The sequence below is a fragment of the Biomphalaria glabrata genome, chromosome 3 (genome assembly GCF_947242115.1).
Source record: "Biomphalaria glabrata chromosome 3, xgBioGlab47.1, whole genome shotgun sequence".
Lineage (NCBI taxonomy): Eukaryota > Metazoa > Mollusca > Gastropoda > Planorbidae > Biomphalaria > Biomphalaria glabrata.
The window spans coordinates 1482011-1554099 of record NC_074713.1 but is presented as its reverse complement, the minus strand read 5'-3'; the positions used below and the strand labels follow the sequence as shown (position 1 = coordinate 1554099).

At 35.0% G+C, this 72089-nt stretch overlaps 2 protein-coding genes across 5 annotated transcripts; one reads left to right on the top strand and one right to left on the bottom strand.

Annotated features, from left to right (window-relative positions):
- Nucleotides 1-12561: 12561 nt before the first annotated feature.
- On the bottom strand, nucleotides 12562-27413 carry LOC106067848 (zinc finger protein-like 1). Its single transcript, XM_013227121.2, has 6 exons — nucleotides 27180-27413; nucleotides 22678-22798; nucleotides 22003-22196; nucleotides 19953-20238; nucleotides 19686-19812; nucleotides 12562-15508 (listed from the first exon to the last, which is right to left on the bottom strand). Exons 1-6 carry the CDS (start codon nucleotides 27279-27281, stop codon nucleotides 15313-15315), a joined length of 1026 nt encoding a protein of 341 aa, XP_013082575.2. The 5' UTR covers nucleotides 27282-27413; the 3' UTR covers nucleotides 12562-15312.
- Nucleotides 27414-27637: 224 nt separating this feature from the next.
- On the top strand, nucleotides 27638-61299 carry LOC106069281 (gamma-tubulin complex component 6-like). Of its 4 annotated transcripts, none has more exons than XM_056022840.1 (33): nucleotides 27638-27744; nucleotides 29922-30117; nucleotides 30483-30616; nucleotides 31285-31412; nucleotides 31558-31646; nucleotides 32417-32477; nucleotides 32682-32738; nucleotides 32950-33077; nucleotides 33630-33666; nucleotides 34402-34547; nucleotides 35473-35680; nucleotides 36412-36707; nucleotides 37084-37153; nucleotides 37312-37421; nucleotides 37607-37698; nucleotides 41205-41347; nucleotides 42005-42147; nucleotides 43401-43492; nucleotides 43663-43751; nucleotides 45221-45336; nucleotides 46854-47013; nucleotides 49236-49913; nucleotides 50690-51086; nucleotides 51921-52001; nucleotides 52717-52879; nucleotides 53016-53157; nucleotides 54399-54555; nucleotides 55283-55320; nucleotides 56591-56723; nucleotides 57088-57142; nucleotides 57430-57591; nucleotides 58920-59119; nucleotides 60187-61299. In XM_056022840.1, the coding sequence occupies exons 2-33, from the start codon at nucleotides 29948-29950 to the stop codon at nucleotides 60282-60284; spliced, it is 4773 nt and encodes a 1590-aa protein (XP_055878815.1). In that variant the 5' UTR covers nucleotides 27638-27744; nucleotides 29922-29947; the 3' UTR covers nucleotides 60285-61299. The 4 variants fall into 4 exon arrangements, with proteins under 4 accessions (XP_055878815.1, XP_055878814.1, XP_055878817.1 ...); XM_056022839.1 differs by having other exon boundaries at nucleotides 27670-27741; XM_056022842.1 differs by having other exon boundaries at nucleotides 27729-27814.
- Nucleotides 61300-72089: the final 10790 nt, after the last annotated feature.

The window sequence follows — 72089 nt, the reverse complement described above, 5'->3', positions numbered from 1 at the left end:
AAGTGCATGATATATGCATATTTAATTTTAAAAACAAAAAGGACGCTTGGGGAAGAAAAAAAAACTAGCCATTCGATTTATGAACTCTGTTTACATACTAGAGTGTGACAGACGATAGTGTATCGGGCATTACAGTGTCTCCTTCTAATAAAAGAATGGTTTTAATGTACGTGCATAAAATATGCATACCTAATTTTAAAAAAGAAAATGGTAGGAGTTGAGAAAGTAAAATGTAACTTGCTACTATTTCAAGTACGAAAATGATGATTTGGAGCACTTTTAGTTGTTGAGCTCTTGGTAAACAGGCAGACGAACAGATGGTGCTTAAGGAGGCTGCTAAATACGATTATACGGATTCGCATCGCTTGCCTTAAATTATGTTGATCTAGGGCTATATCTACTGTCAGTCAACAGTTAGTTGATGTCTCAAAGACTTTACTGTCTACAACCTAAAGCCTAAAAGTAATAATCATTTCTTTTCTAAATATCGCCGACTTTCTCTTTGTACTAAGACCAACAAAACAGCTGACAGATTTCAATTAAAAAGGATTTTCTAAAGACAGTCGTACACTTTATTCATCCATCCATCCCAGTGGCACTACAGCCCATTGAGGGTCTTGGCCTGCTTCGACATATCTTTCCATTCATCCATCCATCCCAGTGGCACTACAGCCCATTGAGGGTCTTGGCTTGCTTCAGCACATCTTTCCATTCATCCATCTATCCCAGTGGCACTACAGCCCATTGAGGGTCTTGGCTTGCTTCAGCACATCTTTCCATTCATCCATCTATCCCAGTGGCACTACAGCCCATTGAGGGTCTTGGCTTGCTTCAGCACATCTTTCCATTCATCCATCCATCCCAGTGGCACTACAGCCCATTGAGGGTCTTGGCCTGCTTCAGCACATCTTTCCATTCATCCATCCATCCCAGTGGCACTACAGCCCATTGAGGGTCTTGGCCTGCTTCAGCACATCTTTCCATTCATCCATCCATCCCAGTGGCACTACAGCCCATTGAGGGTCTTGGCCTGCTTCAGCATATCTTTCCATTCATCCATCCATCCCAGTGGCACTACAGCCCATTGAGGGTCTTGGCCTGCTTCAGCATATCTTTCCATTCATCCATCTATCCCAGTGGCACTACAGCCCATTGAGGGTCTTGGCCTGCTTCGACATATCTTTTCATTCATCCATCCATCCCAGTGGCACTACAGCCCATTGAGGGTCTTGGCCTGCTTCAGCACATCTTTCCATTCATCCATCCATCCCAGTGGCACTACAGCCCATTGAGGGTCTTGGCCTGCTTCGACACATCTTTCCATTCATCCATCCATCCATCCCAGTGGCACTACAGCCCATTGAGGGTCTTGGCCTGCTTCAGCACATCTTTCCATTCATCCATCCCAGTGGCACTACAGCCCATTGAGGGTCTTGGCCTGCTTCAGCACATCTTTCCATTCATCCATCCATCCCAGTGGCACTACAGCCCATTGAGGGTCTTGGCTTGCCTCGACATATCTTTCCATTCATCCATCCATCCCAGTAGCACTACAGCCCATTGAGGGTCTTGGCCTGCTTCAGCACATCTTTCCACTCATCCATCCATCCCAGTGGCACTACAGCCCATTGAGGGTCCTGGCCCGCTTCGACATATCTTTTCATTCATCCATCTATCCCAGTGGCACTACAGCCCATTGAGGGTCCTGGCCCGCTTCGACATATCTTTTCATTCATCCATCCATCCCAGTGGCACTACAGCCCATTGAGGGTCTTGGCTTGCTTCAGCATATCTTTCCATTCATCCATCTATCCCAGTGGCACTACAGCCCATTGAGGGTCTTGGCTTGCCTCGACATATCTTTTCATTCATCCATCTATCCCAGTGGCACTACAGCCCATTGAGGGTCTTGGCTTGCTTCGACATATCTTTCCATTCATCCATCCATCCCAGTGGCACTACAGCCCATTGAGGGTCTTGGCTTGCCTCGACATATCTTTTCATTCATCCATCCATCCCAGTGGCACTACAGCCCATTGAGGGTCTTGGCTTGCCTCGACATATCTTTTCATTCATCCATCCATCCCAGTGGCACTACAGCCCATTGAGGGTCTTGGCTTGCCTCGACATATCTTTTCATTCATCCATCTATCCCAGTGGCACTACAGCCCATTGAGGGTCTTGGCTTGCCTCGACATATCTTTTCATTCATCCATCTATCCCAGTGGCACTACAGCCCATTGAGGGTCTTGGCTTGCCTCGACATATCTTTTCATTCATCCATCTATCCCAGTGGCACTACAGCCCATTGAGGGTCTTCAGCACATCTTTCCATTCATCCATCCCAGTGGCACTACAGCCCACAAATGACTGAGATCAACTTTTAGAATCAATGACTGGAATCTTTCGAATAATTAACCGGACCAACAACTGGGAATAATGATCTAAGACTGATATCAATGACTGTGATCAAAGACTGGGTTCAATGAGTGTTATCGAAGGCTAGAATCAATTAATGTGATTGAAGATTGGAATCAATGATGTTATCATAGACTGGAATCAATGACTGTGATCGAAGACTGGAATCAATGATGTTATCGAAGACTGGAATCAATGACTGTTATCGAAGACTGGAATCAATGACTGTTATCGAAGACTGGAATCAATGACTTTGATCAAAGTCTGGATTAAATGAGTGTTAACACAGGCTGGAATCATGTGATCGAAGACTGGAATCAATGATGTTATCAGTGACTGGAATCGATGACTGTGATCGAAGACTGGAATCAATGACTGGAATCAACTTCTGAATGGTTTGCAGGTGAAAGTTTTTTTTTTATTTATAAAATCAATCTCTCCGTCTAGAAAGAGACACATACACCCAATGGTAGCCAGGAGAATAAATGGTGTGATGAAAATATTTAAGTATATTTCTTACTCTTAGTTGGCCTCACTAACACTTTCCTAGCCACTGTAATGGTTTGACTTTGTATGTCATTATAGAAAGTGTGAACGTATAAAGCAGTGTTTCCCAAACTGTGTTCCGCGGAACCCTGGTGTTCCGAGCGTTCCGCGAGGCCTGAATAGGTGTTCCACGAACTACTGGAATAATTAATTACTGAATTAACCTCTCTAAAAAATATGCAAAGTGTTCCGTTAAATACTCTGAATGTTCGAAGTGTTCCTTTAATGAAAAGGTTTGGGAAACACTGGTCTAAAGTATTACTCGTAATCTAGCTGACTGATCTTGTGATATTTACAAAGCCTATTTTTATTATCAACTCTGTCTGTCTGTCTGGTACAAATTTTGAACACGTTATTTATCCCACACCCATTCTCGGATCAAGTTGAAACTTTACATAATTATTTGTTGTACCAAACAAAACATGAATCAATTTAACAATTAACCATTAAGTCAATTAATTGTTGGTAATTATTTATTGAGCTTGATATCGAAAAAATGAAATAAATTCCCCTTAGAGAAGTTCTTTTTTATATTTTGTTTTGCTTGTAACATATGTAATATGACAGTTGGTCTTAAATGTTGTATTTTATAAATATCTCGTTGTCTAAGTGTTTTTCCTTGTTTTGTATAGAGATTAGGAATAGCATGTATCTTTAAAACTGTATAAGTCAGTATAAGATATTGATACATGATACATCTATTGATTATGTGAAATAAGCGATGAGTGTCACGGTAGCCCAGGGTTTGAACTCAGTTCACTTGGACGCTATCATCTTCTGCCGCTGTGTTTGAGCTACCTGCCAGGATTAATAATCTTTTTTATTTCTGAATGAAGATTAAAACTAATTTTATTGAATTTCCCTGCTTGTGGTTCTATTAAAAAAAAAATAAGCGCCTGTTTTTTTTTTGTTTTTTTTTTTGTCAGTTATTTCTTTGAATGTTATTACTGTTGTTCATTAACCCCTTGCTGTGAAGTGTTGGAATCGAAATGTAGACTTAATCTTTGTACAATGTACATGTTCCATCAGCAGGCTACATCGTAGGTTATTAGGAGTTAACACTTGATTGCAAACGATTGCAGCTTATTATTAGACTGCTGCAACTGTATCACGGTACGATGCATTTTTAATACTTCTGCTGAAAGTTTAGACCTGCACAATTTCATGCGATGACGTAGTCTTTAACCTTGACCTGATAGCATGCGGATTAGTCAAATATATATGTTGTCATGTTTGGTATTGATTTATTTAAAAAAAAAAGAACTAATACCGTCTGCTGGTTGGGAATTAAATCTTTCTCTTATCTGTTTACTTTACTGTTTTTGATTGATTGTCATTTCTTTCCAGTTAATGTTGACATTCAGTTGTCTTTATTGTGCGATGGCTTTCTATCATGAATTTTGTTTGTTTGTTATGGCTTTCTATCATGAATTTTGTTTGTTTGTTATGGCTTTCTATCATGAATTTTGTTTGTTTGTTATGGCTTTCTATCATGAATTTTGTTTGTTTGTTATGGCTTTCTATCATGAATTTTGTTTGTTTGTTATGGCTTTTTATCATGAATTTTGTTTGTTTGTTATGGCTTTCTATCATGAATTTTGTTTGTTTGTTATGGCTTTCTATCATGAATTTTGTTTGTTTGTTATGGCTTTCTATCATGAATTTTGTTTGTTTGTTATGGCTTTCTATCATGAATTTTGTTTGTTTGTTATGGCTTTTTATCATGAATTTTGTTTGTTTGTTATGGCTTTCTATCATGAATTTTGTTTGTTTGTTATGGCTTTCTATCATGAATTTTGTTTGTTTGTAATGGCTTTCTATCATGAATTTTATTTGTTTGTTATGGCTTTCTATCATGAATTTTGTTTGTTTGTTATGGCTTTCTATCATGAATTTTGTTTGTTTGTTATGGCTTTTTATCATGGACCAGACCTATTTCTTGAATATAAGTTACCGGCAGTATCAGTGCTTGTGTTACCATTAACATTTGAATATGAAATACACTGAACTTTTCAGTTGGGGGCCGGGGTGGGGGGGATATTCAAATTCTCCCCCCCCCCAACCATGGCTGGTCAGATACACCTCTGTAGAGGAATCCAGCACGAACTGTGGCAGCCACAAAGACAGACCAGCCAAGATTTCATTGATAACACTGTTACTCATACAACGCAGATTTTATTTACAAGTTTAGGCTGACATGCACCGAAATATTGACCTCGCAGTACGCATGATCTATTTTTAGACTATGTTAGCAGGGCTAGAGCTAAAAATAAAATGTGACGTCTTTAACTGTAACCTATTACGTTGACAGAGTGCGTGTGTGTGTTTGTTTGATTGTGGAGGGGAGAGAACGGTTGCATGCGCATATGTTGAAATGGGACGTGTAAACGAAAGAATTATGCAAATATTGCAAACCTGTTTGGTTACATGGTAATCACTTAAGATAACCTTCTCCTGGACAACAGAAATCTATCTAACATAAATATCAAATGTAGCTAACCAGACGCGGTGCCTTTCAACATAAGTCGGGCAAAAGGTGCGGAAGATTCAAATATTTAAAAAAAAAAGAGAAGAAAATCAACTATAAATAAATGTGACACTCTTAAAACTAAAAGACATCGGATCTGTGTTTCACTATAATGGCAGGGCGCTTTTGCTACAGTATTACACTTATATAGGGCCTCTCGCCCACAACGAAAAAAAGTTAGACTTACGTACAATCTCTTAATATCGAACTATTTAATTTACTATATGTTGCATTTCGGCCGGAATCCCCCCCCCCCCGTTCACAATTTTTGCACCTTTATTTTTTTTTTGTTATAATGATACCCCCTTACTTTTTTTTTAGCATCCGCCAATGGCTCGACCCCTCAACACACACGGAACACATTTCTTTAGAAGTTTAGACCATCAGTTTCAGGCGTAAAAGAAAACAAAATTCATTTTCCTAAAAGGAAATTTAAATACAATAAGGTATTATATAAATATAATTTGAATTGGGAAAAACAAACAAAATGTATAATGAAATATAAAAGTCGTATTTTTGTGCGATTTGTATTTATACTTTACGTATAAAAGTCGACCTTATGGTCGAAAAATAAATAAATAAAAAGTTTTATTCGAAATACTGCAGTTTTTTCGCGACTTGTGGCACTAAGTAGAATATCTTAGCAAGAGGTAAAAAGAACCTATGTACGAAAATTTCATGCGAATCCGTTCTGGATTTGCTGAGATCTCTTGATACATAACTCAACCTATCAGTTGCTGAGGAAAAGCGAACAGGGCTGGCAGAAGAAAAGCGCCAGAGAAGAAAAGCAAGGCCAATGACACTAGCTCCAGCTGGAATAACCTGCCCAACATTCTGGGCTCACATAGGTCTCACCAGCCACATGAGGAGGCACAAACCCCCAGTGCAAAGCCCTCAGCTCCCTGGATGACAAAAGTGGTCATCATCGAACCATGATGTACGAACTATATACATATAAGTCAGTGATATTTTACGCTCATAATAAAGATTTGATAACTTTGTCAAAATGTCAAATCGTCCTATTATGACGTTATTGTAATAAAAGCCTTTCTATTATGCGTTAAACAATACCGTGTTATTTATATAATCTTCGCTTTGCTCTCACATCTAATAAAATCTCTCAATCTTCACCCTGACATGCTTAGAAATAGTGCTATTTTATCGAAGGCAATTTACAATTCAAATAACTTTGATTGCCGGGGAGAGAGAAAAAAAACTTGCAGGGGAGATAAAAAAAAAACTTGTATTAAATGCTTCAGCGTTTTATTTCCCTTTCTTTAAAAACTTTAACTAAGAAGAGAAACAAAAGATGTGGGGGAAATGTCCTGTGTCAGCCTGACCTATTGATGTTACAGAGGCATATCTTGGAACGTTTGGTCAGATTTAAACTAATTTAGAAAAATAAAAAAGGCTCCACTAATAAATCAGAAGAGTTATTATTATAAATTCTGAGTTAAGGAGTTAGCGGTCGGCGTGCATAAGGCTATTGATCCTAATTAAAATCGGAATGAAACACCCAGTCAGACGATACGCTCCTGTAGTTGGCCTCAGCGCCATTGATTTCACCGACTTTCTATCAGCCAATGAAACTCGAGCCCCGGTTGATAAGCACGTAACCCTTGCTTCTGGCTGAAATTCTATTTCCGTGTCGAAAAGCGGGAAAATATTCGCCCACCGCATACTCGCCCTACCCCGTTTTAAATTAGCTTTCAACTCACGTGATATTTCTGCACTGATAAGATGTAATTACCTCTTTCGAAGTTTATATTATGATTAAATAATGAACTAATATTATTTTTTTTTGGCACTTTCTTTACAAGAAAACAAAATTCATTTTGGTCCCTTTAACAGAGGAATTTTTGGATGATGTGGCAGGTCTGCCGAACCACCCTTTGACAAATGACATGAATCTTTCCAGGAATGTGCTAAAAATCCTTCTCTTCTTGTGACTATAGAGCTCTATTCTCGAGAGACTTTCCAACACATGTACCGGAAGTTCAAAATTGGAACCAGTGAAATCTGCCCATGTGGAGTATCACCAGAAAATGCCGACCACGTCCTCCAAAACTGCTCTCTCTACCAAGAGGCCCGTATAAGGCACTGGCCCCAAAACACCCCAATAGAAAGAAAACTATATGGAGAGCTCCCTGATTTGGAAACCACTGCGCAGTTCATCTCATGTATTGGTCTAGTCATCTGAACACTCCAACATAACAATGAGAACGAAGAAGAAGAAGAGACTTTCCCTTCTTATCTTATATGATACAGACGTTACTTCAAAAAAGAAGATGATTACGTCCTATGCGTCATGCATTTTAACCAATGACCTCAATTCTGCCAAGTCACTGGTTTTCCTGGCTAGCTCAGGCAACCCATTCCATGCTCTAATAGCGCTAAATGTATCGCAGGTTAAGAGCATTCGCTTCGGTGGTACGGTATAAGAAGCATCCATTTTTTCGTTTGGCACGCTTTTCTTCCAGAGTTGAGTTCAATTCTTTTTAGATGTCCATAACTTTCTAAGTCACCATCTTTCCATATAATGCAGTCTAGACCTCTAGGGCTCTGTCTTCCCAGAACTAAAATGTTCACTGCTCTGAGGTCTCGTTTGATGACACCCACATATCGGAGGCGGGGGTGACCAGGATTTCTTAAGCCAGCCTCGAGTTGTCCATAAAAGATGACTTTCTGAATACAATTGTCCTCATATGATTTCAATGGCTGCGTTAGATTCCGTAGTCGCTTAATATCCAGGCTATGGGTTTCATCCTTTTATTTTTTTAATTTTCTGCATTGCGTGTGTGTAGATACTAGATACCGTATATGGAAATAAGCAGACACGAAATTACTAGAACTAAATGTGGTATTGAATCATTGAATATGATCAGTTTATCTGATGTAACGTTACGTTTGAGTGAAACTAGTGTGAATGTATATTTTGTTTCTAGAGTTATAATGTATTTATAATGTATTTTTAAATGAACAAATTGTAAGACAAATTTCCGATTGGGTATAATGATTATTATTATTGTTATTAGTTATTTACATAGTTATTTACTGGCTCTGTCAGGATGTTGATCTGGTAAAAAGAAACAAAACCTATTGTTGTCTCCCTTTGGCAATGTCATGCTGATAAATGTGGCAGGTGAACTGTACTGCTTTATCATAAACTATATATGTCCATAGATCGGCATCCTTGTTGTTCATTCATTGCTGCAAGAGTTAATTAGATATTCTTGGCATCTTGACAAACGTAAAGAGAGTCTCATTATAGTCTCATAACAACGCTATACATACACGACAGTGAAAAACGATGTATCGACCTGTGGTCACGGTGTCTGGCAAGGGAATCCACTCATACACATCACATGTAAAGTAAAGTAAGTAAAGTTTCCCTTTTCAGACCTTGCGATCTATGGAGCAGATGATGTTAAGATCATCTGTTTCTTTGGCCAACGGTTAACGAGCAGGGTGTTATGTGGCCAGCACAACGACCAACCGCCTTTACTTTCCCCAACTAAAGTCAGGTACCGTTGGGTTGACTCAGGGGCACCCTAAAAATGCAGAAATTCAAAATCTCAGTCTTCACCGGGATTCGAACCCAGGACCTCAGGTTCGGAAGCCAAGCGCTTAACCATTCGACCACCTCGCCCCTCACATCACATGTAAGGGGAGTGTATCCTGTAGAGGGAGCTGAACCGAATCTTGCTAAGGCATGGGGGATTTACAGTTTACGATTCAATATTTCTATTGAGGTTCGAGTCCAATATGCTTTGATTAATTACCTGACCAGATAGTCATGGCGTTTGGTGGTTTCCCTGGCCATGTTACTTATTTATTTATTTATAGGATACCCCAATTTATTTCGCTAGTGACGACGGTTGTTGAGCTATTTACATCCTAGGAATCCTTGGGCTTTTGCCTCTTTTGTTGGGCTCTGCCTCTTTTATGAGGGGGCTACTGGCTTCTTCTATTTAGAAAAAGGTACAAATGAAATGTTTACAATTTCAAATAAAATAACTATAATGCGATCAAAATGGAAAAAAAATAGTTATGTTAAAGTTGTTGTAGCATTTTATCCTTGTAAGTTTCACCCTAAATTACTATTACTTACTTCAAGTACAATTGATTAAACCATGATTAAACAAAATACATAGCTTATACAAAAGAAGCTCAAACAATGACAAAATATTGAAAAGATTAATCCTGTGAAAATATTAACCTTTAACATAATGTAAACTTAAAATCTAATGACCATTTCGTACAAGTGCTCCTTCTTCCCTAGTGCCATTAGAGAATGGAATGGGTTGCCTGAATCAGCCATGAAAACCAACGACTTAGCAGAGTTTAAGTCACTGATTAACATGCATGACTAGATTGGCACGTGTAATATATAAGATAAGAATTAAATACATCGGTTTAAATCTCTGCTTAGTACAGCGGTTCTCAACCTTTTAGTCTCGGCGACCCCTTTTTGCAATCCCCCACTCTGCCGCGACCCCCCCCCTCCTCCGTATACACACACAGCAATAGAAGAATTGACAAAAACATTCCAGTTTTTTGATGGTCTTAGGCGACCCCTGGCAAATCGTCAATCGACCCCCAAAGGGGTCGCGACCCACAGGTTGAGAACCCCTGGCTTAGTAGGTAGTGCTTCATGGCCCCCGTTAAACTCTAAGATTAAAGGCATTGCATAGCAACGGTAGCAACCAAGGGCACTAGGTAGAGCTAAATTTGAGGCACAACAGAAAGTGAGATATCACAAATACAGCAGAAAGTGAGATATCACAAATAGAGCAGAAAGTGGGACATCACAAATACAGCAGAAAGTGAGACATCACAAATACAACAGAAAGTGAGACATCACAAATACAACAGAAAGTGAGACATCCTGAATACAACAGAAAGTGAGATATCACAAATACAGCAGAAAGTGAGATATCACAAACAGAGCAGAAAGTGAGACATCACAAATACAACAGAAAGTGAGACATCACAAATACAGCAGAAAGTGAGATATCACAAATACAACAGAAAGTGAGACATCACAAATACAGCAGAAAGTGGGACATCACAAATACAGCAGAAAGTGGGACATCACAAATACAGCAGAAAGTGAGACATCACAAATACAGCAGAAAGTGAGATATCACAAATACAGCAGAAAGTGAGATATCACAAATACAGCAGAAAGTGAGATATCACAAATACAACAGAAAGTGAGACATCACAAATACAGCAGAAAGTGAGATATCACAAATACAACAGAAAGTGAGATATCACAAATACAACAGAAAGTGAGACATCCTGAATACAACAGAAAGTGAGATATCACAAATACAGCAGAAAGTGAGATATCACAAATACAACAGAAAGTGAGATATCACAAATAGAGCAAAAAGTGAGACATCACAAATACAACAGAAAGTGAGACATCACAAATACAGCAGAAAGTGAGATATCACTAATACAACAGAAAGTGAGATATCACAAATACAACAGAAAGTGAGATATCACAAATACAACAGAAAGTGAGACATCACAAATAGAGCAGAAAGTGAGACATCACAAATACAGCAGAAAGTGGGACATCACAAATACAGCAGAAAGTGAGACATCACAAATACAACAGAAAGTGAGACATCACAAATACAGCAGAAAGTGAGACATCCTGAATACAACAGAAAGTGAGATATCACAAATAGAGCAGAAAGTGAGATATCACAAATAGAGCAGAAAGTGAGACATCACAAATACAACAGAAAGTGAGACATCACAAATACAGCAGAAAGTGAGACATCACAAATACAACAGAAAGTGAGACATCACAAATACAGCAGAAAGTGAGACATCCTGAATACAACAGAAAGTGAGATATCACAAATACAGCAGAAAGTGAGATATCACAAATAGAGCAGAAAGTGGGACATCACAAATACAGCAGAAAGTGAGACATCACAAATACAACAGAAAGTGAGACATCACAAATACAACAGAAAGTGAGATATCACAAATACAACAGAAAGTGAGATATCACAAATACAACAGAAAGTGAGACATCACAAATAGAGCAGAAAGTGAGATATCACAAATACAACAGAAAGTGAGATATCACAAATACAACAGAAAGTGAGATATCACAAATACAACAGAAAGTGAGACATCACAAATAGAGCAGAAAGTGAGATATCACAAATACAACAGAAAGTGAGATATCACAAATAGAGCAGAAAGTGAGACATCACAAATACAACAGAAAGTGAGACATCACAAATACAGCAGAAAGTGAGATATCACAATTAGAGCAGAAAGTGAGATATCACAAATAGAGCAGAAAGTGAGACATCACAAATACAACAGAAAGTGAGACATCACAAATACAGCAGAAAGTGAGATATCACAAATACAACAGAAAGTGAGACATCACAAATACAACAGAAAGTGAGATATCACAAATACAGCAGAAAGTGAGATATCACAAATACAACAGAAAGTGAGACATCACAAATACAACAGAAAGTGAGATATCACAAATACAACAGAAAGTGAGACATTACAAATACAACAGAAAGTGAGACATCACAAATACAACAGAAAGTGAGATATCACAAATACAGCAGAAAGCGGGACATCACAAATACAGCAGAAAGTGAGACATCACAAATACAGCAGAAAGTGAGACATCTCAAATACAACAGAAAGTGAGACATCACAAATACAGCAGAAAGTGAGACATCACAAATACAGCAGAAAGTGAGACATCACAAATACAGCAGAAAGTGAGACATCCTGAATACAACAGAAAGTGAGACATCACAAATACAGCAGAAAGTGAGACTTCTCAAATACAACAGAAAGTGAGACATCCTGAATACAACAGAAAGTGAGACATCACAAATACAGCAGAAAGTGAGACATCTCAAATACAACAGAAAGTGAGACATCACAAATACAGCAGAAAGTGAGACATCACAAATACAGCAGAAAGTGAGACATCCTGAATACAACAGAAAGTGAGACATCCCGAACACAACAGAAAGTGACATCTCAGATACAAAGTCAAAACTGGCATGAAAGTTTTCAAACATTTTTAATCAACATTCTGACCAAACAAGATGATAATCCCAAATGTATACTATACACTTTCCTGAAAGATAGCTTGTATGTTGTATATGATATTTAATACAATTTTTATATGTAGTACAAATGTGTCAGCATTCTTAAAGCAATAATACTTTGATTACATGCAAAACAGAATCAAACTTTTAAAACACCCACACACAAACTCATTTCCCCCACGCAAACACACTATCTCTGCATTATCAACACACACACCCACACTTCAGGTTAATTTATGGCTTCCTATCTGTCCAAACATTTTTCAAATCAAGTTTATGTAACATGTCACATAATGTAACAAGTTGTAACAAAATTGTACAAGTTTTTAACACAATATGACGAGTTAAAGAACAATGCAGGTTCTAAACTTGTAGTATTGACATTAAAGTTTCTTACTTTCATGACTTTTTGTTTGATGGCAGTCTAATGCACAAAGTAGAAATCTAAGTTATAAAACAAGTTTTAGTTTCTTGTATACTAACCGATTCCAATATCTGTCTTATAACAAAGCCCAACACTGGAAGTAAACTCCTAACTACTGATCATTTCAAAGAGAGTGTATAATCCATCCTCCAATCAAAAGCTCCTATTTCAAACTTCTGGCACATCTACTTAAATGAAGATAAGAAATGAAACCACCAGGCAGGTCAGTGACGGTCAGTGATTAACTACTGACAGTGACTTGCCCAGGAGAAGTTTAAAGCCTAGCAATGTTATTCCACTAAATCCTTTTTTTTTTGTGTGTACCAACCAACAGCCTCACAATTTTTTTAACTCACAGAAACAAGATTTAAGTCACTAGGTATGATATGACCAATCTAATGATGTGCCTGATAAAACATTCTAAAACAATTGAGAAAAGAAGTGTAGTGTGCCGTCAGTTCTGTAGTTTGACTTGACACACCACACTTCACATGTCAGTCTCAAACAAAATTGTTGTAAACTTTGCATGAACATTAGCTTAGTCTGCGTCACACTTTCACAGTATATACATTTGTTGCGATGAGCAATGCAAAGTTAGAAAGCGAAAAATAAATATAATCAATTCAATAACCTGGTCAATGTTAGAATATAAATTTTAAAAAAAAAAAAAATTATTAAAAAAAAACAACAAAAAAAAAAAACTTGTCAATTCGACAACATGGCAAGGAGTCTATCATGAACAGACAACTGGAGGCTAAAAAAAAAAAAAAAAAGAAGACAAACTTATAAGTTATTTAAATTATCTAAATAAGTATTTTCCCAGCTTAGTCAAAAAAAAAAAAAAAAAAAAAAAAAAAAAAAAGACAAACTTAAAACTTGTTCAAATTATCTTAATAAGTATTTTCCCAGCTTAGTCGATACAATAATGTGTGAGAGTAGCTAGTCTGCATGCCAATCAACCAGTTCATAAAACATGTTATCTAGATTATATTTCATAGAGAACTAATGAAGAATAAATCCTAGTCACATTTACATAAGACAGGGCCAATTATACCGAATTAAAGGCAGGTAACTTCACCAACTGAAAACAAATGATCTGAAAGAGAAAAATAATAAAGTTGGTCATAAAAAAAAAATAAAAATGCAAAACATGAAAAAAAAAAGAGCTAATATAAGGGACATAATCAAAGCATCACAGATAAAGATATAAACAATTATAAGGGCATTAATATTTTCAATGACCTGGTAGCTTCCTTATAAAAATCTGGTAAGACAAACGCATAAATATAAACCTTAAACATAAAAATCCTGAAACAATTTGCGGAGAAAAAACTTGGAATAAAATGCTGCTCAAAGTTAAAAAATGGAGAGAATTATTTAAAGATTGAGCTGTAAATAAAATAATTAAATATCTAAGTGCAACCCAAAATATTTGTCGTCTTCTAATCATAGATATAAATAAATAAATTTGGTGCAACCAGATACAAGCTTAAATTGGTGTAAGATGGTACCAGTAGACAGGTGCTGCTTTACTAGTTTTAAAGATTGCAAAATTTTATTAAAAGGATGTAATTTTATGAAAACGATGCCAACTAATCTTGATGTTACATTTCATGATTGACTATAGAACTGTTAAACTTGATGGGACATCTCATCACAGTTTTTTTAGTTTAAGTAGCATTCATTTCAACCATGCTCTCCCGTCATAGAAGTTAACAGCAAAAGCAATATAACTATGGTAGCCAAGTCAAGCTTGTCTATTATTAAGCCCATCGAACATGACTATTAATAATGCTACCACCATCACAAGAACCTTGATAGATGAAAACTGAGCCAGATTTCACTGTCAATAAACAGAATAGATATTTACATTGAAAACCATACAGTTAAATTAGTCTAAGTGCAATGGCCAATTGCAGAAATTAAAAAATAATAATTTAATTTTATAGCATTGCTATGTTACATTTCACTAGCATAACGTAGGCTCAAGGCGCTATGATAGCAGACCAAAAAAAAAGTTTTATTTCTAATTAAAATTGGTTGAAAGTGCTCTTAATAGAAAACAACTGATGTTATGAACGAAACAAATATATATATGTGTATGTACAAAGTGATAACTTATTTTATTTTGTTGATACTTTTCTATCATCTCAAAGAACTTATAAACTGAAGAATGTCAACAATTTAAACCCAGATTAAATCCAACATTCAAATGTTTGATCGAGGGACCGGAGCTCGGCATTCAATTGTTCAATTCTTAATTTGGGTCCTGGAAAGTTTTTCTAAACAACATTAGCCTGCACTTTAATGTTGGGGTTGGCCAGTGGATCTAAGAACGGGTCATCTTCTGTGGCTTGGCGGCCTAGTTTGGAGAAGATAATGACCACGGTGATGAATCCGATGATACCCAGTAGGAGAAGCACAGCAAATCTTTTTTTAACAGCATGCGGATCTTTCCGTCTGTTTCCATCCACAGAACTGAAACATAAATAAATTTTTATGACTAATACTGCTGTGCTACAAACTACATACACCATAATATCTGGAGAGGTTACCTCCCATACACTATAATATCTGAAGAGATTATCCTCCCATACACCATATTATCTGGAGAGGTTACCTCCAATACACCATAATATTTGGAGAGGTTATCCTCCCATACACCATAATATCTGGAGAGGTTATCCTCCCATACACCATAATACCTGGAGAGATTATCTTCCCATACACCATAATATCTGGAGAGATTATCTTCCCATACACCATAATATCTGGAGAGATTATCTTCCAATACACCATAATATCTGGAGAGATTATCTTCCCATACACCATAATATCTGGAGAGATTATCTTCCCATACACCATAATATCTGGAGATTATCCTCCCATACACAAAGATATCTGGAGAGATTATCCTCCCATACACAATGATATCTGGAAAGGTTACTGTGAACCACTGGAAAGTTTATTTATCAATGTTTAAATCATGAATTCAATGATGGCCTAACTTTGGATCTACAGTTCAGTGTATTTAAAGGGTTAACATTGAACACCCACTGTTACTGAAGAAGTGGAGAAAGTCAAGCTCATAGAGTCAGTTGCTCTATGCACAAACTGTAAGAGCTGAGCCAGACTGACATCTTCTTGGCCAGTGGTTCCCAAACTTTTCCCTTAAAGCAACACTGCGCACATTCTGGGTATTTAGGGGAACACTTTGTTGTTTGTTTTTGAGAAATTATTCACTTGGTGGCGCTACTAGTTCATTATACCAGTAGTTCATGGAACACCTGTCCAGGCCTCGTGAAACACAGTTTGAGAAACACTGTCCAAACGTAACATTTTTCAGAATGTTTTGTTTTGTAAATGTGCCTGGTAAATATTTGGAATGAGTAATATGCTAATGAACAGGTAGAGTTAAAAATGTATATAAGACTTGAACCTTTGATTAAAGTGGTTTCAAACTTGAGAAAGAGAGAGAGAGAGAGTGGGAGAGAGCTGTATGCAATAGATAGTATAGAAATGCACTCGCCATAATAAAAGTTGTCAAAAGGATTTAAGAGTTTTTCTTTGCTTTATAAAATACAAACAATAAACTTGCACATAAAATCTACATTGAAGATAAAAAAAAACCCAATAAACTTGCACATAGAATCTACACTGAACATAAAAAAAAAAAAAATAAATAAACTTGCACATAAAATCTACATTGAACACACACAAAAAAAGGCTTGATTTTTGCAACTAACACTCTGGGTGAGGACTGTGTGTGTTTGTGTGGCATGGTGGTGGTTTGGGGGGGGGGGGGGGGAAAGGGAATTTCCATGTAAACCCTGTAAAAAAAAAAAAGAATAAATACTGTACACTTGATACAAGGGGAGCTATTCACAAATTCTTAATTCCTTATGTATCAAATGGTTTAGGTTTTAAGGACTTGAAAGCTCGAATCTGATCAAACCAGAAACTTTTTCAGTATTTTCATTCAATTTTAAAATAAAATTCCAGGTACTATAAAGAACCATTTTAAAACTAAAGACAGAATTCAGATTTATGGAAAAAAAAAATGCAGTGATACTAAAAGAAAAATGAAATCAACTAATGAGCTAAATCAAAATACACATCATGTTATGTACTTGAAGCTTGTACAATTTTATTAATAGACTAGTAAAGAAACATGCGATAGGTTTATGGATGAACAAAACTGGAAAGAAAAAAACAAAAAAACTTTTAGATTTCCATATATTTGAAGAAAAAAAAAAACAGTCCATGGGTAGAAACTTTTCCACATTTTTCTTTATGAATACTGGTATCCCAAATTATTTAAAAATGTAACCTGACACAACTACACCAAGCTGCACTAAACTTTCAACAAACATTCTTATTAGAAAAAGACATTAACCAACCAGTCGATGACCTCTGGAATTTCATTAAAAACCATCTTAAAAGCATTATAGAAAATCATATACCAACTAAATACACATCAAACAAAATAAATAAATGCTGGTTTAATAATAGACTAAAGAAGCTTTGTAAACAGAAGGTAAACCTATATAAAAAATTTAAAGAAACTAATGCAGAAAGAGTTTACAAAAAGTATATAAAAATTAAACACTTAACCCAAAAAGTAAGCAGACAGCTGCAGAGTGAATACATAAACAATGTAATATCTAAAGATAACAACAAAAACCTATGGTCATACATTAAGTCTAAGAAAATGGAAACAACAGGCATAGCGCCATTAAAAGATGAACATAATATAACACATAATGATAATGAGACTAAAGCAAACATCCTAAACAAATACTTTGCATCAGCATTCTCAGCCCCAGGAGACAAAGACATATTACTGAATTTGAACCAAGTAAACAACATAGAAGATATAGTAGTACAAGAAAATGGAATTCAAAAACTATTAGCCAACACCAAACCAAATAAAGCTTCTGGACCTGATGGTATTCCAGCTAGATTACTCAAAGAACTAAGCAATGAGCTAGCCCCAGTTATCAAAATACTCTTTCAGGCTTCACTTAACCAGGGCAGAGTACCAAAGGACTGGAAAGAAGCTAATGTCACCCCCCTATTTAAAAAAGGAGAAAAATCTGACCCAGGAAACTACAGACCAGTATCACTTACCAGCATCACATGTAAAATCCTAGAACACATAATATGTAGCAACATCATAAACCACTTAGACAAACATAATGTCCTCACACCATACCAACATGGCTTTAGGAAATATAGATCATGTGAAACACAACTAATAGGACTAATTGATGATTTTTCAAAAGGTTTAGATAATAGTGAACAAATAGATGCTATCTTACTAGATTTTTCTAAGGCTTTTGACAAAGTTCACCACCATAGTTTGCTTAAAAAATTAAAATATTTCGGCATTAATGGTCCACTGCATCAGTGGATTAAAGACTTTCTGATAGGGAGAGAACAAACTGTAATAATAAATGGCTCTAAATCAACACCGATAACAGTAAACTCAGGTGTACCTCAAGGAACAGTCTTGGGTCCACTACTATTTTTAATTTACATAAATGATTTACCAAATTGCATTAGTTCAGGAACAAAAGTCAGATTATTTGCAGACGATTGCATAATATATAGAACAATAAAAACAACACAAGACACAGATATTTTACAAAGAGAATTAGATGAATTACAGAAATGGGAATCAAATTGGAGCATGTCTTTCCACCCAGAAAAATGTCAGTTGTTAAGAGTAACAAAAAAACTAAAACAAATTAATTCCACTTATCTTATTCATGGCAAACCAGTAACACAGACTAAAAACGCAAAATACCTAGGTGTTATAATAAATGAAAAACTATCATGGAATCCACATATTGATGAAACTACAAAAAAATCAAACAAAGCATTAGGATTTATTAAAAGAAATTTCTTTAAATCAAATAAGAACATAAAACTAAAATGTTATTTAACCTTGGTTAGGCCAATAATAGAATATGCATCCACCGTTTGGGACCCCTCAACTCAAGAAAACATTAAGAAACTGGAACAGACACAAAATAGAGCAGTGAGATTCATAACAAACGAATATTCACATTTGACTAGAGTAACACCTTTAGTAAAATCACTAAATTTAGAAAGCCTTCAGGACAGAAGGCTCAAAAGTAAAGTAGCAATCATACATAAAACACTGAACCATAATCTTCAAATACAAAAACAAAATTTAATAAAATACTCTGAAAGACACAAAGATAAAGGCACATTCCTCGTCCCATATGCTAGGACAAATTTGTACAAATACTCCTTCTTCCCTAGTGCTATTAGAGCATGGAATGGGTTGCCTGAGCTAGCCAGGAAAACCAGTGACTTGGCAGAATTTAAGTCATTGGTTAATATGCATGACTAAATGCATGACGCGTAGGACGTAATCATCTTCTTTTTTGAAGTAACGTCTGTATTATATAAGATAAGATTTAATTATAAATAAACTAAGTTGCCCAGTGACAGTACAGAGAATATGAGGTGGAGATAAGGTTTTGTTCTGTCCCATGGCAGACCTTTAAAACAAAGAGCTGGTTAGAAGAAAAATATCAAAGTGAGACGACTGATCTAAAAGTTAATTTATTATGTTTTTAGGTGAAAGTCTTACTTAAACCACCAAGCTAACCACTGCACTTACTTGAACCACCAAGCTAACCACTGCAATGCTGGCCGCCTCTTATATTTGTCCTCATCATGATCACGTGATCTTCTTATGTTACCAAACAATTCATCTTCTTTGGTTGTATCAAACAACTTTCTAGGATCTAAACAAGAAATACCAAGTACAGACCAAGGAAAAGCTATCATCGAATTCTGAGACTAAAAATGCACATTTAATTTTAATCCACAGATAAACATTTTAAAATAGGTTGTATTTTTTGGATAAGATATCTTTAGAACTTACTAGCAAATTGGCCTTGTTGTCCCCGAGCACTGGTGCCTTCATCAACACTAATAACACTATGCTGGCCGCCGACCACCAAGTGAGGTGTCCCTGAAGCTACTGGTGCACTTGGCCGTGCGGAACTGCTGACTTCCTGTTGAGGGGCAGGGGAGTTTCCCAAGCCAGGGGCATAGCCCCAAGCAACCGCGTCCAACTTTTGCTGACTGGAGCTTGCAGCAACTCCATTAGCAATCACTTTGGACTCAGAGACCGCAGCAGATGGGACAGGAAGTTTTGTTTCTTCAATCTGACAAGTTGAAACAAATTAAGCATCAGTATTTAAATAAATAATTTTTATATTGCTTATTTGTCATAACAGTCCCCTGAATAACACTGTCAGAAATTTCAAAATTTACAACAAAAGTTTTCAATATGCCAAAAGTTTTCAATATGCAACTTAATTACATTGAACTAGGCATTAACAACAAGAATAAAATAATTAGGTCAATTCTTTTACAAATTTTACATTAGATAGATCTTGGCCGAACCAGAATTTTCTCATAAACATGAAAATTAAATTTAATGGCTATGGTCTCTTAAAAAAGACAACAACACTGAAACACAATTTTTAAATTTATTTTAAAGAAACATGTCTCAGAATTCTACCTCATAATTCAATCTAAAGCCATATTAGATCACTTTAATAAATAGTTTAGTATGTAGCTAGAAATCAGGTTTGCAGACTTCCTTACTGTATAGTGGACCACTATCAGTGCTAGTCTAACAATGTACAATAATCTTTTGTAACTTGAATAGAAATCCCTAAAGAACTCTATTAACAACTCTTTCCCAAAGATATAGGTACGTTATATTACAATTTTTCACTTTTATATTTATGTTCATTGATTTACAAAAGATTTCTATACATTTACCAAATTTTATTTCTATACTTTACTGAAATTAGACTGTGGCTATTATTTCTATACTTTACTGAAATTAGACTGTGAATTTTATTTCTATACTTTACTGAAATTAGACTGTGACTATTATTTCTATACTTTACTGAAATTAGACTGTGAATATTATTTCTATACTTTACTGAAATCAGACTGTGAATTTTATTTCTATACTTTACTGAAATTAGACTGTGACTATTATTTCTATACTTTACTAAAATTAGACTGTGAATATTATTTCTATACTTTACTGAAATTAGACTGTGACTATTATTTCTATACTTTACTGAAATTAGACTGTGACTATTATTTCTATACTTTACTGAAATTAGACTGTGAATATTATTTCTATACTTTACTGAAATCAGACTGTGACTATTATTTCTATACTTTACTGAAATTAGACTGTGAATTTTATTTCTATACTTTACTGACATTAGACTGTGACTATTATTTCTATACTTTACTGACATTAGACTGTGACTATTATTTCTATACTTTACTGACATTAGACTGTGACTAATATTTCTATACTTTACTGACATTAGACTGTGACTATTATTTCTATACTTTACTGAAATTAGACTGTGACTATTATTTCTATACTTTACTGACATTAGACTGTGACTATTATTTCTATACTTTACTGAATTAAGAAAGTGACTAACTGTATCAGCATTGTATTTATATTGGAGGTGTTTACTTTTGTTACGATAAAAATGATCTGCAATTTTTCATTATTATTATTACATTCCTTTCAATGACAATAAGTTTATAGCAAAATGTGTTTTTCAGTTTGTTGGTTTTTTAAGGGTGTATTAGAGTGTAGAATTTAATGTTATATTTCTATTTACATTAAAAGTTTAACAAACTTCAAAGCTACGAAACAATTAGGTGCATAATCGCATTATAATCTATATATTGACAAAAAAAAGTTTAGAAAGTTTAAAGATTGTTTGATTCTCTAATGAGATTAATTAGAAAATCTAATGCCGCTAGAATGCTGAAGAAATTTCGGAGGCAAATGAGTTGGTTCCAGGCATTATCTTTTTTTTTTTGAGCCTAACAATAATCTACATGTTCTATGTATCTGCTATAATTGGTTCCTGGCTTACCAGTGGAAGACCCAGTCCAGCTCTAGCCCAGTTGACCTGCTGGAGCAATACTCTGACAGCGTCGGCCACAGGTGACACCAGGTTGGACTGAGGAAATATACAGGCATTACATATGGGGCAAGCGTACCCAGCAGGTGCAGTCTGTGCTGGCAATCTCTGCGCATGTTGGTTCAAACAACTCCAGTGAAAGACGTCTGCAGACAATAAATTAATGTTACTAACTTGAGGGGCCATGTTTAAATCCCGGTGAAGACTGGGATTTTAAAATTTTGGGTTTTGAAAAGTAAGGGTTGGTCGATGCGCTGGCCACATGACACCCTCGTTGACTGTGGGCCACAGAAATAGATGACTGTTACTGATACTGTAATTATACTTTTAAATTCATTTGATTGAGCATGTAAATCCCAAAAGACATAATGCTACATAAATTTAAATAAAAAGTGAGGCTGTAATTCTCAAATCAGGGCATATTTTTTTTTCTTTGAAAGAAATGTAAACATCTTTAGACTTTTTTAAATGAATAGAACCTTTGTGGAGGAAATAGTTTCAAACTAAATGGATTAGATCACAAATATAAGAAACTCTAAAATTTTATTTTTTAATTATACAATCAAACTATAAGGAAATTGTCTCTACCGTAACATTAAATCAATCTATAAGGAAATTGTTCTCTACCGTAACATGTCAGTCGTATACATTCTCCATACTCCTCATCTGAAAGGTTATGATGACACAGGGTGCACAGCGGACTGTAATCACTGTCTTGCAACCATTGCAGATAAGATTTGACAATGCACTGAAAATGTAAATGTTAATAATGCAATACAAATAGGCCTTAATCATTTCAAGCAGTTTAAGGAAACTTTAGACATTTTTTAAATCATATTACTGAAGGATGGTTTAGTTAGAACCCTACCCAGCTGCTAAAGGGAAACTTTTTAAAGTGAGAAAGGAGGAGGGTGTGGCATGGGGCTAGTGACCCCACCCAGTAAAACCTCAATCGCCACAGAAACAGCAAACTTTAAACATAAAGATAATTTTACATGGGGCTAGGGCGGCCAGCCCCCAATGGCGGTCTTGTACCACACCAAACAGGACGTCCAATACTCGATACATGGCAAGCCCTTCAATCAAAAGAAACCAACCCTAATTGGTACCAGGTGGGAAGAAGCTATAGACATTGCCAGATTTTTGTTCAGACAGCATGCCGCCCAATGCGCCGAACAGCTTGGGAGGATCTAAGTATAAGTAAGTAAAATGTATATATATTTTACAGAGAAGCTTGGAAACGTTTATACATAAACATGAGATCCCTCAAATCTAGAAGAAAAAAAAAAGGATTACATAAGGCGGAAAACAGATTGAGCTCTCAACATTCTACTTTAAGGACCATTTTTTTGACCAATTTCAAAATTACTTTTATTGACATATTATATATCAAATTTATTGCCCAAGAATAGAGGAATTCAAAAAAAATAAAATCAGAAGCAACAGACAATTATTTAACTTGAAAAAATGAGGTCAAACACACTTACCCCTAATAATGAAAAATTCATCACTCACAGAAGATATGTCCCATAATCCATGAATTTCACAAATTCACAATATTATTTATAGAAAAATATATCCCAAAGTAAAGTATATTTATAGAACATTTGAAAAAAATATAAAAACAAGTTTTTTAAATCATTTATGCAAATTAATTGAGCCACCCCAGACCCCACCCCCTCCGTAAAAAAAATTAGGTTGCAAATTATACTTTATCATTATCCTAAATAACAAAAACATAATCAGTTTAGACATATTATGTATCAATTTTAATGCCCAAGAAGAGAGGAATCCAAAAAAAGTAAATTCATTATCATCAGACAAGTACTTAACATAAAAAAATGAGGTCAAACACACTTACCCCTAATAATGAAAAATCCATAATTCACAGAAGATATGTCCAATAATCCATGAATTTCACAAATTCACAATATTATTTGCTTAAAACTATGTCACAAAGTAAAGTATATTTATATAACATTTGAAAAAAAAAAAACAACCTTAAAAAGTATTTATAATTAATAAATAAGCCTACTCTTCGGCCCACCCTACCAATAAAAAGTCTTTTTTTTTCTCTTATCTTCATGTTTTAACATGATACTATTTATATCAATTTTAGATAAAAGTTATAGATATGTATAATTTTAGACTAGAAAAGATCTAATATTAAATGAAATATTATCAAGATTTAGATCTATTCTAGTTCTTGATCACTTTTTAGATCTAGGTCTAGAGTACTCTACTTAGAGTTAGACCTAATAAAGCTTAACTTGCATGGTGCATGATCTATCTATTGACTATTCTGTTTACTATCTCAAATAATCTCAATCTTTGTATCTGTAGTAACTGTTGCTGAGAAAAGAAATAAAAACAACTTTTATAATTTGGTTAATATGTGTTTGTTGTTATTTTTAACTATGTCACTATGTCGTCTATGTCTATTGAATCTCTTCTACTCTTGTTTATAATTGACTAGATCTAGATTTTTTCCACTTTAACTTTAAGTAATTTAAGATGTAGATCTAGAGATCAGATCTAATTTAACCCTACTGAGTTTATAAGATCCTATGAATTAGATTTAGATATATAAAATCTTAGATCTAATCTACATTTAGATTCCTAGATCCACACGTGTACATCGCTAATTGACTATCTACTAGTAGTACTAGTTACTAGATCTAGATCTAGAAATGACTAGATCTAGATAGTAGATTTAGATCTCAGATTTTTTTCCATGTTAAAATCTAGTCTTAAGTCTTACTATGAATTATATTTAGACGTAGATATAAGGCATTATATAGATCTAAGACCTAGAGTCTACATTTAGACTTAGACTAGATCACTAGGGTCTTGATCCACGTGTGTACATCGCTACTTGACTATCTACTAGAAATGACTATATATAAATATAGATCTAAATTATTCTAAATCATCTAGTTCTAGGTCTAGATCTAATCTATCCTGATAAGAGAATTTAGATCTAGATCAGTAAATATTTAAATAATTTCACGCTTATTAACTCTAATGACTAGATCTAGACTAATCTAATCTCAGAGTCTAAGTCCAGTGACCTAGATCTAGTCCTAGACCTAGAGATCGATCTATGTCTAACTAATCTAAAAGCATTTCGCTAGATTGATTTTAAAATATGGTTAAGATCTAGTCTTTATAGATCTAGATCTGTAGAAACTATTATAGATCTAGAGATAGATTAATTTAGATCTAAAATCTAAGTTCAAAATGTGCCCCCCCCCCCCTCGCGCTGAAACATCGCATTGCCGGGCCGATTTTATGACGCATGCAATGTACCAATATTAAAGTAAAATAATTGCTGTAGTAGTCGATATTAATTTAAAAATTATAGGTTTTTAGCTTTTACAGACTAAGATCTCAATTCAGAGGTGCGCCTTCAGGTTGACTAAGTCAAAACGTGTGTTTGTTTGTTTTTATCGCGCGCGCCTGGCTAAAGATAGATACCCGTGTTCCCGTCCTTGAAGTTAATTATTGAAGAAAACGACATCCTATTATTAAAGCAGAATAATTAACTAAGCAGTTGATATTATGAACTGAATTATCTGTAATAGATTCTGTCTATAATTACCTTTGCTAGAATTATCGCTTCGAATATTTCTGAGCGAATGACAAAAAAAAAAAGCACTTTGAACGGGAGGTCATGAAGTCAATTCCGGCGACCTCCATTCTGATTGGTGTTAAAAAAAACGAGATTTTATAAATATTTTTTTATTTTAAATAACCAAAAAATAAAAAAAATAATTAATTATGATGATAGAAATACAAAAATAAGGGTTTTGAAACGAAAATCGGCAAAATGTAATTTATATTAAAAAAAAAATGTACACATTGTTTGGCGACATCACAACTTCAAAAATTGCATCGAGGCTATTTTTTTTCAAATTTAAGACAAAAGAAGCATTTTATTTACTTTTTTTTTTCTTTATGGTGTATAACAATCATTTTTAAATACTAAGTATGTATTTTATACATGAGTTATATTTCTAAAATATGTTTCTTACCTTTTGAAATGGGATCACATAAATCCAGAAGTAAATGTTGTCTGTCTTTTTGGCAATACTTCATGATATTCACAAATGCACAAATTCCATATAAAAACGAATTTCAAAAAAATTTTGCTAATGAAGCTTCCAGAAACATAGATCTATCCATCAGTAAAAGCAAATATACCACAGATGGTCTATATTCAGAGATAATGAATATTGAACTCGAAAAATGCATTTTCAATAGAGAATCTGTTTTCCGCCATAAACACAAGATTTTGTTTTTGAGAGAAGTAGTTTCAATGAGGTGGAAACATTCAAGATGTAGATCTTCTTCTTCTTATATAATACAGATGTTAATTAATAATTATGTCCTACACGTCATGAATGTTAACCAAACTGATCATACAATTCTTACAGTGACTGAGATTGTCAACACGCACATCAATATTATAATTATGTAGCTGTATGAACTGAAATCCAGTAAAAACAAGCAAACAGTCTAAGTAACAAATTATATCTTGACATTTTGTATACCCTTTAGACTTAGAAGTATTGTGTGACTTTGTGACCTAGCGTATTCTAGATGTAGATCTACTCATCTAGATCTACTGACTATAGGTACATTTGTTAATTTGTAGCGGATTCACTCAATCACTGGATCAGTAATGATGAGTAATGCTCTGAGTAGAATCTTTATTTTTTTCTAATTCTATTACATAATTACCGATTCTAGCATTCTTATACTATAGTTGTACTTATTATTAAATATAATAATACTTATTGTACTTATTATATAAAACTAGAATAACTTTACCCACTTTAGTCTTTACTCATAAACTTTACTGTTTACTCATAACATAACTGTCTTTGCTAGATTCTTATTTTAATTTTACACTATCACTGCCACTCTCTGAGGGAGACTGTCGACTGAGTCCATTTGATTTGTAATTTCTAATTATATCTAGATCTGTATATTATTCTTTTAGATCTACAAAGCTAATTTAATCTATTATTCTAGAATGGAGTTTATCTAGACCAATTTCATGGATACTTCATTGATAATGAATTAAATGATGATAAGATCATAAGTTATCTCGAGTGAATTCTTACTTTTGCGTGGTTGGCAACAAGACAGTGCTCGCAAACGTTGACACGGTGTTCAAAACAAAATAAATTGGTAACCTTTCTTTTGGGGCATTTACAGAGCCCCATTGTGAGTTATGCGAGATGCTTAGGAAATTTATATCAATACAGGTCTTTATGAAAATCACTCTGGCGATTTAAAAAAAAACAACAACAATGATTAACTAATGTTGGCTGCCATTTTAGTTTACGCGTGGAGTTCTCGTTTTTTCACACAAGAGTGCAAATTTAAAAAAATACAATGACAGAAAGAATAATGAAATAATCTTTCTTGTATATTTCGAATATATATCTATTATAAATGTAGAAATGTACATCTAATCGATAACTTTATTAGATCTAATTTTTGAAATAATAATTATTGTAAAACATTTTAAAAAATAAATCTTTCTACATTTTGACTATTGTTCCTATGGTCGAGGTCAGGTTTTTAATGTTACAGACATTTTGTTTCGAAATTTTAGTAAGTTTTGTTACACTAAGAGACAAAAATACTGCTTACCGACGATGAGCAGAGAACATATCTTTAGTTGTAAGTCTTGATGTAAGCTAGTCTAGATAAACTTTCTATGACAGTGGCATGACACTAATGCCAAATTTAGGTACTTTATTTCTGTTAAGATTCTAGATCTTCTTCGTTCTCAAATTGAAATTCTACTTCAACTACTTGACTACTAATTAGAATAGTAACTTCGTTCTCGATTCTCTACTGTCTCTAGAATTTAGAATTCTTAAGTCTAAAGTAAATAATCTAAATCATGATATAAAACTATAGTTATAGACTATAGGTCTAGATCTACGCCAGTAAGTATAATTATTAAATAATAATAATTAATTACAAAATTTAAAAAATGTCTAACTCTAAGTTTAGACTAAGATCTAGACTTAAATTCTAGATTCTAGATCTAAACTATTCTAAACGTTATATAATGATTATCTTAATCATTAATTAATTATTAATGATGATAATCTAATCATAATCTAATGTACTTAGCATTTCAAAAAAATATAATTTAAATTTTATGTGATTAAACTAGTTAAAGTAGTTAAAGTATAGATAAATAATACTTAGTCTCTAGATTCTAGATCTAGTTGTCTTAGACTTAGAATGACTTTGTCTCTAATGATAATGTCTATGACTTTATTTTTTATTTAGAGTGACTAGTTTATTACTATATTATAGTAGACTAATACTAATATTACTAATCCAGTATATTCAACTATTGTCTCAATGTAGTGATTATTAAATCTATACTCTATAGTAGTCTATAGTCACTTTGACTATATTATAGATCTAGATTCTAGATTAGCGGTTCTCAACCATTTAAGCTCGGCGACCCCTTTTCAGAATTCCCCACTCTGCCGCGACCCCCCCCACAGCAATAAAAGAATAGACACAAAAATTTTTTTTTCGATGGTCTTTGGCGACCCCTGACAAATCATCAATTGACCCCTAAGGGGGTCGCAACCACAGGTTGAGAACCCCTGTTCTAGATCTAGTTATGTGTTGCTATTATTACTTATTACTTACTCTTAAATTACTAGACTAGTAGTACTTACTAGATAACTAGATCTAGTAATCTAGTAGTAGTCAGACCCCTCATACAGCCAGGCATACTGTTATTATAATAATAATAATTAAATAATAGGCAATGGACTTCTCATTTGTCTACCATAATCAAGTTGAAATGGAGATACAGTTGTCATGACCATGTTATTATCTTATTTAGATCAGTAGATCTCTAGTAATCAAATACTTTCTAATCTAGTCACACATGATATCATTGATTGATACCATCATAATTAGTAGTCTAGATCTCTAGAAAAAAAATCAAGAGCTGGTGACCTTTAGTTTAGGTTTCAGATAGCTTTCTTCACACAGACGTCACATGAGTGTTCAATCCTGGCAGAACCTTCAATGTTATTTACTGTTCCAAACAAATGTGTCCAATAGAGATGGGAATCGAACCCAACTTTTAAAGTTTGGGTTCAGTTCGGTCAGATTTATTTTGGGTTCGGTTTGATGACAAGTATAGTTCAGGTTTGGTTCGGTCAGGTCTAAGGTTCAGGTTGGGCTCGATGTTATGAAATTAGGTAATAGCAAAAACTAGGTACATGTAATAATGTTGAATTCAATTATTAATTAGATAAAACTGATGCGAAACCTTATTCGGTCAGTGGGCCAATTAAATTTTTAACACTCGTGTTGCTGGCCACATAACAGATACAAAAAATATTAGATAAAAAAATAAAGCACTTTTATTACAAACCCGTGGATATAATTTTTTAAAGTTTCCCTTTTAGACCTTATGATCTATAGGATAGATGATGTAAAGGTCATTTATTTCTTTGGTTAACGAGGGTGTCATGTAACCATCACAACGACCAATAGCCTTTACTTTTCCTCCAACTAACCTGAGGTACCCATTAGAGATTTGTGGACTCGGGGCGTCTTTAAAATCCCAAAGTTCAAAATACCAGTTTTCATTGAGATTCAAACCCTAGTCCACTTGGAAGTGAAGTAGTTAACCACCACTCAGACTCCTTTGAAGTGACTGTATCTAATATTAACCAGGCTGGCGAATATCAAAATGTATGTCATAGAATTACCATTGCAGCCTCAAAATGTTTAGGTTTGAAAGCCCATTAATTTTTTATGTCACTATTGATTAACTTAAATTAGTATTAAGATTATTTATTTATTAACAGTGACACTTTAAAATTCATGGTTGACAATGAGTGAGGTAAGTGTGCTGGAGTTATTGGATCAATTGTGTGATCTCCATCTGGGTGAAAGAAAACGAGCCCACAGACTACAACCAAAGAGAACTAGAGATGAAACAAAAAGACACTTGAAGAAAGTTGCATTGAATTGTTTGTTTGGATACCTAAAGAATAACCCAGAGTAAGCCAGATTCTGTTTAAAGCTTCTTAAACATTTTTTTTTTCTTGGAAATGTTTTGGTTGTGCTTAAGTTTTATATATATATCTATTTTATTGTTTCCCAAACTTTTTCCTTAATAAAACACTTCACCCATTCTGAGTATTTAGCGGAACACTTTGCTTATTTTTTAGAGAGATTAATTCACATGGTGGTCTACTAGTTAATTATTCCAGTAGTTCGTGGAACAACTATTCAGGCCTCGCAGAACACTCGAGTTCTGCGGAACCCGGTTTGGGAAACACTGATTTATTTATTCAGTTAACATTTGTTTCTGTTTACCATCTCAATGTATGCCAAGTTTCTAATTGGCTTGATGCTATGTTTAGGAAAACTGTACAGAGAAAAGTGCCGTTCGGAAGTGAAATAGAAACTGTGCTGCTAGAAGTGTACAAGCTTCGACTTGAGAGGAAATTTGAAGATGCAGATAAATTGGAGGCACTTTTTAATCAGTTGAGGAAAGGTAAATTACGACAAACACTTGTTACAATGTGCCTAGAGGCATAGTTGTGGTTAAAAGGAAAGGGAAATTTATCTCAATCATTATGATTAAACCTTGTCCAACTAGGATCATTGTTTTTTTTCTTGTATGGGGACTATTATACAAAACTTATTTCCATAATTACCATATAGAGTACAAAATGGTGTTTATTTTTCTATAGCTTCAGTTGTATCAGAGAATTGGGTTTTTAGCTGGCACCATCCTAGTTCATGTAGCTGCTAGATCAATAGATTTTCAAGCATCTACTCATTCTATTCCTGCATAATTCTGTAAGGTGAATTTTCGTGAAATGTCGTGTTATCCATTTTTGTAATCCCAAAAAAAAAAGATTTAGATCTAGACCTAGTTAAATCTACAAAATCTGCATTTTTAAGTGTATGTGTGCAATAAAACATTCAATATGATTAATTAATGAGTACATATTTTTCAAAGAATTTAGCAAGTCCTTTTTTAGGTCATCGCAACACGATTCACAAACAAGAATATAGTGGATTTCCTGAAATTGTGCAAAGTCTGTTCCCATCTTTGATAATTATATACGAATTGTTTTAAGTATTTCTTGCATACTCGTCCTTGTTGTATAAAACTCTTAAGTTTGTTTTAAAGTAAGAAAACTTCGATCATTGCAGGGACTAGCAATCCTGATACATGGAAATATCTCAAGTTTATAGTTGCTTTAAAGAATTCTGCAGACATACAGACCAAGTCAAACTTTGGGGAAGATGTTTTTCATTTTCCTTTAATAGGAAGAAACAAAGTATGATACTTAATCTGTTATCAATAAGTTTTTTTGTTGTTTTTTTTACATTATTTACAAATATTCTAAGCAACAACAAAAGAACAGACTTTCATCAACAATAAAATAGTTTCTTGAAGCCAATTTTCTAAATTTATGTCTATAGAGGCAGGATGCATTACAACAAGGACCTCTTTGTTATGGAGACGTGAACAATACATTGGTCTGCTCACATTATTACACACATTTTCCAAGGTCAGTGCCATTTGTCATTAATCAGGGTTTATACATTGTAGCCCTAGCTCAGCCAGTATGTATTGTTTCTCGTTGAGATATTTTATTTCACTGTTCTTAGTTATACATGATTACTTTTTTTCTGGTCTCTTTGTAATATTCTCACAGCCTTATTCCCAAAGTTTCTTGCTATAGTATTAGACTCACAGGTCTATTCTCAGTGTTTCTTGTTATAGTATTAGACTCACAGGTCTATTCTCAATACTTCTTGTTATAGTATTAGAGTCACAGGTCTATTCTCAAAGTTTCTTGTTATAGTATTAGACTCATGGCTCTATTCTCAATGTTTGTTGTTATAGTATAGAGTCACAGTTCTATTCTCAAAGTTTCTTGCTATAGTAATAGACTCACCTCTATTCTCAATGTTTCTTGTTATAGTATTAGACTCACAGGTTTATTCTCAATGTTTCTTGCTATATAATTAGACTCAGCTCTATTACCAAAGTCTCTTTTTGTTGTGTCTATAGTGAAAGAAAAAACAAACATGAATAACATTTGATTGTTTTGCTGATAACACAATCTTAAAGAATGCTTATGCCACACATAAACTTATAGAAACACTTAATGTGATTCACAAAATTAGAGCGATTCTTATGCAACGCATATGAACATATCAACATTTATTAACACACAAACTCTATGTGATACTTTATGTGCAAACTAAGAAACAAATGTTCATGTTTATTAATCTTACGGCACATAATCCATTTTTGTAAATTAAATGATTACAGAGCAGTATTTCAAAGAGAATTCCCTGAACTGATGAAAGAGAATGAAAAATCTGTTTGCCAAGTAAGCTTTCAGTTAATGATTTTATAAGTTCCCATTGTTTAAAAATCTGTTTTTATTAAGTAAGCTCACGGTTGATTTATAAGTTCCCATTTTGTGTGTGTGTCTATATTTAAAAATTAGAGTTGGTGTCAAGTCATATGACAAGATTAAGATAAATACTTTATATGAATTTTTAATAAAATGTAAATAATATTCATTGACTAGGCATTTAGGGCAACACCAGGACAGTTTTTGGGACCAGATTGTTTGTTTACAACAAAGGTATGCAATTCAAAATATCCCATATACTGCTTGACTAGTCTCCCTCTATTCTGTCTCAAAACAACCTTTTACTGCTTGGCTGATTAGACTCTCTCTATTCTGATTTAAAACAACTTTATACTGCTTGGCTGATTAGACTCTCTCTATTGGTCACATTTGTGTTGTAATGTTTACTAGTACATTCTGATCCCTACATTCAATGTATTCACAGTTTCTGCTTGATGATGACCATGAGCAGAGAACTCAGAGAAGTTTATTTGGTGGCCTGACTCAAGCCAAATGTACAGACCTAGAAGTCAGGCTGGAGTTACCTCGCATTACCTCCTTGCCAGAGTTGAAGTAAGTACTACATTAGTAAGTCTTAATATTCTGAAATTTACACAATAAAGAATTGATAGCATTGTTCTTATGTGCCTGGAGTAGCATTGCCGTTATGCACTGTGGGAGTTCTTTGTTGGATTGAGATGTTCTTTTGTGTCAGGATCTAGTATTAACAATTATTGTGCAGTGCTATTGTCCTATTGGGGCATATTTTGCCCGGTTCCGCCCGAACTTTGACTCCCGATGCCATCAATGTGGAGAGAGCGCCGAAACAGTGTCACACGTCTTGTACAAGTGCCCCCAGCTCTGCGAGCTAAGGGGGGACGTGTCTGAGCAGTCACTCGACTTGTATGGTAGCTATGAGGCACTAAGCCGAATGGCCAAGTTTCTTGATTGAGTCCTTCCTGCTCTGTTTTTTTCAATAGGAGTTCTAAATTTAACTCTTTAGGCTCACACATATATTTGGGCAACAATTTAATTGTCACAGTATAATTGATTAGGTTGAGAAAGTTTCAGTACCATTTTGTTTGTATTTCTGCTTTATAAAATAATTCTCAATATATTTTTCAGAATCCCAGAATTTAAACCAAGACTCTCACATTCAGAGGTATGAACCACTCCTTTGTTATCTTCTCATCATATATATTACAGACATTACTTACAAAAAAGAAGTTAATTATGTCCTACCAATTTCATGTGTCTATCTAGTCATACATGTTAATCAATGACTTAAACTCTGCTCTGGTTTTCCTGGCTGATTCAGGCAACCCATTTCATTCTCTATTGGCACTAGGGAAGAAGGAGCACTTGTACAAATTCGTTCTAGCGTATGGAATAATAAATGTGCCTCTATCTTTGTGTCTTTCTGAATATTTCATTAGGTTTTGTTTTTCTATTTGTAATTTATGGTTTGGTATTTTTTGTATTATACCACTTTACTTTTTATTCTTCTGTCCTAAAGGTCTCTAAATTTAGTGATTTTTACTACTGGTGTTACTCTAATCAAATTGGAATATTCGTTAGTTAAAAATCACACTATTTTGTATTTGTTATAGATTCTTACCACATGATCTTACTCTGATACATAAATTTAATCTTAAGATTTTGCATACTTCAGGCTAGAGAAACATAATGAGCGATAATCATTAATACCTGTACTAGTAGATTTCTCCTTCTTTTTGACTTCTTTTTGTACGCTAATAACCTCGTCATTTTTAGATGCCTATGCCTAAGTAGTTATCTGTTTCAAAAAAATCAAGATAGCCCTTGCGAAAATACTAGCAAGAATTAATGTCCATAGTTGTAAATACAATTATGTTGCTTTTTTTTTTATCGTTTGCAGTCTGAAGAATCTGGGTTGGGCAGTGAGTGTGCTTCTATGTCCAGTTCAGTGGTCAGTAACAACACATCAGGATACGATGATTCCATCTGGGAAAATGCTCTTTCTGATACGTTGTCGGAACATTTCTCCTGGGAGTGGCGAGGATAGTAAGTGCCCAGCTTTTCTCTTGAATTGTTGGATCATTTGTAGTTGGCACTTTTTACCGATGGCTTTTAAATCTTGTGTCACTTGTGGTACGGATCACTTAATTAATTAACATTAGTTAGCAGCAAATGTTACATTCACAAAGAATAAAGCTGCCTAATTATTGAGCATAGTAGTAAGTAAAAGTAAAGGTATCTCCTCACAGAGGATGTGGCTGTGGTTGAGTGATAAAGAAACTGATGATTTAATATGCATGACTAAATGCATGACACGTAGGACCTAATCATCTTCTTTTTTGAAGTAACGTCAGTGTTAGATAAGATAAGACTTTTTCATCACCTGCCCTATAGATCACAAAGTCTAAAAGGGGAACATTACTTTACTTATCCCTTTAGATTAACATGGGCAGATGATGTAAAGCTTATCTGTTTCTATGGCCGACTGTTAATGAGGATGTCATGTGGCCAGCACACTGCCCATTGCTTTTACTTCCCAAATGTAACTCATGTACTCGTTAAAGTTGGGTGGACTCAGGGGCATCCTAAAAATCCTAAATCCTATTCAATTCTCCACCAGGACCCCACGCTTCTAGAGAAATTCTAGAAAGATTATCACATTTTGTGTCCTACACTACTTGACATAATGTTAACCTGGGTAGTACTTTTTAAATTTCTTTTCACTCAAGTTTTTTTTTACAAGACAATGTTTAATTGTGTTTATAAGTAGATCAACATAGAAGGAAGTATCTTTGAACAAACTGAAAATAAGGACAGACAACTTTGTTCTTTCTAAAATGAAAAGCTAATTATGTGGAGCTATTTTAGTATGCAACATTGAACATAAGAAAGTTTGTCAGAAATTCAGTAGACCAGATGTATGGCTGTATATTGAATGACTTTCTCTCAGACCTTTATGCTTTATTATCAGTCAACCTGGGCCTACAGAGAGACCGTTCCTCACAGAGGCTGGCTCTAGCGTCCTTGACCTTCTTGTACAGTACAAGCATAAAAATTCCAGCCTGTATGTGCATGAGAGCACGAGTCTTCACCTGGTGACTGTGGACGTGGATGTGTTGAAGCAACATGTTCTAGGGATGTTGACTGGAGTGCCATCTGTCTTGTTCCCACTGAATCATGTAGGTACTCACTTGACTGTATCAGATACTTCTCTTGTACACCTTGCTTCACCTTCACCTATCCCTTAGTCTGTTGAACTATTGGGGCACTATACAAGATTAGTTGACCATCTTTTTCCATTCCTATCGATCTATTGGTCTTCTGTAGAATTTCTTTCAATGACAGGCCTGTCCATTCTTTTATGTTGGCTTCCCATTGCTTTCTCTTCTTTTTCCTGGTACTGTTCCCTGAGGAAGGTCTTTGCAAGCACTTGGGACCTTGTGATATGGCTATAGAGTTTAAGTTTGCATTTTTCGACGCCTTTCTGCTTTCCAAACGGAATGAAATACATTCTCATATCATCTGAAGTTGAAACAGGAAAAAATCTTAAAATTACAGATATGATAATGTGTGTGCCACGGTTAGTTGCCCATTGCCCAGTTAACTGGTCAGAATAGAAAGTAAACATTATGTGCTGGTCATCCAGCAAAACTTTGCATCAAGGCTTGAAAGTTATTGTGTAAACATTGACACTAGGCAGCAGAAAAAAATATTCAAAAGAATATTTGATGGAAGGGTCAAGAATCATTGTAATAGCTAGAAAGATCTCTATGAAAGAAATGACTACTAGAGTTGTGAAAACTATGAAGACATTCCTTACAGATCTAGATACATATTCTAGCATATTCTAGATATACATATTCTAGTTACATATTCATGATCTATTTATTGACTCTTTTATCCTCAACAGGAAAGACAATGTTTTGATATCATTGACGGTCTGCATATCTCGGGAACGTTTCCTGAAATGTTGAGTAATGTTCTGTCAGAGTTCATGAATTGCGGGACATTCTATGTGCGTCTGGTGGAATTCTCCAAACCTCCCGTGCTTGACTCCTTCTACACCTCTGGCCTCGTCTTTCAAGCATTCTGTTCTGCCATTAGCACAATTCTTCACCAGTTCTCTGCTGAGATACTCAACATCCCCTCAACACTGACACTGATGGAGCTGAGTGATTACTTACATCGATCTATGCAGCAGATTAGGTAGTTGTTCAGTTTTAAACACAGTTGACGTCGTCCTACATGCTGTTATGGCTTTCTTTCTAGCACCGTTGCTAATCAATGTTATTGTTTTTTTTTTGTTAAAATGAAAAGGGAAAGAATCAATTAATATTTTTTAAAAATTTTTTGTTGTTTATTTAAATCAATTAATCTAAATAATATTATTATTTTTTTTTTTATAAATGACAAGATGTTCATGTGGAGAGATGAAAAGTTCCCATAGAGTAAAATAATATTTCAAAAAATCTAAATCTCTAATTATATATCGGATTAATTCTTATTGTATTTTCTAGTTAAAAATGTTTATATTATAAAGTCAAGTCAAAGTATATTTTAACAGTTGATGATTGTGTTTCAGATATTTGGCTCAACTGTGCAAATGTTGCGACCAGCCGGTCAACAAAGTGAATCAAAACTTATTCCCAATAGTAAGTTTCCTGATGCTTTCAGCTTCTTAAGATTCTTATCTGTGAACCATTCATTAATGTTACTGACTCGACATTTTTATTGACAAATTGTTACAGACTGAAAACATTTGTTGACCAAATGTTACAGACTTGATTTTACTCTCTCTCTGATTTTCCAGGGGATGTCACTCTTGTCTTACCTTTATGAAGAGACGCAGATGTCTGCAAGTTCTCCTCACTATGCGATGTTTCTGTCCATTCTGCAGACGTCTTGTTCACCTTTGATCTTGTAAGTACTTCATTTTTCTCGACTCAGAGTTAGTAGATTAAAAGGATACTAAAAAATCTGTTTCATAAATTTAAAAATATTTCTTGTTTGTTCTTTTGGATGTTTCAATTAAATAGAAAAAGTAAGTGTTTACCAGCCAAGGCATATTCCATTGGTTGACCCCAGCCCTCAATTCTTCTGTGCAGGTTTCTCAGAGACTGGATCTTTCATGGGATATATAGAGATTTTTATGGAGAATTCATAATACGAATAGATGAAAACTATTTGGATTGCAGAGGTAATGGTTCTTTACATTTTAAACCAAATCTCGTTTAGGCAAACTTTAAACTAGGCGAATGACAATAATGTACTAGTAAAAAAGTAAAATATTCATAAGTATAACACACTTACTCTAAGTATAGCAGACATAATTGTAACATTCCTTAGTATAACACACTCTAAGTATAGCAGACATAATTGTAACATTTCTTAGTATAACACACTCTAAGTATAGCAGACATAATTGTAACATTCCTTAGTATAGCACACTCTAAGTATAGCAGACATAATTGTAACATTCCTTAGTATAACACACTCTAAGTATAGCAGACATAATTGTAACATTCCTTAGTATAGCACACTCTAAGTATAGCAGACATAATTGTAACATTCCTTAGTATAACACACTCTAAGTATAGCAGACATAATTGTAACACTCCTTAGTATAACACACTCTAAGTATAGCAGACATAATTGTAACATTCCTTAGTATAACACACTCTAAGTATAGCAGACATAATTGTAACATTCCTTAGTATAACACACTCTAAGTATAGCAGACATAATTGTAACACTCCTTAGTATTGCAGACATAATTGTAACACTCCTTAGTATAGCAGACATGATTGTAACATTCCTTAGTATAACAAACTCTAAGTATAGCAGACATAATTGTAACACTTGTTAGTATAGCAGACACTAAGTATAGCAGACATAATTGTAACACTCCTTAGTATAGCAGACATGATTGTAACACTCCTTAGTATAACAGACACTAAGTATAGCAGACATAATTGTAACATTCCTTAGTATAACACACTGTAAGTATAGCAGACATAATTGTTACATTCCTTAGTATAGCACACTCTAAGTATAGCAGACATAATTGTAACATTCCTTAGTATAACACACTCTAAGTATAGCAGACATAATTGTAACATTCCTTAGTATAACAAACTCTAAGTATAGCAGACATAATTGTAACATTCCTTAGTATAGCAGACACTAAGTATAGCAGACATAATTGTAACATTCCTTAGTATAGCACACTCTAAGTATAGCAGACATAATTGTAACATTCCTTAGTATAGCAGACACTAAGTATAGCAGACATAATTGTAACATTCCTTAGTATAGCACACTCTAAGTATAGCAGACATAATTGTAACATTCCTTAGTATAACACACTGTAAGTATAGCAGACATAATTGTAACATTCCTTAGTATAGCAGACACTAAGTATAGCAGACATAATTGTAACATTCCTTAGTATAACACACTCTAAGTATAGCAGACATAATTGTAACATTCCTTAGTATAACACACTGTAAGTATAGCAGACATAATTTTAGCATTCCTTAGTATAACACACTCTAAGTATAGCAGACATAATTGTAACATTCCTTAGTATAACACACTCTAAGTATAGCAGACATAATTGTAACATTCCTTAGTATAACAGACACTAAGTATAGCAGACAATTGTAACATTCCTTAGTATAACACACTGTAAGTATAGCAGACATAATTGTAACATTCCTTAGTATAACACACTGTAAGTATAGCAGACATAATTGTAACATTCCTTAGTATAACACACTCTAAGTATAGCAGACATAATTGTAACATTCCTTAGTATAACACACTCTAAGTATAGCAGACAATTGTAACATTCCTTAGTATAACAGACACTAAGTATAGCAGACATAATTGTAACATTCCTTAGTATAACACACTCTAAGTATAGCAGACATAATTGTAACATTCCTTAGTATAACACACTCTAAGTATAGCAGACATAATTGTAACATTCCTTAGTATTGCAGACATAATTGTAACACTCCTTAGTATAGCAGACATGATTGTAACATTCCTTAGTATAACAAACTCTAAGTATAGCAGACATAATTGTAACACTTGTTAGTATAGCAGACACTAAGTATAGCAGACATAATTGTAACACTCCTTAGTATAGCAGACATGATTGTAACACTCCTTAGTATAACAGACACTAAGTATAGCAGACATAATTGTAACATTCCTTAGTATAACACACTGTAAGTATAGCAGACATAATTGTTACATTCCTTAGTATAGCACACTCTAAGTATAGCAGACATAATTGTAACATTCCTTAGTATAACACACTCTAAGTATAGCAGACATAATTGTAACATTCCTTAGTATAACAAACTCTAAGTATAGCAGACATAATTGTAACATTCCTTAGTATAGCAGACACTAAGTATAGCAGACATAATTGTAACATTCCTTAGTATAGCACACTCTAAGTATAGCAGACATAATTGTAACATTCCTTAGTATAACACACTGTAAGTATAGCAGACATAATTGTAACATTCCTTAGTATAGCAGACACTAAGTATAGCAGACATAATTGTAACATTCCTTAGTATAACACACTCTAAGTATAGCAGACATAATTGTAACATTCCTTAGTATAACACACTGTAAGTATAGCAGACATAATTTTAGCATTCCTTAGTATAACACACTCTAAGTATAGCAGACATAATTGTAACATTCCTTAGTATAACACACTCTAAGTATAGCAGACATAATTGTAACATTCCTTAGTATAACAGACACTAAGTATAGCAGACAATTGTAACATTCCTTAGTATAACACACTCTAAGTATAGCAGACATAATTGTAACATTCCTTAGTATAACACACTCTAAGTATAGCAGACATAATTGTAACATTCCTTAGTATAACACACTCTAAGTATAGCAGACATAATTGTAACATTCCTTAGTATAACACACTCTAAGTATAGCAGACATAATTGTAACATTCCTTAGTATAGCACACTCTAAGAAAAGCAGACATAATTGTAACATTCCTTAGTATAACACACTCTAAGAAAAGCAGACATAATTGTAACATTCCTTAGTATAACACACTCTAAGTATAGCAGACATAATTGAAACATTCCTTAGTATAGCACACTCTAAGAAAAGCAGACATAATTGTAACATTCCTTAGTATAACACACTCTAAGTATAGCAGACATAATTGTAACATTCCTTAGTATAACACACTCTAAGTATAGCAGACATAATTGTAACATTCCTTAGTATAACACACTCTAAGTATAGCAGACATAATTGTAACATTCCTTAGTATAACACACTCTAAGTATAGCAGACATAATTGTAACACTCCTTAGTATAGCACACTCTAAGTATAGCAGACATAATTGTAACATTCCTTAGTATAACACACTGTAAGTATAGCAGACATAATTGTAACATTCCTTAGTATAACAGACACTAAGTATAGCAGACATAATTGTAACATTCCTTAGTATAACACACTCTAAGTATAGCAGACATAATTGTAACACTCCTTAGTATAGCACACTGTAAGTATAGCAGACATAATTGTAACATTCCTTAGTATAGCACACTCTAAGTATAGCAGACATAATTGTAACATTCCTTAGTATAGCACATATTACACCATGTATCTATTGTAAAAACCAATGGAATGCTACACAGATGAGCTGTACTGGAAGAAAGCCTACACTTTAAAGACCTCAGAAGAACAAGGGCAGGCTGTCCCAGAGTTCCTCCTTGACATCATCAACAACACAGTCACCTGCGGCAAGTCCATCAACTTGCTGCGTATTTGTAACCCTCAGGTGAGAAACATTGCTTAATCCACTCTTTGACTTTAAAAAATTTTCTTGATAAATTTAATCTTAAGTGTTAACTATGTTTTTCAATGTCATATCCCCTGTTGGTCACCAGGTTATGGAAAAAAAAACATATTGTAATAACTTAATGGAGGCTACTCAAGGAGGCAACGATGTTTATTTACATGGGGACATCACAAATACATAGAACAACATCTACCTTGAGCACAGTCTCTTCATATAATCTCTAGACTTTGGCAGAACTCTGTTATCTTCTACCTAGTCTAAACATCCTTCCTAGTCTAAACATCCTTCCTAGTCTAAACATCCTTCCTTGTGTAGTCTCTAATAGTGCGCACTTTCTGCACTAGCTTGGATGACGGTGTGCATGACAGGGTTATAACAATATGTTAGCATCTTTGGAGACAGATAAGTTTTGTTAATTAAATTTATTTTTTTAGGCTTATTTGATTAGCATATAGACAGCTTCCCTTCAGTGCTGGATTAAATGTTTGAATTGTCAACACTCATTTCATTGTTGACCTTTTGCCTTTGTTGTTACCACCGCCTTAACTTAGTCACGACACAGCCAAGAGATGTCCCTACGCCCCTTAACGTGATAGCTGTAGCACATACATGAATTACTGTTCTTTTTTATTGCAGCACTTCCTCTGTAATGTATCAGAGAGTAGCCTCCCTCCTGTGACCATCACCTACTCCCAGAGCTACATCAGAGAGATACACAGATACTGCGAGACATATGTCAGCAGAATGCAGCAAATCTCTAGACAGATAACTGAAGACAGGTAACTCTAAAACACTCATGTCTGCAATATAAACATTGGCTAGGATTTTCATTTGAGCTAGCTTTCAAAACAAATTCAATATTTTGGTTTAATTAGAAGAGTGCCATTAACCCAATAGCTACTATTTCTGGTTAGGAAAAACCCTTTATTGGCCCTAAGCAAAGAGGGATAACCCCGAATTTTAAAAATCCTTAAAAAATATTTATTTTGAAAAAATAATCAAATTTAAGATCTAATACATATAAACAAACAAACAACTTTAAGAAATAGAACGATTTGTCAAGTTAAAAAAATATATACTATAAAAAGCTTAAAAAATACTCATTTTCCCACGTGGGGGCTTACACATTGGGGCTATGGGCCTGTTCGTGTGAAAAAATTATTTAAGCAATAAAAATATTATTAAAAAATATTATTAAAAATAGAATTGGTAATCTCCAAAATGATTTGTAATCACGCTAGTAACGAGACTAGAAGAAATCTTCTTTTTAAAAAGTTTAAAGCAAGTATATTGAATAGGGGATTTTAGAAACGTTCTACAACGGTTTAGGACTGAAACGGGAAAAAGTTTCCAACTGCAGAAGGAGCTAATGGGTTAACAAGTCTCTGCAGCTTTCATTAAAATTGAAGGCTTATTTCCCCTTTTACATCTTCTCTTCAACTTTTAATTACAGTTCAAATAATTAGATTTTGTGTGTGTTTGTGTTTTGAATATTCTGAATATTTTAGTTTTGAATTACTTTAGTATTTTTTTTTTTGGAGGCCTGCTTGGCTTCTGTACTGGGGTTTCAGGTTCAAATCCTGGTGGAGACTGGGATTTTTTATTTTGGAACCTTTGGGCGCCTTTGAGTTTACCCAGCTCTGACATTCGTCAGAATCAACTCTTGCCCCTTTGATTGTCAGCCAAATGGTTTAGCCTCTCAGACACATCTCACATTTCATAGATGTATTTCAATTCGTCTAATAACTAATTACTTGTCGATCATTCAAAAAAAATGTTCATAAAAAAACAACCTGCTGCTCTCGATTCTTATCATTTGATTTATAATGATGAAACAGATGAGCAGACATCTGTAATAAATTGTGGTAACCACCCAATATAGATGGTGACAAAAAAATGTAAACCAGATTACTTCAGCTCTAACAACAACCTGCGACTTAAAATGTGAGCATTTAATTTGAAATTCATATGCTTCATCCTTTCCTGTGTTCATCAAAAATAAAATTCTGTTTTTTTTTTTAAACTTTGAAAGACAAGAGTTAATCAAAAGAGTCGAAAGAGAAAAGCAGGAACTCCAACACACCGCCAGAGTGATAGCACAGAGAGAAATCAGCAGACTACAAGGTAATCCTCTAGCTCTGATTGGATGCTTATTGAAAGCATATAATCTCCACAGCTCATCATGATGGGGATGTACTTTAATAGTTTATCTCGTCTGAATAATCTTAATATAGTCTCCTACTTATTGTATGTTGTATTGTCAAACCATGATTTGATTTATTTGTGTTAACCAGGTGTTATTGATGATAGAAAGGTCAAGGCTGATGCTAAGAAAAGATCTGAATTTGCTCGTCTGAAGAAACAGATGGAGGAAGACCTACAGGTAGACTCCCTTAAAATTTGATTGGAACATTTAAGGTGCATTTAGCGATGTAATATCAGATCAACTTTTTTTTTTTTTTTTGCTTTTGCTTTTTTTACTAACATTATCATAGAATAAGGAAGCATGGTAGCTGAATGTTTCAGACATTCACTTCTGGACCCCAAGAGTCTAAAATGCTTTTTTTTTTGGGCTTTGAAAAGGAGGCAATACATCCCTGCAATGAGAGATACAATATTAAATTTATTTAAAACAATATTTTATGGAAAAACTACAGCAACTCAGATCCAGTTGTTTATCATTTAATACCTGTTTTCAATTAGCATATTTAATTACCTGCGTGTTTTAAATTAAGATGTAAATATTTTCCTCTCACGTAAGTAAGTAGTAAAATACCTTAAAAATACCTTGAGATCAATTAGGGCAGGTCTGTTTCTATTTGAGGGTGTAATGTGGACTGCATAACTACCATCTTACCCCAACTAAAGTACCCATTAGAGTTGGGTGGACCCATGGCACCCTTAAAGTCCAGAAATTCAAAAACCCAGCTTTCACCAAGTTTTGAACTTCCCATCAAAGCTGCTTCCTGTGAATCTGTATATCATCATATCTTGTTTGTTTGAATAGTCAGACAGATACATTTGGAATCAATGTTATTTGAACATTCTCACACTTGATTGCACATTTTTCAGTCATGAAGGCAGAATTTCTTTCATAGCTAAAAGAAAAAAATGTTTTAGAGAAATTTGTATACACATCAGGTTAAAATCCTTGACAGCCCATATTGGTGGGAAGTGGGTAGAGAGGCCAAGTGCGCTTGAACTTGGCTTGTCTTGGCTACCTAGAAGGGGGCTCGAAGTTTGACACCCGACTTGGGAGTTGTGTTTACTGAGCGCCTAAAGGCAGCACGGAAAACCAACTCCTAGATAACTCCCCCCCCCCCCACACACTGGTCCACAAATGAGATTGGACCAAAAGCGCTCTGGGCATGCTATAAGCTTGAAAGTAGCGCTATATAAAAGCTATAATAATAATGTAAATAAGTTTGGCTAGCCAAAACTGTTGCAAGCTACTGGGTAATCTAGACCAAGTTTATTCAGAAAGTTGAACAAGGTTCAGTTCTTTTCAGTCAGTTGAGCTTTTCATGTCAGTGAATAGTTGTACCAGATTAAAGTTCATTTTACGGGCACGACATGGCCTAAATTGTGCCGATGTGCCAAAACTCAAACTCAAACTTAAAGTTCATTTTAATTTTTAGATTGTAATTAATACTGTGTTTCTAACTTAAATAATTGGATTATCTTGTTTTATTTATGTGGATTGAATTTTAAAAAGAATAAGTATTTAATCAGTAGTGGATAAATGAATATAATGCTTTATGTAAAGTAGAAAATAAAGCACCAGTAGTGCTGACAACTGCGATTCTGTGGAAAACTTTTAAGGAAAACTTTTTTATTTTTTTATCCTTTTAGAGACGTTCCGGTGAACAAGAAGAAGAGAGAGAAGCTGACCGCCAGTATATTGCCAGAATTAACAAAGAAGAAGATGCTTTGACAGAACATGAAATACAATTGGAGAAGCAGGCCAGGTTGGTCTAGTTTTTTTTGTTTTTAATGATTACTTTCTTAAAAAAATGTTAGAAATAGCTATTTTAAAAAAATGTATCTCTTTATTTGGGCATAAAACTATTTCCTCAAATACCATGATTTTTTAAGCTGTACTACTGAAATAAGTAATCTGCCAATATATAGTTTTCTCGGTTATTTTATTGTTTGACAATAAATTTGTCTGATGAGGATTTAAAACTTTTATCCTGTTTAAGGGTGTTAATTTCTTTCACATGACTTTATTTCGTTCATCACATTTTGTCCTGTGTTGACTGAGATCAATTGAGATAAACACCATGTTGTGTCCTATGTTGACTGAGATCAATTGAGATAAACACCATGTTGTGTCCTTTGTTGACTGAGATCAATTGAGATAAACACCATGCTGTGTCCTATGTTGACTGAGATCAATTGAGATAAACACCATGTTGTTTCCTATGTTGGCTGAGATAAATTGAGATAAACACCATGTTGTTTCCTATGTTGGCTGAGATCAATTGAGATAAACACCATGTTGTGTCCTTTGTTGACTGAGATCAATTGAGATAAACACCATGCTGTGTCCTATGTTGACTGAGATCAATTGAGATAAACACCATGCTGTGTCCTATGTTGACTGAGATCAATTGAGATAAACACCATGTTGTTTCCTATGTTGGCTGAGATAAATTGAGATAAACACCATGTTGTTTCCTATGTTGGCTGAGATAAATTGAGATAAACACCATGTTGTGTCCTATGTTGACTGAGATCAATTGAGATAAACACCATGCTGTGTCCTATGTTGACTGAGATCAATTGAGATAAACACCATGTTGTTTCCTATGTTGGCTGAGATAAATTGAGATAAACACCATGTTGTGTCCTTTGTTGACTGAGATCAATTGAGATAAACACCATGCTGTGTCCTATGTTGACTGAGATCAATTGAGATAAACACCATGTTGTTTCTTATGTTGACTGAGATAAATTGAGATAAACACCATGTTGTTTCCTATGTTGGCTGAGATAAATTGAGATAAACACCATGTTGTGTCCTATGTTGGCTGAGATCAATTGAGATAAACACCATGTTGTGTCCTATGTTGGCTGAGATCAATTGAGATAAACACCATGTTGTGTCCTATGTTGACTGAGATCAACATCACGTTGTGTCCTATATTGACTGAGATAAATTGAGATAAACACCATGTTGTGTCCTATGTTGACTGAGATAAATTGAGATAAACACCATGTTGTGTCCTATATTGGCTGAGATCAACATCATGTTGTGTCCTATGTTGACTGAAATAAATTGAGATAAACACCATGTTGTGTCCTATGTTGACTGAGATCAACATCACGTTGTGTCCTATATTGAATGAGATAAATTGAGATAAACACCATGTTGTGTCCTATGTTGACTGAGATAAATTGAGATAAACACCATGTTGTGTCCTATTTTGGCTGAGATCAACATCAGGTTGTGTCCTATATTGACTGAGATAAATTGTTACAGGGATGACTTGATAGCCTACTACACAGAACTTAGTGAAGAAGCCATTCACAGAGAGAGAGTTGCCTTGTGGAGAATCAGGAGGGCGCAACTGGAAAATGCAAGATTTTTATTTCTGGAAGCAGACGCAAAAAGATGGCAACAAGAATTGCAGAACTATCAGGTTTTTGTTTTTTGTTTTTCTTCTCAGGAAATTTCTTTTGCTTTAACATTATATTTCTTCTTGATATTTTTATTGGACATTATTTGATATTTAACATTTTTAATTAAAAATCTTTGGTGAGAGCCCATGGGAACGATGACCAGTTTTAACTGGACAAGATTTAAAAAAAAATGTTTCTTCATTTAAGTTAACAAATCTGGCAATATTAAGTCTGTATCTGACATGTGGAGACATTATTTGTCTGTATCTGAATGTGAAGTCATTATTTGTATCTGACATGTGAAGAAATTATTTGTATCTGACATGTGAAGACATTATTTGTATCTGACATATGCAGACATTATTTGTATCTGACATGTGAAGACATTATTTGTATCTGACATGTGAAGACCAGGGTTCGTAGCGCTCCTAAAAACTCCTAAAAAATGAAGTCTCCTAAAATCCTAAAATTCTCCTAAAAATTGCCGAAAGTCTCCTAAAATTTTGTCCACTCTCCTAAAATTTTTACCCAATATTTTTAAAAAAATATAATTTTGCTTATTTCTTGCTAAAAATGCTGACTGTGTTAATGAGCTGACCAGTGACGCTTCTACACCGCCTTTCACCCACGTGAAGCGCGACCTCGTGATTGAAGATGGCCTTGGTTCAAGCAAGCATTTCACCTGGCAGTATTTTTCTGAAGTCAGCGTAGAAATGTTTGTTTCCATTTATTGTTACCACTAAAGACGCGCTAGATCTAGTTTGTAGTGACTATTGTCTATAATTAGATCAATTACCAGACTAATTTGTAGGCTACACACCTCCGGGCCCTCCCTCACCGAAAAGTCCGCGAATTTTAGTGACTTATATCTAGACTCTAGATTTACTCGAAATCACTAGAATCTAGTGAAGATAATTCTCACACAGCCGTGAAAAGTCCGCGAAGTTTAGTGACATTGAGTTAGAATCTAGAGTCTAGATCTTCTGTAAATTTAGTGAAGATAATATTCACACAGCAGTGAAAAGTCCGCGAATTTTCTCGACTTTGATCTAGACTCTAGATTTATGCTAAATCACTAGAATATATATAGTGAAGATATTTCTCTCACAGCCCTGAAAAGTCCGCGAATTTTAGTGACTTAGATCTAGAGTCTAGATCTACTGTAACTTCAGTGAAGATAATTCTCTCACAGCCTTGAAAAAAATCTGCGCATTTTAGTGACTTAGATCAAGAGTCTAGATCCACTGTAGATTTAACGAAAATATTTTGCATGCAGCTGTGAAAAGTCCGTAAAAATTATTTCACTCGTAAAAGCCAGGGAAACTATATGGTTGAAAAAGATTCTGCTAGGAAAAAAATGCGAATAGATCTAATCCCCCCCCCCCATCCAAAAGCCATTTTTTAGTAAGCAAGTGTCAACTAAACATTCAAATAAACATATATTGCCCTATATATTACTGGCTCTGTTTATGAGAAGGATTTAAGTTAGCTAATAAAAGAATAAAACATTACCTCAAATGCACACCATGACTCTAGTATCTATAAGATACCCATAGGAACTAATAGTGTACATTTCCATCACAGAGAATACACATTATGAAGGCATCTCTAAGAATGTTTCTTATTTTAAAAAAATGGAAAAGCAACCATTTGTAATGTTCTTAAATAAATCTTTGAAAAAAAATGGTTGTTTGAGGTTTTGGGATGACAGTCAAGTTGTTACTTGTTTAAAAGATAACTTTCATTACAATATCTGTGGACACAACACAGCTGATAACATTGTTGCTGTGGCATATTGGCAAGATATTTATTATTTTAAAAATCAAATAACAATAATTGATTTGATAAATGCTTAGTTTTGTGTATGTTTTACTATGTATCACACAAATGGATAGGAAACACACACACACACATCATACATTTCATCCTTAAAAAACCTCCTAAAATCTCCTAAAATTTTGTCATGGAAAAGTGCTACTAACCCTGGAAGACATTATTTGTATCTGACATATGCAGACATTATTTGTATCTGACATGTGAAGACATTATTTGTATCTGAATGTGAAGTCATTATTTGTATCTGACATATGAAGACATTATTTGTATCTGACATGTGAAGACATTATTTGTATCTGACATGTGAAGACATTATTTGTATCTGACATGTGAAGACATTATTTGTATCTGACATGTGAAGACATTTGTCCAGCTATTAATATTTTTTATATTTTTTTACAACTAGGACAATGTTGATGGTCGACTCTCCCCTAGTCTTCCTCGATGGGCAGAGAAAGCCTCTCACAGAGAAGTGCCTCTTGAAGTTGATGATGTTGAAGAAATATCTATCCCCAGATGGGCAGCGAGGGAGTTGTCCAGTACCAGCAGTGCTGAGGACATTGGCATTCTCGATGATGATGTAGCCCTGCCCAATTGGGCCCTTAGAGCTGATCATTCCCCCCATCCACATACCAGAATTGTTTCTGGTGGGGGTGAAGATGACGGTAGTGACCCTAAAGATTTAAATATGGAAGATAATGAACCTATCAACAAGATACAACTGCCCAAACCTTCTAGCTCCACTGAAACATTTTATCAAGAATCAAAACCTCATATTCAAAAAGTGGGTGACAGTCATGTCAGCAATCAATCCACAGATGTGGTCACAGCAAAGCCAACGATCAAAATGGCGAAAGGTGTGGCAGCCTCGTCAGAGTCTCAGGAGGCTGTAACGAAACCTCACATTAAATCCTCCATCCACATGTCTGCAACTAAAGAATCGGATCCGTCTACCGCAGGTCACAGAACTCATCTCAAGTTTCAAGCAGGCCAGCAGGTTGGCCAAGAAAGCCACCAGGAGAGAGCTCTTGTTCCAAGGAAACAAAAAGGCTTTGTTAACATTTCATCTGAGACCGAGAGCAAAGTACTTCATTTTAATTTTTTTTTTATAGCTAGTTAGATTTCTCTAGGAATATTTTACTAATAAAATTTGAGACATGCAGTGAATGAAATGAAGTCCCACATAAAATTCCCTGTCTTAAAGCTCATGGAATGTTATTTAACTGATCTCCCTTAGATGCCTGAACAAGCTATTATAACCCAGTGGTGGAGGACCAGCCATTGGCTTGTCATTTTCTATTTTGCGCAATGAGGCCCAACTTTGACCTTGCTGTGGGGAGAAAGAGAAAATCTTGTCCCATTTTTTATGCCTGTTTCGGACTTTGACAGTTAAGGCGAGCCAATTTCTCTTGAGCTCTGTGGTAGCTTACATAAACTACTTAAGGCTTATAAGAGGGTGAATTTGAATATCTCACTCCAATGGAGTTAGGTGATGGTGGTTAAATTTACAATAGAAAATATATTGTATACTTATATATATGTATGTATGTGTGTATGTAAGTATATTTATAAATTATTAATATATATATAATATATATATATATATATAAATATATGTATATAATATATATAATAAGGCTTTTCATTCAGTCTGAAGATTATATTTAAAAAATTACAGATGTTAGTTCAAAAGAGAATACATTCTATGTGTCCCTGTGTCAATCTAGTCATGCATGTTAATGCTAGGTCACATGATTTATGAAGCATGGTAATCTGTATAAGACTTGATTTACATTTGGTTACACGTGAATTAATGGTTAACAAAACATTTAACAATGTATCTTCTCTGCTGGTCATCAGATGGTCATCAAGAAACCCAGCAAGTTTGGCCACATCTCCCAAGTGTCCAACTCCAGCTATGTTCTCACTGTGCCCAAGTTGAGACGGCAGAACCACCTGCACGCCAACATGGAGTCTAGCTATAAAGACTTTGCCATCAGGTCTCAAGTGCGTGCCAGCAAAAAAATGTTTGCCTCAAAGGAGAGTGGCGAGGCGGGCCAGCAAGAATATCGGCCACACATTCGCATTCTGGGCAATAGAAACGCAAACACAGAGTCTCTGCAGGTGGATGAAAATGCTTTGATTCGCCAAAAGTTTTTAGCCCAAAACTTTCGAGGCCATTCGTCAGACTCGACTGTCCAGAAACTGATTTACGGGGATGTTGACAGATTAAAAGCCATCTCTGAGGATCACACAGGTACATCTATCTAGTGATTGAAGTTTGTCTGAACACAAAACTTTACTGCCAAGTTTTTGTGGCTAGTCATTCCAAAGATTCTATATTTACTTTTTGCTTAACTTAATTGAATGCCTTGTTGTTTCAACATAATTTTATTTCTTTATTCAGTGCTTCAGTTTCAAACTTTTTTTTTTATTTGTTATGACCCAACTTGTACACTATTGAATTATTTAGTATTTGGCCCTCAAATTTTAATGATTGCCAGGATTCGCTAGCCGATAAAAAAATGTCATGTTACCAGGCATATCAAATAATGATGTGTAATAATGGCAGTCACGCATATGTGTATTTTTAACAAAGACAAACCATTTTTAATTTTCTGTTCTTTTGAATAAATGAATTTCTCTAATCTTAACTCTTTCTCTCCTAACTGCCGATACCAACGTTGATTCCTCGAGAATGTGGTCAATAATTACGGAGAGAAAGAGTTAATAATTATTTTGAATGAGACAGTGTAAATGTAAATTAGAAATACTCTTCCCTGTTATCTACTTTCTTACATTACAATAGAACAATCACGCTCAGTGTTGTCCTGTGACCTGTTCATATGTAATTGACTTGATTTACCTTTTTGGCATTGAAGTACATTGAGCCATTTAGGATGGCTGCCTGGTCGTGCGGTTTGTACGCTGGACTGTCGTTCAGATTTATCGATGGTCCCGGGTTCAAACCCTGCCCGCTCCCATCCCCCGTCATTCTGCGGGAGGTTTGGACTAGGAAGTAATTATCTTCAACTCTGAAGGAACATCCGAAACATGTATAACATTTTATTTTTTTTTACCTACTCCACAGATGGTCCACTGGACAGAATTAGTTTTAAGGCAAGACTTCCCTACACATCAGACTTGGATCCGGCAGATTTCCTTGAACTAGGTAAGTGTCTACTGGGCCAGCGGTGATTAGACTTGTTACATAAGATACTCTATCATATTCACTCTATGTGACATTCTTGCACATATACACACATATACTGTTGTGCCATGTTCCTTGTCTCTCTAAACCAGCGGTTCTCAACCTTTTATGCTCTGTGACCCCTTTTTACAATCCCCTGCTCCCACTTTAGTGGATTAAAGGTGATAATCTACAGAGCTCATTATCATATTAGAAGAAACAAATTATTGATTGGTCAATATCATTTGATTGCAAGGAACATTGAAATAATAGCCAAAGCACTTCAGATTTTACAAACATTCAATGCTCCGTATCTTAGTAAATGATTTGGGAGGGTAGAGATTACCAACAATAATTGAATATAACCTACATAACATTAACATTACATGCAGTAACATTACATATAACCTGACATAACATTAACTTTACGTAGCAATACATAACAATAACATAACATCAAACAAAATTATATAACATTGCATGACATTACATGGCATTATATAACATAACATTACATAATGTTACATAACATGCTCTTACTTAAACTTTTGAAAAAAATTATAAATGCCTTTATTTGATAGAGAACTGATGAAATGAACTTGAACTTTAGAGAGGGTCAAAGAAACATGATTTTTTTGATGACACTGTCCACACATTCAGTGAATGTTTTTTTTTTTTTAATTTACTCCATCTCCAGGGCAAGAACTTGTCTTGGATATTGTGCCCAATAGGTATGTGCTGGACTTGGGTAAAGATTTGGTAGATGCTGTCATCATCAGTCGAGACGAGATTGAGGCCCACATGTCGACTCCCTTGTCTGTACTGTTGAGCTGTTCCTTGACAGCACCCATTCAGGCTCAGTCAGTAGTGTATATAGTTTGTTAAAGTTTAGTGTAAATTGTAAAAACGTTTTTGTCATTTTGGTTGTAATTAAAAATTTGGAGACTTTGAATATTTTAACTTCTGACCCTAATTCAATCATTTACTGTTTTCCAGGATGTCGTTGGTCAATTCTGCGATTATCAATTATTTTACACAAGAATTGAAAGTGGACAGCCATTTTGAAGCAATCAAAAGATTTTTGTTGATGGCGGATGGAGATTTTGCGGAAATTCTCGCCAATATTTTATTTGAAAAGGTTTGGATGGGAAAAAAAATATTGTTATACATCCAGATGTTTTATTGTGTGTCTTTGACTTTCATACTGTAGGATCCATTCAGTAACAGTTGTTTCATTTATGTGTGTTGTGGACTGGGAAATATGTTTGAATGTGACATTTTATGTATGGTGTACAACAGTTTGTTTTATCCCCTCTTGTTTGATCTGCTCCCATTTGATTTTAGGCAATGTGTATTCAACTCAACATAGATCTAAAAAACTTTTAATCAAACCCAAAGATTAAAGTAAGAGTTCTTGTGAACTGTGTAGAGAAAGCTGTGACCTACATATTTCCCACATTCAATGCAGACAAAGCCAATGTCAGCTGGGGGATGATTTAAGTTTCTCTTTTGCTGTCTCTGCCTCTTGTTGACTGTAGCTTTCCTGTTTGTCCTGCATTTTTATAATTTTATAAGAGTTCTCCAGTTGTCAACATCACAGTAACAATTGAAACTATACATTAATTTAGATGACATATCTAGACAAATAAGCTAACTTTTTTGAACATTTCAATCTTTGGCTGACTTGATAGTGGGAATAAGTTAATGTTATATTGTATGTTAATTATATTATCATTAATATTACTAACTAAAAAGAAAATGCTATAAATGCTTGAGAAAAGTGGAGATAACTGATAAAGGAAGGCGAAATAAGTAAGGGTAGATTTAAAACTCTAATCCAGTAAACTCTTATGATTAACATTCAAATGGAAATTGGGGAATCACCACAAATAAAATTGTAAAAAAAAAAATTGACTTTCAAATAAAAAAAAATCTTTTTTTTAAGTACATATAGTTGTACGAAAGCATTTGAGTTGAATCATTGTGTTTGGATGTGTTGAAGTAATAGCATAGTGTTTAATGTGTTTAAAGTGTTCATTATCTTAAGAACAAATCTACATTGTTAATGATACAACCTCAGTTTGGTGTCTTTCTAGTGAACCTAAATATGTTTGACACTTTCAGCTTAAGTTTTGGTGTCTTTCTAGTGAATGTAAATATGTTTGACACTTTCAGCTTAAGTTTTGGTATCATTCTAGTGAACACAAATATGTTTGATACTTTCAGCTTAAGTTTTGGTATCATTCTAGTGACTGTAAATATGTTTGACACTTTCAGCTTAAGTTTTGGTATCATTCTAGTGAATGTAAATATGTTTGACACTTTCAGCTTAAGTTTTGGTATCATTCTAGTGACTGTAAATATGTTTGACACTTTCAGCTTATCACTAATCCTCTGCCCCAAGAAATGATCAACCCAGTCTTTCTGAATGGAGCACTGACCAAAGCCATCAGATCCTCCATTCATTCCGATGATGTCAATACAAAAAATTTGAATTTTGTGCTGAAAAGTCTTCCCTCGGTTCTTCTACCTAATGGTAAGTGTTACCAGACTTGAGGTGTATTACGAGACTTGAGTTGTGATAGTGTTGTAGTGTTGTGACTGAGGATGTGTGCTGTGCTATGTTATGAGACTTGAGGGGTGATAGTGTTGTAGTGTTGTGACTGAGGATGTGTGCTGTGCTGTGTTATGAGACTAGAGTTGTGATAGTGTTGTACTGTTGTGTCTGGAGATGTGTGCTGTGCTATGTTATGAGACTTGAGGTGTGATAGTGTTGTAGTGTTGTGACTGAGGATTTGTGCTGTGCTATGTTATGAGACTAGAGTTGTGATAGTGTTGTACTGTTGTGTCTGGAGATGTGTGCTGTGCTATGAGACTTGAGGTGTGATAGTGTTGTGACTGAGGATGTGTGCTGTGCTGTGTTACAAGACTAGTGATGTGACAGGAGACTAGTGATGTGACAGGAGACTAGTGATGTGACAAAAGACTAGTGATGTGACAGGAGACTAGTGATGTGACAAAAGACTAATGATGTGACAGGAGACTAGTGATGTGACAGGAGACTAGTGATGTGACAAAAGACTAGTGATGTGACAGGATACTAGTGATGTGACAAAAGACTAGTAATGTGACAGGAGATTAGTGATGTGACAGGAGACATGTGATGTGACAGGCAACTAGTTATTTGACAGGAGACTAGTGTTGTGATTGTTGTCAAAAGAGCTTAGATCCTATTTCAAAGTAAATTCTCTTGTTTCTCACAGACCCAAACTCACTGAAATGTCTGGAGCTTAGATACATTGTAAGTAGACACATTCTTTCCCTGATCAATTTAATTTTTTGAGACCCAGTGTTCAATGGAGCAGACAAATAGAAATCTGCTTGTTTCTGTTACCAAGGTTTAACTGGTTGTCATATGACCTGCACAATGACCAATCACCTTTCTCAAATCTATAATGTTTACCCATTAAAACTGGGTAGATTTGAGGACACTTTTAAAGCTTACATTAATAATCTCAGCATTTACCTGGATTGGCCCACAGTACCCCAGCAGAGTGCTATACATTCAGACACTTTGGAGCTTTTTTTTTTTTTAAAGAGATAATTGAGTGGAAGTTAACTATTGAATTGAAACCTTTATAGAACAGGAAAATCTAATTTCCATTAGTTGATTTGATACCTTTAGCCACGACCTATATATTTTTATTTCAAATCTACTTGCAATCTAAACATAGGGGAAAAGGCTTCAGTTTGAAGCACCAAGCAGAAGGGTTGAAAATTTTTTTTTCCTTTTTTAATCATGAGAATTGTCTTTCTTAATTCTAAGGATGGAGTTCTCTGAAATAAACTGCACATCCATATCAGGCAGTTAGTTTATTTTCTAAAAGAGTGTACTGGGGCCAGTATGTTGTTTGAGCCTCTGCATTAAGTATGCATCTTTGAAGGAAGTAGTCAGCATTCTCTGGGGGATATTCCACAAGGGATTTTGTTTTGTTTGTTTCATTTTTCATCTCATTCTGCTGGGCTCTGTACGGAGGCAAAAAAATGATAGCTTAACCAATTTTTATGTATGGCACTGTTTCCTATATCTATCTGTATGTAAAAAAAAAAAAAAAACCACATCCCGGTAGATTGGTTGGAGCTAGTTCTGCTATGATGTTGTACTGACGTGTTGGACCTTTGAGAGTTTTAATTCAGGATCAATAGTCAACTATTTAGTACAGAAATATTCAAACCTTACTTTAAAAAAAAATGTACCTTATATACTACATAGATCAGCGGTTCTCAACCTTTTATGCTCGGCGACCCCCTTTTTTACAATCCCCCACTCTTCCGCGACCCCGCACACACACACACACATACAGCAATAGAAGAATAGACAATAACAATCCTTATTTTCGATGGTCTTAGGCGACCCCTGGCAAATCATCAATCGACCCCCAAGGGGGTCGCGACCCGCAGGCTGAGAACCCTTGCCATAGACTGAATATTAGGTCTTATCCCAGAAGACAATGTTAATAGTGCTAGTGATGTTAAATCAGCATTGACTTTATTGTTTTCTCCTCTGCTAGGTGAGCTGGCCACTGACCATTGTATTTAATGAATCCTGCATGAAGAAGTATTACAATATCTTCAACTTCCTGCTCCAGATCAAGAGGGTTGTCTGGGTTTTAAAAGATGTTTGGCATCAGTTGAAGAGAGATGGTAAGTCAGTAAATCAAATCTAGAGAGTTGTCTGGGTTTTTTTTTTTAAATGTTAAACATCAGTTGAAGAGAGATGGTAAGTCAGTAAATCAGATCAAGACAGTTGTCTGGGTTTTTTAAATGTTAAGCATCAGTTGAAAAGAGATGGTAAGTCAGTTATTTAAAACAAAATTTCCATATCTTAATTTTGCATATTGAAGTTGCTTGTAACTTAAGAAACACTCAGTGAAATCAGGTTTGAACTGTGGACATTCATTTGGGAGTAAGTGTCTGTACAAAGTTGTCTTGCTGCCTTTGCTTCATGTTCAACATTCTGTACATTCACCATCTAATTGATTATTAACAAATAGTGTAATATCCCCAGCTGTGATACACAAGGCAGGAAACTCTGCGCAATTCAGACAGCTTCAGCTTTATAGGTCAGTGATACTCTTGTGTTTTTATAACTGCAGTTCTAGAGTTTGTTTTGTTGAAATTAGATCATCATAGACTGTATCTGACATTCTGAGATATTACTTAGCTTTGTCTTGTATATTAACATATTAGACTGTGTGGGACATTCTGTACTGAAAAGAAAATGGTTGCACATATGGTTTATATGATCATCCTGTTATTGACATTATATATTCTTTGTCTTACAACATCAAAGACTGTAGTATTTAAGAGTTTGGAAGACACTTAGACAACATTTGTTTTGTTTCATCAGGCAAGAGATGCAACATTTTGTGAAGATGATGCAAGGCTACATCACCAATCAGGTCATCCATGTGTCCTGGCAGGAGTTCCAAGCTGATCTGAACCAACCCATTGATGGCCTTGACCAGCTGTGTTCTCTACATGAACGATTTGTGGACAGGTCACTCTTCAGGTCAGTACTAAGTCGACTTTCAACAAGCTTACATTTCCAATGAAGAACATTTTTTTTGAAATACAGATTATAGATAATTTAGTTAATTTTTGTTAAACACATGTGTAAAAATTATTAAAAAAAAAAACAATATATTTTCAAGATTGATAGGTGGTCAGTCTCTCTGTAAATTGGTGGGCAGGGGGGGAGGGAGTCTGAAAAGGATTTGATTCTAAAAGTTTTTTTTCAAGAACCAGAAGACTTGTATTTGAGTCTAACCACTCTGTTCCTATGACAATACAAGTTTTCAGATTTATTTGTCAAACATCATCTAGCAAAATTTTATCAAGCGGGACTTTTATAAGGCTGTACATGACTGACTGACTGACACTAGAGCAGTGATGCCCAACCTAATTCAACCTGCGGGCCAAATTAATTTCCGACACTCGTGTCGCGGGCCACAAGACTGAAAAGGTACAAAAACGAAAAAAAAAATGACATGAAACAATTTTAATAGAAACCAGTTGATCTAGTAGTTTCTACTTACTGTGCTTACATTAATTAATAGGATATCTGAAAGATATCTTTTTTTTCTTTTTTGCGTTGGAAACTGGTTTCATTTTTCTACTTAAAATGCGAGCAAAATTATAGCTAGCTATATATTTTATGTAGATAGCTATATATAATATGTAAATATTCCCATCGATCCTCCAATTTCTAGGCGTAGTTTAAAAATCTTTTTATTCGCGCACAAACTTAGAATGACATAATATTTTATATGTTTTATAATGCCGTTTATCTGTTGTTTAAAAAAATACAACGGCTACAATTTCTATACAAATCAAATATGTTGGCTTATTATCGTTTAAAAAAAAAATGAGATTCTAAATTCCACTTCAACTCTCCCATTTCATAAACGTATAAATGTTAAAAGTCATGGTGCCAATCCATCAGAGGGCCCTAACATTATAAGTAAAATACATTTCTCAACATTTTTTTTTTTGGAAAAGAGGGGGATTTTTTACTTTTTGTGCCGACGTTTCGGCGGGCCGGATGGAACCAAGTTGCGGGCCGGATCTGGCCCGCGGGCCGTATTTTGGGCATCACTGCACTAGAGCATTATTTATAATTTAATAGAGAAATAATCAGACTCATCTCTCTTGAGGTGCTTGCTCCTGTCGTAAAGACCCGGACACAAATGTGCTTGGTTATGTTATTGTATAAATGGGATCACAGTCATTAACTATTAGGTTCACTTTGCAAAGCTGTTGAAATGTATTTGTTTTACGGATTAAAGGCAGCTAGATCTGTTTTGTTGTATAGCAGACTTCTCCCGTGTCTTTCCCCAGATGTCTGCTGGACAATAAAGCTGTGAAGGTGATGAAGATCATCCAAGACATCTTCTGTCTCATCTTGAAGTTCAGGTCCCAGCTGGTCAGTGCCCAGTGGCAGCAAGATGCTGGACAGAAGACTGTGGTTCATGGAAACTTTGCTGTCATGGTCAACACCTTCCAGTCTTTTCACATGTACAGCGTGTTCTTGTTTAAAGGTGAGATGACCTGACCTTCACATTGGCTTCTAGAATAAATCTTTTTTTAAAAAAAGCTCTTGCTACTTTCTTTCCATTTAGCGTTACCTTTTACCTAGACCTATCCCTTAGTCTGTTGAACCGTTGGGGCACCAAGCAAGACTTGTCAACTGTCTTTCTCCATTCCTCCCTGTCTTTTGCCTTAGTTAGAACCTATTTCAATCAATGGCAGGCCCGTCCATTCTTTTATGTTGTCCTCCCATTGCTTGCTCTGTCTGCATCTTCTTCTTTTTCCTGGTACTGTTCCCTGAAGGAAGGTCTTTGCGAACCCCGAAGATCTTGTAATATGGCCATAGATTTTTTTATTAAGTTGTTTCCCTTGTCTACTCATTATTACTTTCCCTTTTTTTAAACTTGAAGTGAGACATGGTGTATGAGCTGTAAAGCACTTGTTTCCATACCAAGAGGTCCTAGGTTCAAATCAAAATGAAGCCTGGGACTTAGAACTTCAGGATGTTTAAGTCGCCACTGAGTCTTCTCAACTTCAATGAAAAAAAAGGGGGAGGATTCCTGGATTACTCACAAAAAAAAAAAAAGAAATATACCCCCTGTAAAAAAAATCAAATGGCATAGTAGGTGTACAATGCTAGTTCTCAAATGAAATGAAAAAATCTGCAACAAAAATGATTTTTAATGTCACCATTGACACAATTGACCACGTGTGGTTATAGTGTGTGGCTCATAGCATTACTTGACCATTCCATCTGATTGTAACATTTAATACTAAGTAAAGTAAAATAAAACATACAGAAAAACAATAAATGATAATTGTCTTAAGATGAATTGGAATCATTCTTGGATGACTGCCTGGTCATGCGGATTGCGGGCTGGACTGTTGTTTGGATTTATCCATGGTCCCGGGTTCAAACCCTGCCCGCTCCCATCCCACGTCATCCTGCGGGAGGTTTGGACTAGGAAGTAAACTATCTTCAACTCTGAAGGAACATCCGAAACATGTAAAACATTTTACAAACATTTTTCTTATCTTCAGTGAGACAGATATTATACCATTGTGTTGTCTATTTCAGTGGTGAGTCGGCTCTCACAGAAAGGTTACCAGCCCCACCTCCAGGAGTTACTCTTACAACTAAACTTCAATAACTATTACACGCAGGCCAGCGACTAAGTTGAAGGGTTACGTAAACAACAAATCAAGTGCAATACCAAGGGACACAATTCTGATAGGTTCCGAATAGCAGTACAAGTAATATCCAAGAAATACAACGCAGTATTTGACTACTATCAGGTGCTTTACTACTGTCAACTTTGACCCAGAATCAGGGGCATTACCATTTAATCTAGACCACAAATTGCATGCCATACAAAGATTGGCATTCATTTGTACTGGTCTTCATAATATTTTTTAGTTTGATAATACATCAGAAAATTCAGAAACATCTAAAGCGTGCTAGGCTTATACATGTTCTTGTATTTCTATCTGCATGTAGACTACATGTGATAGAAACGAGAACCACTGTTCACACGTAGGCAAACTCTGTGACTTAACAAAATAAAAGACCTTATAATGTTAATTGACTGTTCATTGTGTATAAGGGATTAAATCTGAACAGAAGCACAGTATAGGCATTATTACAGAAGATGTAAGTCTGTAAAAGATTCTTTATAAATGGTTATGTAAGGGTTGGGCTGGCTGTGAGGCTCACTGTGTCCCTTGTATTAATATTACTAAATTGAATTCCAAGCAGACTTTACTGTTATCTGCTCATTGGTGCTTTTGCCCAAAGGCCGGTTTAGCAAATTTTTCCCTGCCCAGAATGGAATGTTTACGAATTGTTTGAAAGGATTCTTGTATTATGAATGCCCATGAATTAAGCACATGGTGCTGTTCCTCTAGTGTTCACAATAGCACTGAATTGTCAGGAGCATGTGAACAAGTCTCTGAACACAAAATATTGTATCGGAAAAAAAAATATTCGTTACTATATCAACTGAAAAAGTTTTGTTTGCTGTGACTATTTAAGTATAGGTTTCCATTTTCTTAAATACAACAATGGAATATCTTTTTTATGCCAACTTTTCCCTAACAAAACATGAATCAAAAAAAAAAAAAATATATTTTATCAATTAGTGGCAATTAATGAATTTTGTTTTATGTAGACTATATTTAAAAAAAACTCACTGGGCTTGTGAGATCTCTCTTAGAAAAGGGGAGCTAAGTAAGCTATGGGTTAAGAATTGTGAAATACCCAGAGTTAAATGAAATATTTAAATGTTACTGTAAAGATTCAATTTAAGACTGTAGGTTGATGTAAAGATTATATCAAAAACTATGTTTATCAATCAATTATAAAGAAAACTTCCCATTGGATTCGTTAATTAACATTGTCTTAATCACCATTTTACACACATGATTTCCTTTCTACAATTATTTATTTACTTCCATCAGTATACCGTAATGTTATACTACAAAGACTAAATAGATGTTCCACGAATGATTGGAATAACCTCTTGAATTAACCTCTCTTAAAAATATGCAAAGTGTTCCTCTAAGTACTCAGAATGTGCAAAGTGTTCCATTCTGGAAAACGTTTGGGAAACACTGAGTGAGTTAATGAATTATCCCATCACATTTACATTCCAAAAGATAAATGAAAAAAAAAAAAACATTCTACAGCCGTCTCCTATTATTATTATTATTATTATAGCTTTTTTATAGCGCTACTTTCATGCTTATAGCATGCTCAGAGCGCTTTTGGTCCAATCTCTTTTGTGGACCAGGGGGGGAGAGGGGGTATCTAGGAGTTGGTTTTCCGTGCTGCCTTTAGACTCTCAGTAAACACAACTCTGCCCGAGTCGGATGTCGAACCTCGAGCCCCCTTCTAGGTAGCCAAGCCAATCCAAGTTCAAGCGCACTTAGCCTCTCGACCACACTTCCTATAACACAGTTAAAGTTTTTTTTAAAGTACTTTTGATATTTTGCTTGTTTTATATTTGTATATCAAAATATAAGTTTGCTATTAAAAGCATGTATATATAACTTAACTATTTACAAATAAATATGTATATGGACTTGTGTATATAACAATAGGCCTCTGTACATGATCCTAATGTAAAATCATCTATTCTATTATGATGTGTATATAGATGTAAGCAGTTCCTGGTTATTGTATCAGCTTGCTGTTATCATTTTATTTGTAATAATTTAAAAACTGTAAATAAACAAATCACTCTCAATAATGAAAGAGTTAATTGTGTAGAGCTTTGGCTACATTTTGCTCATGCCAGATTTTTTTTTTCATTTTTGCCAAAATAAAACAAAAAAATACAAAAACGTTTTGGTATTAAAAAAAAGCACTATACAACTAGATCTACGTGTATGGTTCTGCAATAATGGGCTATAGATCTAGTCCAAAAGCTAAAAAAAAAAGTTTAGTTATACAAATCAAAGTTCCGAAATAATTGTACTCGAGGTCTCTTTAGAAAGAATATTTCTTCCAAAGTTTCAGAAAAATTGTTCTTTAGTCTTGGAACGTGAAGAAATCTGAGAGATCTTAGCCAAAAAAAAAAATTGTTTTGTCGTTAGAAAAAAAATGACATCATCAAAAAACAGTTGTGTTATGGTCGATGCCACTGCAACTGGCCGTGAATGCCTCCTGGATCTCAATGGACAGCAGCAGACAACTTGTCATTCACTGTTCACCTGTCGTCCATTATTCCCCCTTTCACCTGGTACATTTTTTTTCTCTTCGCGTTATAGACAAGAAAGAGACGCTGGTTCGAGAGTTTGTTTTTTTTTTTTTCCTCGCTATCATATCTAGTGGTTAGTAGCACGCGCTTGCCTTCTCACGTCTGCTAGATAGCCTCGTTCCAGACATTTTGGCGTCCATGTTGTAACATCGTTTGTATATAGCCTTTAACAATTCACACAATGTGGTTAAAAAAAAAAGAAAGTTCAATTGATTCTTTTATGTTATGTTAAAAGGCGGGATTTGATTTGTGCAAATAGAAAGAAATGCTGGACTGGATTTATAATTGATACATTTTCTTTATCTAAAGCACATAAGGAAAACCTTGGAAAAGTGCAATTGACTCTTTTTTTTTTCACTAAATCTATAGAATACTTAAAAAAACAAAAAGCGTTTTTTTTTTTTTTTTTTTTTTTTTGGGGGGGGGGGGGGGTTAGTAAATGTGTCTAACTTTCTAAAAGCCTATCGCTTGAAGTTGCCTGGAATACCAAGAATAGCAACATTACGTAAGGCTTGGGCGTAGCCAGGGGTAGGGGGTAATTTTAAACCCCCCTCCAAAATTTACGATAAACCCCCTTCTTCAATGTCAAAAAAGCAAATTACAAACTCAAAATTCTATGAGTGTAGCCAAAAGGGGTCTTGAGTTTAACCCCCCCCCCCCTTTTTCCAGTGGGGTTTGAAGCTAAACAGAATCTTCTTCGATATAAAAAAAAAAGCAAATTACTTTAAAATCTATGAGCGTAGCCAGAGTGGTTTTGAGTTAAAAATCCCCTACAGAGAGTTTTGAGGTTGAAAACCTCTCTATTCAATACTATTCTAAAGCAAACTACAGTCACCAAATTTTATGACCGTAGTTAAATGGGGTTTTGAATTTTAAGATATTTTTTAGTTTAAAACCCCACAACAGATGATTTTGACGATAAAACTTCCCTTTTCGATATAAAATCTATAGCAAAATATTGTCACCTAATTCCAAGAGCGTAGTCAAGAGAGGTTACAGATTTCTACCATTTTTTACCATTGGATGGCTGCCTGGTCGTGAGGTTTGCACGCTGGACTGTCGTTCGGATTTATCGATGGTCGAGGGTTCAAATCCTGCCCGCTCCCATCCCCCGTGGTCCTGCGGGAGGTTTGGACTAGGAAGTAAACTATCTTCAACTCTGAAGGAACATCCGAAAACATGTAAAACATTTTACAACATTTCTTTTACCAGTGGGCTGGGCTCCATTAATAAAGTGCAGTGAATAGTCATCTGTCGAAATTGAAAAATACTAAATGTGGCTCAACAAAGACGGCTAAGACAGATTTTAGGAGTCAGTCATAGAGATCGGGTCTAAATCAAGGAAATCCTATGCCGAACTGGGAGTCGACCTCTAAGTAAGGTTGTGAAACAGCGTCGTATGAGGTTTTCGGGACATGTTCTCCGACAAAATGAATTACTCATAATAAGAGTTGCGATGACATCCTAGTACAACTTGGCGCCTCACTTTCATGGAGGTCCTCAGAGCAGGTGGGAAGAGGCTTCAGGCATTGCCAGTGACAGATTTTTGTGGAAACAAATTGCCGCCAAATACGCCGAACGGTGCGGGAGGGTCTAAGTCAGTAAGAATAGCAGATTAGGTTTTTGAAATAAAACTTTTTAATATCATGATAATGCACCGTAGATACCTCAGAATATGCATTTTGTTGGCTTTCAATACCGGAAATACACACAGACACACATAAGTATTTTTTTCCGCCGGAGGGGGGGGGGGAAGAAAAAATAACCCCTAGCCCCCCCCCCCCGAAAAAAATCCTGGCAACGCCCATGACGTAAAGGGCGTGGTAGCTGACTAGCTGAATGGTATAGCTCTTGACTTCCGAATGGGGGGGGGGCAGTGGCTTGGCTGGGGGGGGGGGAGAGAATTTGAAAAAAATCCCCCCCCCCGGGGCCTCCAAATGAGTGGGTTTTTTTACATTAAAAATTAAATATTACGCAAAATGAAGGGGCCCCCAAAAGAGATCAATCCCCTGGGCCCACAAACGATGGAAAATTCCTAGCTGCGCCCCTGAGGGGAGGTCTCAGGTTCGAATTAGGGATTTTTAACTTTCAGGATTTTTATTTTTTAGGATGACCCAGAACTCACTCACTACCTGAAAGTAAATGTGGTTGGTCGTTGTTTCGACCGTTCATGATATCCACATAAACGGTCGGCCCTAGAAACAGACGAGCCCTACATCATCTGCCCTATTGATCGTAAGGTCTGAAAGGGCTAATTAACTCTTTCTTTTAACATTGCTTAAAGATTTATGTCATTGCAATGATCTTGGTCCTGGAGGAAAAAAAAATGTTTACCACTGAAATGTTTGCCCAAATGTTGTCTTTTCTTTTTTTGTTTGTTTCTGTTTAACGCATTTTCTGTACAAATAAACATTTCTTCAAATTTATTTTACATCTCTGGCGCTAAGCTTGAGCAGTTCGCTCGCCCACGATTGGCTACGTCTGCTCATGGAAAATGAAACTTCAGGCTTGAAACCATCGTCTGCAAAAAGATACCCGACGTTAATGGGAGTCACGCAACATGAGACGATTTTCAGGGGCGTTTCTTTGAGGCGATGCCTCAGACAGGCTGTTGATCTAGCTGACATGGGGTCCCAGACAGGTGTAGGCGATAGATCTAGTCTTGGTGTCATACTTGACTTGATCTGTTGACATAATGCGAAATAATAAAACAGACAAAGACTTGGAGACATTTGTCTTACTATTTTCTTTTTTTTTTTTTTTTTAAATCCTAAATCTATTGGGAAGAAAAAATGATAAGAACTTTGGGTTTGAGATTATCTGGTATCGTTCTTGCAACAACATTTTTAGTTCTGTTCCTACATAAGTTATTGAATTAATTATTTCACCCTAGCCCGCTTATAATGTTTATATAATAAACATCTCAAGTCCACTTTACTTTTTTGATGATTTACAAGTTACCATCACTGACACCTTTTTGGGTCATGAGGTCGGCTATTTTCTTTACTAAGTAATCTATCTGTGTTTCCTTGTCATCAATCCTATCGATGATCTGGTCACACATGATTTGATACTTCTCTTGTATTTAATGCAACAGTGTTTGTATAATTGCCAACATTCTTTACTCAGCCCCCATAGTCATCTCTTTTTTTTATTATTGGAAAATTAAGTTAATGACGTTTTCTTTTTTACATGATAATATATTTAATTTCACTTGCTACTCATAGTATTAATTCATGTATTTTAACAAGTAAACACAAAATTCATATTAAACAACAAAATACAAATATAAAAACAAAAAAATAATCATAATTCTGCATATAATTTTTTTAAAATTGTTTACTTATTTATTTATATTATTACTATTATTTAAGGTTCTAGCTTGTTCCTGTATAGTGAAACTGTATTTAGTAACCTTTCTCAACACTTTCTGTTATGAACATAATACAAATGGACTTCATTCACCAATAATAAACAAACAACATTTAGCCACGTGATAACATTGATAAAACAACGACAAAAACTGTCACGTGACAGCCTGTGTGTATTACGAACTTTGTATAGAAGAGATAGAGAATCACGTGGCTAAATGGTGTTTGTTTACGATTGGTGAATGAGGCCCATTCGAAAAACTCATGTCCGCATGGTGTGGATTTAACACACTGAATGACTACACAACACACATCTCTAACCCTTCGTTAACACGTTCGTACGGACGAGTTACAAGCACATGTAGGCCCTAAACATAAGAACGACAACCGATACAGCAGGGGCGGGCTGGCTATATGGGCATTCGGGCTAATGCCCGGGTGGCCGGTACCCTAATGGGCTGGTAGGGCCACTAAAGGGCCGCATGGATGCCATGATAGCAGGCATCAAATTGTTAAAGTCTTATACAAACTTTATAAAAAGGCCCTCAGAGCGTTCCTAATATTGTGATAGCCTACATCCGTAGATAGTGCTACTAGTAAGGCTTCATCCTTCTAGGGCCTATACATTTAACGATTAAAAAAGCAACATAAGGCATATACATGTATAAAGATTTAGAGTTCACTGTATGCATGCATATCGATACATTATCAAACTTAACATAGTGACTTAGAGGACAGGTAGACCTAGAAGGGTATGCCTATCATATGATATACAAGTTATGGGCCGGATTGTATAGAAATGCCCGGGCCGATTTCGATACCCAGTCCGCCCCTGCGATACAGTAAGTAATTTTCATACCATTCACACCCCACACCCCCCAAGTTCAAATCGGAAGGAAGAATCGAACAGGTACACGCAGTCCAATAATAGAGATTCAGCTGTTAGGCGCTTAGTATTGAGACGCACCAGAGTTGACGGACTTTGAACGCGACATTTAGTGACGTCACGGATTAGTGGGTTCCGTTCTAGTTTATTGATGTTATTATTAGTCGGTGTTAGGACTTCAAGGTGACAACATCTTATTACGGACAGAGACGCGACTGCGGCCTTTATGTATTTAACTCAAAAATCACACGCACAACACTACCATATTTAAATGACCTTTTTGAACAAAAATGTCTCAGAAAAATCTGAAAAGTCTTAAAAGACAACAGCCACCCTTTCCATCATAACTACGTGAAGTCGTCGCGAAGTGGGCGACCTCTATCTATCAAGACTAGTAAACAAACAACATTTAGCCACGTGGTTCTCTATCTCTTCTATATAATGTACGATCTAATGTTTAATTCATGATGGTTGTCACGTGACAGTTTTTTTTTCGTTGTTTTATCAATAAGATCACGTGACTAAATGTTGTTTGTTTACAATTGGTGAATGAGGTCCATTGAGCGGTACAATAACTCGTTCGTTCCTCACTCGGTGAGACTATATCAAGAAACACGAAACGGACCAAGACGTCTGTGTGTAGTCGCTCAATGAACTCTCTATGCTGTGTCTGTTCTATTTATGTCTGAGTTCGAACACGGGGCTCACGCCTCCTCGGGCCAACGTGCTAACCACTCTGCTAGTGAGGTACTTACGACTACAGAACATTCTATAGTTATATATTGTTTATTACAATTTAGAGCGGCGACCTATAAAAGGGACTAAGCTTATAGGCCTACAATCCAAAAGAAAAGATCTTGAAAATCAGACATCATTCTAGTTTAGACTTTTCAAAGTTCCGATGCAACGGTTACTTTTTTTCTTTTCTAAAAGCTAACAATTTAATTTTCAAATTTCAACTATGCAAGCAGTTTTTTTTTCATAAAAATAAAACCATTTTTACAACTATTCATAATTGACAGTAAAAAAAAACAACAGAAGACTATTTAGTAAGGGAGAATACCAATATATCATATTTTTGACACATCCATGCAAACAGTTTTAAGTTTTTTGTCAACATTTAAAAAAAAAATTATAAGTAATTTACATAATTTCTGTTGCACTAACCTAACTACCTATAGTTACAAAAAAAAATTAACTTTTATTTTTTATAAAGATAAAAATCTATTTAGTATGCATATAGGTGGAAACAAATTTAAAACAACAATTAATAAGTAGTGTTTCATATTATGCACGGGCACTGTACTATGATATATGCAGCCTTCCCAGGAGCAGTCCAGTTATAAGTTTTTGAGATAGCTGCCGTGACTTCCTGAGCTGTGAAATCCTCATCAGGCATTTCTGGTATAAGGTTGTTTTTAGTTTGGATTTCGTCGATCCAGTCAGCCTGTACGTTGTCATGTAGAGGGTCAGACCAAAGCGCTGCCCAGTAGTCGATCAATGTTTTGAATTTTGACAGCATCATTATCAACCAGTTTAAGGAAAATATGTTTTCGTTTGCGTAGAAATATAGTATAATGCTCTTTCCTTTTAGTGGTTTCGTTGTAGCGCTTTAACCTAGCTCGGTTCAGTTTAACTTTCTGTCTCAGCGTATCTTTCAAACATAAGAGTCGTGTGTGGCTATCACAGTCCGTAAGTTTGATTCCAGTTATTATTATTATTATTATTATTATTATTATTATTGAAAACAATAAGGGAAAGAACCACCCAATGACTGCCATTTCTCTCAGTACTGCAAGATTTCATTCCCCTTTCTATATAAAACCAAAGTAATTAAATATCACTAATTAATTCACTGATTGTTATTTTTTTTTAATTTATTCATTTGTTGTCATCGACAATGAATAATTGTGCACAATTTTAACTTGATCCTAGAATAGTGAGTGGGAGAAAAAAAAAGGTGAAAAAAAAAATTCTCCCAGACAGGCAAGTAGTGAGTTAATATAAGCTTTGTAATAAACGTTGGAGGCGCGGTGGCTGAGCGGTAAAGCGCATGGCTTCTCAACCGGGGGTCCTGGGTTTGAATCCTGGTGAAGACTGGGATTTTTATTTCGGGATCCTTGGGCGTCTCTATCCAGCTCTAATGGGTACCTGACATCAGTTGGGGATAAGTAAAGGCGGTTGGTCGTTGTGCTGGCCACATGACCCCCTCGTTAACCGTAGGCCACAAAATCAGATGACCTTTACATCATCTGCCCTATAGACCACACGGTATGAAAGGGGAACGTTTTTTTTTTTTTTGTTTTTTTTAAATAAAAGTTAGGTTCACTTTTGTGTACAAAGATGGTTTCTCAAGATTTATTACGAAATTAAGATGCAAACAAAGGTTTAGTTGGACTATAGCTGTCTAGAGCTACAGCAATACGGCTGTATTTCAGCAAACATATTGCTCTAGACTAGACGAAGTATTAAACCTACTATGGTTGATACTGGTTGATACTAGTTGATACTGATCTACCAAAAAGTGTTTCAAAAAATAATTTAATACAACCAATCCAGACCCAATCTCGGATCAAGTTGAATTTTTGCACAATTATTTCTACTAAGTGACAAAACAAGAATCAGTAAAAAAAAAAATAAAAAAAAATTAGATAACTAACTATTGGTAATTAATTATTTTGTTAGTTATCGAACAAGAGAAAGAAATCGTACTTGACAGATATGGTGGTATAAGTTGAATTAGTTCAGTTGAGGAGGCTTGAACCCGGAGTGAACAAGTTTATTTATGCATTTAAAAAGCGATCTCGGTAACATTTAAAAAGATGTACATTACATTCCCCTTGTTTTATCACAGCTGGTCCAGAGAAATGTCAGGATGATAGAGCACTGAGATAGTGTACAGTGTGGAGCATGAAATTGCGTTAAACAAAAAAAAATTATTGTAAAAAATATTTCTAATCGCACAGATTTATTATTACTAGTGTCGATCTACTTTAGATCTATTATAAATTTAATTACATGGCATCCAAACTAATTGATACAATCCCAATCACCAAAAGTTTTGCTTTTTGTTTATGTATTATCTTATGCTTTCTTTGCTCTTCAATCAACTAGTTAACTCCCTTTTAATTTTTTCTCTCTTCTAAAACGTATTCTTCGCCCTTGTCTCTGATTTTTTTTTTCTATTTATAGCCACAGAAAAGAATGACAAAGAGCGAGCACTCTTGGTCCATCAAAAAAAAAAAAAAGTGGAAGGGAATCGGGTGTCGCCAAGTACTGGTGTAAGGCAGACTACTCCATGTACGACTCAGATGAGAATTTAACGACTGCCATACGTCACTGGTCGACTGTTTTATTCGACGGGGGAAAAAAAAGTTCAAGGAAATCATCCATTCAATTCCAGACTGTTTACTTAGACAAATTTCATGCTTCAGCAGACGTCATCTGAATCAAAGCGCCATCTATTAGATTTCCTTTAGACCCGCCCCCTAAAGTTTTCTTTGCAAACAAAAAGTTTAAAAAATGAAACTGCGAAAACAAGGTGATTCGGGAAAGAATAAATGTCTATCCTCCAATCTCCAAGAAGATTAGAGTATAGACCTGCAAAGGTACTTTGGCCTGGCTAGGATCTTATGTGCTGTGCAAGTCCAGTAATATTTCCATTCACTAGTCTAAACTAGCCAAGAGACATTACAAAATTAATAAGATTGACATACTCAAGACGTCTAACTACTTCAAATAATAATAATAATAATAATAATCTTTATTGTCCTTATGGAAATTTGTCTTACAATTTGTGCATTACACCAGACAAAAAACATTATAACTATAAGAAACCAAAGTGTACATTCGCACCAGACTTACTCATAATTTACATGTGACAAAGTTTATATCAGATTGTTCTTATTTAATGATTTGATTGCCAGGAACAAAAGAGTGTTTGTGTCTGTTTGTCTTTGCTATCGGTGTCTTGTGTCTCTTTTGTGATGGTAAAATCACAAAATCCTGACACAAAGGGTGATTCTTTATTTCGAGGATCTTGTTAGCTTTTTTATAGATGTTTGTCTTAAACAACTGCCCAAATGGGGTTTGTTTTTTGCCAATGATTTTACCAGCAGCATTTAGGATTCTATAAAGTTTATTTTTATTTTTAATGCTCAGATTGCCATACCAGGCAGTGATATTGAAACTTAAAATATTGCAAATGTGAGCTTGATAAAACATAGCCAAGGCCTTTTCGCTAACATTAAACGAGGATAGTTTTCTTAGTAGTCGTAATCTTTGCTGCCCTTTTTTTGCTGATATAATTAGTATTTGCAGTAAAATTTAGTTTATTGTCTAGGATAGTACCAAGGTATTTAAAGGTTTGCACAATTTCAATAGTCTCTCCAGCTACAGAAACAATATCATTTTCCTTCTTTTCCCTACGAAAATCGATTATCATTTCTTTGTTGTTTTTTTACATGTAATAATAAAAAATTATCTTTACAGTATTTTTCAATGTGTTCTATTTCTTTGAAATGATGTATTTATTTACAAATGGGATGCTTTGTCTTGTCTCCCAATCCGTCGTTACTTGTTAGTTTACTTTATCACTATTCAACTTTCTCTAAACTCTAGCCATCTTGTTCTCCATGTACCCACATTTTGCAACGTCATTCGTCTGACTACGTCACTACTTTTGATGTCGCTAAAAACAATGCACAATATATTTATTTTAAAAAAGTAACATACTCTCTCAACCAAACTAGGTCACTACACTGTAGCCTATCTGATTGATAGCTCAATGACTTCCTGTTTTTAGGTCTTTATCTATATGGAGATGTTGATGATTTCAACCGTGCAAAAATTTGTTCCAACCTCTAGTTCTAGATTTAATAGATTTTATTTTTCTTAATTTCATGTGGCAGCAATATTTTCAAATATTTTGTTTCTACGTTGGCTGAGTGGTAAAACGCTTGGCTTC

Excerpts from the sequence above, each read along its gene's own strand:
- LOC106069281 (XM_056022840.1), top strand. The coding sequence starts at position 29,948 with ATGAGTGAGGTAAGTGTGCTGGAGTTATTGGATCAATTGTGTGATCTC. Across the intron at positions 37,699-41,204 it reads AAACTATTTGGATTGCAGAG|ATGAGCTGTACTGGAAGAAA; the intron begins GTAATGGTTCTT and ends AATGCTACACAG. Across the intron at positions 47,014-49,235 it reads AAGAATTGCAGAACTATCAG|GACAATGTTGATGGTCGACT; the intron begins GTTTTTGTTTTT and ends TTTTACAACTAG.
- LOC106067848 (XM_013227121.2), bottom strand. The coding sequence starts at position 27,281 with ATGGGGCTCTGTAAATGCCCCAAAAGAAAGGTTACCAATTTATTTTGT. Across the intron at positions 22,799-27,179 it reads TTGTTGCCAACCACGCAAAA|TGCATTGTCAAATCTTATCT; the intron begins GTAAGAATTCAC and ends TTACATTTTCAG. Across the intron at positions 22,197-22,677 it reads TATACGACTGACATGTTACG|ACGTCTTTCACTGGAGTTGT; the intron begins GTAGAGAACAAT and ends TATTGTCTGCAG.